At 39.6% G+C, this 72089-nt stretch overlaps 1 protein-coding gene across 1 annotated transcript; it reads left to right on the top strand.

The window, feature by feature from the left end:
• The first annotated feature begins 24125 nt into the window (after positions 1-24125).
• On the top strand, positions 24126-40070 carry LOC114293261 (protein STRICTOSIDINE SYNTHASE-LIKE 5). The gene is made up of 4 exons (XM_028237298.2): positions 24126-24543; positions 32620-32927; positions 39168-39300; positions 39605-40070. The coding sequence occupies exons 1-4, from the start codon at positions 24187-24189 to the stop codon at positions 39872-39874; spliced, it is 1068 nt and encodes a 355-aa protein (XP_028093099.2). The 5' UTR covers positions 24126-24186; the 3' UTR covers positions 39875-40070.
• The last annotated feature ends 32019 nt before the right edge of the window (positions 40071-72089 follow it).

The following is a 72089-nucleotide window of genomic DNA, read 5'->3' as shown; positions in this document are numbered from 1 at the left end:
TTTCTTTACTTTATTTCATGTTTATGAGATGCTAATGGATGCATATAACATGTGAAAATCAAGTAAATGAAGGCCCGGAAATCAGAAAATGAAACAAAAACAAAATTGGAAAATGTGCACTGTTTGGCCGCACGTGCGGTGGCCTAGGTCACACGAGCGGTGGAATTGTAGTAGCCAAAACACTGTTTGGCCGCTCGAGCAGTGGCCCACGCTGCTCGAGCGGTGTGGGTGAAAAACCAGTCTGAATTTCTGCAAAACCGTGGGTCTTTCTTTTTGCCAAATCAACCTCAAAATCATGAAAATCAAGGCCCAAAACATTTGAAAACAACTTAAATTAAACATCATAACTTCCAAATAAAATCCAAATGCATTATATAAAGGATCAAACCTTGACTTGAGATGGAATTTCATAAAACATGCTCATAAACTCAAAATTCATGGAGGTTGCTCACAATTAAATAACTAATTGCAAAGTAAATACATATGCACAAGAATTTCATGCACTCATGCTAAGATCTTGCGTTAACTTGCTAGATGTCAAGGATCAAACAACCTAATTTCATAACAAATCTTACCTTAGATGGTTAATTGGAGAAGGTTTAGCTTGGTTTACCCTTTCTATCTTCTTCTTCCCCTTGGTTCCCTTTCTTTCGAATTCTCTCTCCCTTTCTCAGATATTTTCTTATTTTGTTTTGAGTCAAACAAGGGTCCTTAGCCTTATCTTTAGTTATATATATATTTGTGCCAAAAAGTTGAGCCAAATATGGCTTAGGGAATCAGACGAAAATCAGCTCTCAATTAAATTTCTCAAATGGCTCTAAAAATTCTCGGTAACATATAGGCGCGTTCAATTTCGTTTTCCGAACCCATTATGGTCGTCAATTTCAGTCCCGAAGTTGTAGCCTCAACAGATATTTTTCCAATTCAAACAGATAGTCCCCTATTAATTCATATTAGCGCATAATTAATTACGGATAATTGTGACATGCGTTTTGAGCCGTTACATTGATATTGGGAACTCATTCTATTCTTAAGTAACATCCAACTCTTGTCCATATTTGGTCACCTACAAAGCCAATGTTATGTGAAATTCCTTTATTATTATGTACACTAATATTCAATAGGTAAGTGGTCCTATCTCATTTATGAATGCACAATGATAACATGTACTAAAATGGGATTGGGGTGGGTGCTGTCAGAGCCCCCTGTTGTGACAGCAAAAGGCTCACTGTTTAGGTAGTTGCTTTGTTAAAAAAAAATTAAAAAAAAAAAAAGAGAGGAATGCAATGTAGAGTAAAAGGTGAAAAAGAATCATATACTAAGTTGAGAGGGTAATTTGTGAGCAAATTGGGCCGAGCTAGGACGAGTTTTCTTTGGAAGTTGGGCCGCGCAATGGGCTAAGGAGATATTTTTATATTTCGACTTTGGGCCGAGGTAGGTACCAGGACGGTTGGATGTGTTGCTGGGATTGGGGACCTATTTACCTTCTGACCGGGATGATGGCAGGGCGATGGGCCGAGCTAGGTGTAGCTCGGCAGGATACCAACCTGTAGCATGGTCATCACGGCTCACCTATGTTGAGCACAGAGCCGAGGTAACATCAATGGTAAGGGCCGAGCTGTGTATAGCTCGGTAGGGTGGCATTTGATAGATCGACTTTCGATCACACGGTCCGAATGGCAGGGGACTGAGATAAGGCAGTTCGAAATGTATAACCGAGGTAAAGGATTCAGCCATCTTACTTGGCTTGCAGTGATAAGATTCCTAGGAGGACTCTGCTAAGGAGAGTAGAGTCCTACTAGGATTGTGCAAAACCATCTCACTTGGCTTGCAGTGATGAGACTCCTAGGAGGACTCTGCTAAGGAGAGTAGAGTCCTACTAGGATTGTGCAAACCATCTCACTTGGTTGGTAGTGAGTAGGGTGTGTGATTCCTAGGAGGACTCTCATAGGGAGAGTTGGAATCCTACTAGGATTGTGCCAAGCGGAATCTATAAAAGCTCATGACCAGACCTATGTACAGGTATCACAATCCCAATTCTTACTCTACAATACACAGAGCTTATTGTCTATTGTCTAGTTGCTAACTTAGGCATCGGAGGGGTTTCTGGCACACACCCGCCGGTTAGCTCACGATTGTGTTTTTAGGTGGCAAAGTAACATTGTTTGGAGGAGTGCAAACTTGATCAACAGGATCATATGAGAAGGATTATTTCGTGCTCGTATGACATAGATATATACCTTTAACTAAATTAGGTATATGCAATTTATTGACAAGTAGTACTAACAATAATAATTGATAAACAAGAATTACTATTCAAGTAAAGCATGCAATGTAGAGTAAAGAGTGAAAAAGAATTATTTAGTAAGTGATGACATAGATATATAAATTATAATTGCTATATAAATTATGGTCTTCAAATTGTTACATATTAGTTTAGTTATTTTTGTAAAAACATATTCATTTATTTTAGCAATTTGACTTATTTATTTGTTGAGTTAGACATGAAATTGAGATTTTTGTAGCAAAACACAGCAACCACCCCCCTAATTAGCATATTTGGGCTTATCTTATTTACATATCAAATAGTTCATTGGATCATCTAATTGTTTGTTATATCATGAATGCTCAAAATAGTAAAACGAAACTAAGAATACAATAAGTGAATCCTAAGAATACAATTAAGTGAATCCTTTAATAGCCACAAATTTAATAAAAAAGTGTCAAACTTCTCTAAATAAATTAAAAATGCCTTAACAAATAGTCAAAGATTACCTGATGTAGTAATTGCCCCTAACGAACGAGTGTAGCTTTTTTATCTCTCTGCATTAACCAATAACCTATAATAATTGATAATTGTAAATCAAATTTTAAATTAAAATCGCACTATACATGAAATTGATGGAGAGATATGGGCATGAAATGAATGTCAAATAACATATAAGGATACTCATGGATACGTGCAAAATAAACAATTCGCCTACACACCTAAATAAATTATTGTACTTCTACTTCTAGATAACAATTGAATCAAGTATTCCCAACCTAAGCACCAAAAGAATGTTTCTAATTTCGTCAGTTTAGTGTCATGCGCATAGATTGGAAACTTGGATTGAAGCAAAAATAAATATCAATTAAAGCAATGGCATGGCATGAAAGAAGAAAGAATAAAGAAGAAAGAATAAAGAATAAAAAGAGGAACAAAGCACAATGTGTTTCTGCTGCTAGCTGCCAGCTGGTGTTTGCTGGTTTACTAGTTGAAGCTATGTTGCTGCTGCAGCAGTGTTGCTGTCCCTGGTGGCTGCTGCTTGCTGGCCTCTGGTGCTGCAATGTTATTGCAAGTGTGTGGCTGTATCTGGACTGCTGTTGGTGTAATGTTGCCGATCTTGGTGGTTGCAGCTTACTGCTACTTTTTTTTTCTGGCTCTGTTTTCTAGGCTCTGCTAGGTTGTAGCCACATAACAAATAGGCCACACCCAATATACAAACCAGCAGCAGCCACACTCAACAGCAGCAGCCACACCCTATATGCAGAGTTTCATTTTTTGTAGCTTATAAATAATGTCACACATTGAGTGCTTTAAGAAGGGGCATGAGATAGCCATACAACAAACAACATAAAGGAACAAAGCAGTAGTAGCTACACAAAGCAACTGCTGCAGCAGCAGCCACACCAGCAGAAACCACACCCAACAAAGGGACAAATCAGATTATGCATAATAGAGGAACAACAGCAGCTTAACCCTTGATGCAGAACTTAACTCGATCAAAAAAAAAAAAAAAAGGGGGAGGGGGAAAGCTACATGCATTATACCTCAGCTACATGTGTTATGATCTGTAAGCTTGTGTTGTACTACATTTTTTTTTTCTCTTTTTTCCTTTCTGAAATTTTTTTTTTTTTGTTTTTGATTTTACAAGATGCCTTTTGTTCTTAAAAGGAGATAACATCCCTAAAAATATGGGAAGTGAGGTTCAATCAACATGTCCCAAAACACATCATATAATTGAGACTAACCTTTGTTCATAGTGCTACCTATGTTTTAATTATCACATATATATGGAACCTAATGTTCAATGATGAATAGTGTGAAGCAATGAGAGATAATGGAAATGAACCCAATGGTTTCAAAGCTAAGCAGCACTAAGTGGCACATAACTTTTGGAAAATTATTCATAAACATGGGGTACAAAACTACAGGTATTATAGGGTTTGAGATGTTGGCTAAAACAAAGCCAATATAATCAAAGTGTGAAGAAACAAACAGACAAATGAATTTTGAGTTTTGCAAAATCAAAAAAATGTTATCAAATGGAGGTACAATTTTATGTAATGTCTACCTGGCCAAATTGTTATGCCTATAGGCCATTGTGCTTAATTGTAAAAAATAAAAAAAGATAGTTCCCAAATTGTATGTAAGGCCTTCTTGATGTATAAGAAAGTGGGATGTCAAATAAATGCTATCCGAAGAGGGAAATGGGTACACGTAAACATAATTGTATCCCAAGAAGTCATGCATGTGCTCAAAGTTTGATAGTGAATTCATAGTGATATAATATAGATATCATGCATCCAAATCACCAATTTGAATATAAGTCAACGAGTAAAAAACTATCACTTTCTCTTATTGATTTCAAAAGAGGGGGGAATAATAGATAAAATCTCAGTTCTCAACCTTAATTCGATGAAGCAAATGTTGTTTTTCATTTCCAAACCACCGACTGAGAATGAAACTAACCCGGTTTCATGATCACATCAAAATAAGTCTTGAAGATTGAAAGTTCTATACCCTTTAGAAATCCCAATTGAACAAAACACGACCGAAAAATAAATGAAGATTTTACCCACATATATATAATTGAAGTTTAGTAATTACAAAAAAACAATACGTTTTTATGGCTTCGAATGTTTGCAAAACATATATATAGAATCTAAGGACAAAAATTACCAAAAAATAAAATTACTACAAAATCATACAACTATCTTCAAAAACATGCAAAACCCACTTGAATTTCTAGGCCAATAACAACAATATGAATCTTCATCACACAAAAACATTAGAACTAACACATCTATGACTACATGTATACATATATAACCGTGAAAAGTCAAAAATAAATAAATAAGAAAAAATCGAGAGCATAAAATCACAAAAGCAGCTTGAGAAAAAAGTAGTTCTAATTGTATCAATTTTACACCCTTTAATATTTTCACATTGTGTCAATTTAATCCAATTGATAATACCGGTTAAGAAATTTAACAAAAGGAAAAGAAGATGGTGGATGCACTTATTCCACTTCAATGCTTTTTGGTCAAACACAAGGAAAAGAAGATGGTTTTCCACTAAACAAAACAAACTACAACAAAATTTCCCCCCCCCCCCTCCCCAAAAAAAGAGAAAATAATAATAAGATTTTTAAAAAAAAAAAAAACAATTAACTAAATAAAATAAAAATAGGTAAATGAAATAAGACTAAACAACTTTTGCATTTTCTTGTTGTGTAACTATTATATATATTGTTAAATTGTGTAGATGTAGCATTGGACATATTGAAAGACCACCTACAGCTGGCAGTAGCTTGAGATGGGAATGGTGAGACAGGATTGCATGTACTGGCATGAAAACCTTCAGCCTTTACTAGTGGAAATCAAGTTAGCATGTGGAAAAGATTCATCAACACATGTTAGTTTCTCCAATCATCTCTTCTTATCCATGTTAGTAACCAAAGGCACTTTTTACTCCCAGAAGGGTATCTATATCTCCCACTATATACAGTATTAAAATATCATCACAGTGGAAAAACATCTTCCCTTTCAATGCCCTATATTCTCAAACTGAGAAATATTCAACAAACACATTCATTTTGGCCTCATTTTATGATATGCTGCTCCTGGTCACACAATCAAAACATGTATTAAATGTGTGAATATGCATGCATGTGTACATGCTTGTGAAAAATAATCAAGTGATTAGTTAGTGAACTTTCTGGGAAAATAAATCCTCTAATATGCATTTTAACTGATTGCAAATAAAGCCTACTTTCTAGTTGCTCAATGGGGACATTCTCTTACAAGCCTAGGTACTCTCTATCATATAGCTCGATTGAAAAAGACTGATAAATTGTGAGTTTAGACTCGGTAAAAAATAAGTAACGATTCTTTCAATTTGGAGTGGTCAGGGAAGTATTTATACCCAAAAAAACAGAACAAAATGATCTAAAGCAACTGAGAAAACTTGAAACATGAAAACTAGTTTATTAGTTTATAAACAATCTTAATCCCATCTAAAGCAACAATCTCAATCCCATATAAACATGAAAACTAACAAATCTATGAGTACATACATACACATACATAACCATGAATATACCCAAAATAAAAAAAAAAAAAAAAATTAGTTTGTTTCACCTCTATAACTTTAAAAATTAGTTTTAAAGAAAATACATTCAGAATATCATTTGGCCCAGAGAAGAGAAAAGGGCAGCAACCCAAAGAGAAGGTTGCGATCTGCTACTGCCCATCGCTGCTATGCTGTTGGCATTCGGCGGCGTGAGAAAGCAAGAGGGAGAGGGACTGCATTCAGAATATCAGAGACAGAGAAGAGAACAGGGCAGCGACCCAAAAAGAGGGTAGCGATCTGCTGCCGCCCAGTGTTGCTGCCGCCGAGCATTGCTATGCCTTTCGCATTCAGCGGCGCGAGAGAGTAAGAGGGAGAGGGAGAGGGAGAGAGAGAAGAAGAAGAGAAGAAGAACATACCTGATCTGTGTTGTACCGTCTGTGTTGTGCCGTTTCAGATGGATAAGAAAATGAGAAGAAGTTAGGTCAATTGTTTGTTTATTCACTTGTCAACAATTTTTGACAATAAAAAATTAGGGTAAAGACAAATAATTTATTGGCAACCAAATTAATTTGGTTGCCATAAATATTATTCACATTTTTAGTGACCAAGTAATGTTTGTCGCCAAACAACTACAATTGGCGACTAAAATTTCCGTCGCTATAAATTAATTTGGTTGCTGAAAAGTTTTTCGCACTCCCGCGCAAGAAATTCACTTGGCGCCAAAATCAATAGCGACCAAAATTATAAATTCGCCGCCAAAAGTTTATTTTTTAGTGACCACAAATATTCTGTTGCCAGTTATGTATCTTTGGCAACTAAATTTTTGTTTAGTTGCTAAAAAGTGTCGCCAAAAATGCTTTTTGTTGTAGTGATTTTTCATAGAAATAGACGCTATGATCTTTCATAATTTTCTCCTAATTCCATCTCTATCAATACTACACCATAACTATTGCCGTTGCCTTTACCACCACCACCTTACTACCATAAATAAAAATTCCAAAAGAAAATTTAAGAATAATAAAATTCAAATTTCATATTACACATATCACATTACTTGTTATAGTTCAAAATTTAAATTTTAATTTAAAAAAATTAATTTGAAAAAGTCAATATTTAATTTTTAGGATAAATTACATTGACACCCCTTGAGATTTATGTTTATTGCAGTTCCCCCCCTCACTTTTTGAAAATTACATCTCCCATCCTGAGGTTTAAAGTTTCACTGCAGATTGTCCCATGAGGTTTAAAGTTTCATAACAATTCCCCTCTTACCGTAATGATCATTATACATAAAATTAAATTAACAAGAGGTCAGTGTAATTTTTTAAATGTGAGGGAGTGAACTGTAATAAATATAAATCTCATGGGGTGTTAGTGTAATTTACCCTAATTTTTAATTTACCATGTTTGAAATTGGATTTTCAATGTCAGTTCAAGCTAGGCCCACAAAGCAACAGTAGTAAAATTGAGGAGTGTTTTGGGAAGTTGGTAAAAAGTTGGCTTTTGACTTTTTTAGCCAAAAAAGTTAACTTTTTAAATAATAACTTGGGTAAAAAAAATTAGTTTTTATTGGCTAAATAAGTTAAAAATTAACTTTTTACTAACTTACCAAAGCAAGCCTGATTTGCTATTTGATCTCTAGCTGTCAATGACAACCTTAGATCTTTCACAAGTCCCCATATTGGTTGGTCGCATCGCAGTGCGCTGGTCAAATTAAAATGCCCCCAAGCAACAGCTCGAATCTTAGGCCTATTTTGAGATGTGGATTAAAAGTCATTTATTTATTTTTTAATTTACTTTTTTCTTATAAAAGAATTTTAAAAAAATTAAAAAAATAACTTTTAATCATCTTTTCAAAATACTCCTTATTGTTGAAAGAAAATTTGAAGAAATTCACCGTTTAAAGTCGATCAAAATTTTATTTTATTTTTATTTTTATTTTTATAGCTTATTATTTGTTTTAATTTTGAATTATTTTACATTAATATAATTTTGATCGGCAAAAAGTAATTTTATTGATGGACAATGATATAAATTGAATCGAATTGATTGAAATATTATATTTAAATACTTTTAGATTTTAATTATTTGAATATTAGAAAAGTGAAATATTTTTTGTGATAAAAAGTGGAGAGGGGAAGATTTATAAATCAACTTTCATACTTTTTCTTTATTTATCCTCAATATGAAATTCTTTAAATTTTTATACTACCCTCCAAAACTTATGTAAATCTATCTTTTACACCAAAGTGATAAAACTGAAAAGATGGAATTGTAGCATACAGTTCGTGTTGATTTTTCAACCATCAAAATTGTGGGGATATGTTTTCTGAACACCAACACATGGCCAAGGTGACGCCGATGTGTCAGCCGATGTGCCACGTGTCCTGGTCATGACACCGAGGTGATCTCGATTAGGCGAAGGTTATCTCCGAAGGTATCGGAGTCCGGGATAAACGGATAAGGGACAAGAGTTCTAGAATGAGAAAGGACCTCAGCCTGGATAAGGATAAAGCTCTTAAAGAGTTTATCTTTATCTGTTGAAGAGTCCAAGATAAGTACTGAGTTGAAGTCCATTGAAGCTAGGCTTCTATTGGGACTAGGAGTGTGTTGACTATAAAAAAAAAGACACCCCCATGGGTCTAAGGTACGCAATTTATATTCAGAACAGTGAGTTTAGCACTTTATCTATCTTTGAGAGATAACTGACTTGATCATCGGAGTGCCCCCGGGTGGACGAACCACCGCCGGAATCTCTTATTTCTGTTACAGGTCAATCAGGTGCCATCTATTCTGCCAGTGCTCTCCAGCTGAATACTGAGTTGGCAGTGTGGTCGAAAATTCACTCACACAATTTGACGCCGTCTGTGAAAAAGAAAGGAGAATAGATGGCCAACGACGGACAGAAAGAGAAGATTGGGGATAACACTTCTACTGGGAGTGGGAGACCTATCGACCTTGACGTCGAAGAAGACAATTGTAAAGAAAAAACTCGTGACCAGAATCACGGAGGGAAGGACGTTGGCCAGGAAGGCGACGTACCAAAGAGAACAGACCAAAACGGGTACTATAACGAGGATAACCTCCAGGTATGAAAAGACAGATGCCTATGGAGGGACAAAGAGATGAAGGGGACAGCGAACAAATTGGCAGACCTGCAATTGGTTGTCAATTTCATAATGCAAAACAACGTCATGCAGCCACCGTTCTCGCTGTAGGAAACGCCGATTCCAGCGGCCAATGCCCAGAAGGGAGGGCAGAAAACAATCCTTGTAGCCCCCCAGGACGCCAGGAGCAAAAATACTCTCACCGGCCGTCAAGGGAGGTCGGACGAGGAGAGTCGAGAATGGAAGAATCTCGAAGGACACATCGCACCAAGGAGGCAGACCCTAGAGAACATTGGCATGTTCAAAGACAGGAGTTGTGCTTCGATACAACTAATAGAGAAAGGTCGAAAAGGGCTCACAATGAAGCTGAGAGCAGTGCACCTAAAAGATTGAAATCAGGTGATAGCCGAGGTCCTGGGCAGACCAAGGAGGACTTGAGAGATTACCTCAAGAGGAAGCAACAAAATGCCAAGATAACTTCCCCTATTAAGCTGAGAACACCATTCTCGGTGGAGTTAGACAAATTTGAGGCACCAAAAAGATTCAGTATGCCGAGGTTCCAGATATACGATGGGAAGTCGGACCCCAACTTTTATGTCGGATTAAACCTGAACTCAATGGCACTGTACATTGGGAACGAGCCGTTGCTCTGCAAGGTGTTCCCCTTATCCTTCAGGGAGATTGCATCGGATTGGTTTCACAAATTGTCGAAGGGAAGTGTGAAGACTTGGGAAGGCCTGGCCGAGATGTTCGTGGCCAGGTTCATGACAAACAAACTACAGCCATTAAGCGTGGACGCCCTGATGGCTCTGAGAATCAGTGAGGATGAAAGCCTTAGGGCCTATGCAAAAAGGTATTATGAGGTGTTCAACCGAATACCCGAATGCAACCAAGAGGTGGCGGTCGTGTCTTTCAAGAACAGCCAAAAAGATAATTGTGCACTATGAAAGTCATTGACAAAGACATTGCCAAAAAGCATGGAGGAGCTCATGGCTAGAATTGAGAAATACGCCAGAGCCGAGAAAGACATGCCAGGGATTAAGGCGACAAAGCAAGAGAAAACAAACAGCTTGCCGAAGCGAGGCCAAGGTAACAACAGATCCAACAAACAAGAGATAGGACTGAGAACCGCACAGGCAGTCACGACTGTATTCTGAATCCTAATTCACAAAGTCCTGGATAAAATCCGAACCTAACCCTATTTTAGAACACCGGCGAGGGTTCCAGGAGAGTTTATGGGAAGAAGACTTGGGAAGCATTATGCTTACCATAATGAAGATGGGCATCTAACTTAAGGTTGCAGAGCCCTGAAGTCACACCTAGAAGACCTGGTAAGTCAAGGCCATTTGAGGGACCTTATAGATGAGGCCAGGACAAGGGAAGAATAAGCAAGACTTCCTCAAGCACCAGCAGCTCCACCTCCCCCAGCACAGCAGCTGCAGATAGGCGAACTTCGGGTAATTAATGTAGTTCACTCGAAGGTCAACGAAAATGAAATACGGAGGGTGACCCAGAAGGTGAAGCACTTGCAGCATGTGTACCAGGTCCGGGAGAAAAGACCTCGGGCCGAGGAGTGTCATGGACCAGCAATGTCCTTTACTGAAGCCGACCTGGAGATGGTACAATATCCGCACAACAATGCCTTGGTAGTATCCCTCCAGGTTGGAGAGTGCCAAGTGAAGCGTATCCTAATTGACCAAGGCAGCTCTTGTGACATCATGTATGTCAGATGTTACAAGGAGCTTGGCCTTCACCCAGATGATATGGAGCAATCCAATGGACCAATGGTCGGGTTCAATGGAACGCCGACGTGGCCACTGGGAGCAGTAAGCTTGGATGTGCAGGCTGGAACCAAGAAGATAAAGACAGAATTCACCATAATCGACACACCCTCCTTTTACAACGTTATCTTGGGAAGGCCATGGTTGCATGCAATGGGGATTGTTCCCTCAACATTGCATCAACTATTGCGGTTTCCAACAGAACATGGGACAGAGGAGGTCAGAGGAGATCAACTGCAGGTAAAAAACTGCTCCATAGCAGCAATGAAATCCACCTGCAGCATACGAGAACCAGAAAGGGCGAAGATCGAAGACGAAGACGTAGAAGTCCTAAATGACGTCGGCAAAGAGCCAGTCGAGAAGAGTGAAGAAGCCCTAAAGAAAACCCTCGTCCAGCAGGAGGATGAAGAACGCTACTTCCTTCTCGGCTCGGGCTTAGCCGAAGAAGAGAAAAAGAACTGGAGGCGTTCTTGAGAGCAAACATTGAAGTGTTTGCCTGGACGCCTTATGAAATGCCAGGCATTGACCCCGAGGTCACTTGCCATAAACTGAACGTAGACAGGTCGACCAAACCAATAATCTAACGGGCAAGAAGACCGACGCCGCTGCATGTTGAGGCAGTGAAAGAGGAAGTAGACAGACTTTTGGAGGCCAGAGCCATTCGAGAGGTAAATTACCTGACATAGTTATCAAATACAGTGGTGATGAAGAAAAAAAATGGTAAATGGAGGGTTTGCGTGGACTTTACCAGTCTAAACAAGGCCTGTCCCAAAGACAGTTTTCCTTTACGAAAGATTGACCAATTGGTGGATGCCATTTTAGGGCATGGAAGGATGAGCTTCTTGGATGCCTATAGGGGATACCATCAAATAGTTATGTACCCCTCAGATGAGGAGAAGACTGCGTTTATCACCCCAAAATGGCTGTATTGCTACAGAGTGATACCTTTTGGGTTGAAAAACGCAGGAGCAACTTACCAGAGATTGGTAACCAAAATGTTTAGACACCTGATTGGTGGAACAGTGATGGTATACATTGATGACATGGTTGTGAAAACCAAGGAACCTGAGAATCACCTAGAAGACTTAAGGGCAGTTTTTGACATCCTTAGAACATATCAGCTCCGACTTAATGCATCGAAGTGTGCATTTGGAGTTGGATCTAGTAAATTCTTGGGATACTTGGTAACCAGAAGGGGCATTGAGGCCAGCCTAGACCAGATCAAAGCCATCCTAGAACTGAAAAGCCCAACATCGGCAAAGCAAGTACAGATGTTGACTGGAAGGGTTGCAGCCCTGAACAGGTTCATAAGCAGAAGTTCTGACAAATGCAAACCCTTCTTCAGCTTAGTGAAAAAGGCCACAGACTTCTTATGGACAGAAGAATGCGAAATCGCCCTAGCCGATTTGAAGAAGTATCTGACCACGGCTCCAGTTCTCTCAAATCCAGAACCTGAAGAGGAGTTGTTTCTGTACTTAGCAGTTTCAAAGCATGCGGTAAGTGTAGTGGTAATCCGAGAAGAAAAAGGGGAGCAAAGGGCTGTTTATTATGTAAACAAAACCCTGGCTAATGCAGAAACCAGGTATTTACCTTTGGAGAAGTTAACACTGGCCTTAGTAATGGCTTCAAAGAAGCTGAACCATTACTTTCAAGCCCACAAAATTGTGGTGCTAACTGAACATCCCTTGAAGTCCCTGTTACAACAGAGAGATCTGACATGCAGAATAGCCAGATAGGTAATGGCCTTAGGCCAGTATGACCTGGAATTAGTAATGGCCTCAAAGAAGCTGAACCATTACTTTCAAGCCCATAAAATTGTGGTGCTAACTGAACATCCCTTGAAGTCCCTGTTACAGCAGAGAGATCTGACATGCAGAATAGCCAGATAGGTAGTGGCCTTAGGCCAGTATGACTTGGAATACAGACCCAGAACAGCAATCAAAGGCCAAGTCTTGACCGACTTTGTGGCCGAATTCACTCCAGGAGCCATCGTACATCGAGCTCCATTGAGCCGAGGTGAATGATGTCCAAGCAAGCAAAGCGGAGCCCAGCCGAAGGCAACAGAACAAAGGAAGGAAGAAAAACTCAGGCCCTATAACATTTACATCGGTGACTCCTTTCGACTGTTTGTTGATGGGAGTTCAAACCAACAAGGAGCAAGGGCAGGAGTAGTATTGGAATCTCCAGATGGACAGATACTAGAACAATCCATTCGTTTGGGGTTCAAGGCCTCAAACAATGAAGCAGAGTATGAAGCACTGATTGCAAGACTGAAACTGGCAGCAGCAATAAAAGTAGATGAGGTGATAGTCTTCTGTGACTCTCAGCTTATAGTCAACTAGACAACAGGCGAGTTCGTAACCCGAGATGAACGTATGTCGGCATATGCAAATAAAATAGGCAGGTTGGTGGCCTTGTTCTAGAATTGCCGACTATAGCAGGTTAATCAAGATGATAACAGTCACGCCGATGCCCTGGCCAACCTGGCTAGTGCAATACAACCTGGAAAGGCAAGGACGATAATGGTCGACTACTTATCGGACCCGAGCATCGAACCACTGACCACAGAGCGTGAAGCAATGTGTGTGGACATGGGACCAAGCTGGATGGACGCAATAATAGCATTCCTGAAAGAAGGAAAACTGCCAGATGATCACAAAGAGGCACACAAGATCAAATTGAAGTCGGCAAGATTCAGTCTGACAGCAGAGGGACATCTCTACAGAAGATCCTTCACTGGACCCCTTTTGAGGTGTGTACATCATTTACAAGTTGAAGATTTTTTATACGAAATACATGAAGGAATATGTGGAAGCCACGCAGGGGGCAGATCACTTGCCTATAGGGCTATTACCCAAGGGTATTGGTGGCCCTACATGCAGAAAGATGCAGAAGCCTATGTCAAGAAGTGTGAAAAGTGCCAAAGGTTTGCACCACTGATACACCAACCAGTAGCAGACCTGAACCCAGTATCCAGACCTTGGCCGTTCGCCCAATGGGGCATGGATCTTGTTGGAAAACTGCACCAAGCAGCTGGGCAAAGGAAGTACCTGCTGGTAGCAACAGATTACTTCACCAAGTAGATAGAAGCTGAACCCCTTGCCAAGATCCAAGACGTGGATGTGAAGAACTTTATATGGAAAAATATCATCACCAGGTTTGGGATCCCAAGAGCACTAGTTACAGACAATGGAACACAGTTTGACAGTAAGCTAATCAAGAGCTTTTGTGCAAAGTTCAAAATCAAGAATTACTTTTCCACCCCAAGCTTTCCTCAAAGTAATGGACAAGCAGAAGCATCCAACAAAGTCATCTTGGATGGGATTATGAAGAGGCAGCAAACAGCAAAAAGAAAATGGGTGGATGAATTGCCAAGTGTACTCTGGACATATCGAACTACGCCGAAAAGATCGACTGGGGAATCCCCATTTGCCATGGTTTATGGCACAGAAGCAGTCATTCATCTGGAAGTCAGCATCCCAGGGATCAGAACCCAGGGAGTAGAGAACGGGACTAATGATATATTATTAGCCCGAGATCTGGATCTGCTAGAAGAAAGAAGGGAGAGAGCTGCAATTCAGCTGGCGACATACCAATAGCAGCTTGCTAGGGCTTATAATAAGAAGGTCAACCTAAGGGAGTTTCAAATCGGTGACCTCGTCTTGAGAAAAGTCGTCGGCAACAAGAAGGGTCCCAGAGAGGGCAAGCTTGGCCCAAATTGGGAGGGACCTTATAGAATCATCTCGGTATTGGGCAATGGGGCATATCGGCTTGAAGATAATGAGGGCAAAGAGTTGCCAAGGACCTAGAATACTTGCAATCTTAAATTTTTTTATCATTAAATTTTCTTGTTCTTTATTATTAGCCGAAGTAATAAATAAAGTTTTAGCTTGATTTTTCACACTTGTGATTGATAAGATAGTTGAGGATGTTTCTAGAATACATGCATAATGAGAACCCAAGTGGAACTTAAGTTCACATTAGGGGGCAGAAAGTTGGAAAATAGTTCCTGACAATGTAGAATATACAAGATAAAATCAGTCTAACACTTGTTGAAATTTGTAAAAAATTTACAAGTTGAAGTTAGACCGAGATCATGTTTAACACTCGTTGAAATTTGTGAAAAATTTACAAGTTGAAGTTAAACCGAGATTATATTTAACACTTGTTGAAATTTGAGAAAAATTTACAAGTTGAAGTTAAACCGAGCTCATGTTTAACACTTGTTAAAATTTGTGGAAAATTTACAAGTTGAAGTTAAACCGAGATCATGTTTAACACTTGTTGAAATTTGAGAAAAAGAAGTTAAACCGAGATCATGTTTAACACTTGTTGAAATTTGAGAAAAATTTACAAGTTGAAGTTAAACCGAGATCATGTTTAACACTTGTTGAAATTTTTGAAAAATTTACAAGTTGAAGTTAAACCGAGATTATGTTTAACACTTGTTGAAATTTGAGAAAAATTTACAAGTCGAAGTTAAACCGAGATCATGTTTAACACTTGTTGAAATTTGAGAAAAATTTACAAGTTGAAGTTAAACCGAGATCATGTTTAACACTTGTTGAAATTTGTGAAAAAATTTACAAGTCGAAGTTAAACCGATATCATGCTTAACACTTGTTGAAATTTGAAAAAAATTTACAGGTTGAAGTTAAACCGAGATCATGTTTAACACTTGTTGAAATTTGTGAAAAATTTACAAGTTAAAGTTAAACTGAGATCATGTTTAACACTTATTGAAATTTGAGAAAAATTTACAAGTTGAAGTTAAACCACGATCATGTTTAACACTTGTTGAAATTTAAAAAAAATTTACAAGTTGAAGTTAAGCCGAGATCATGTTTAACACTTGTTGAAATTTGTGGAAAATTTACAATTTGAAGTTAAACCGAGATCATGTTTAACACTTGTTGAAATTTGAGAAAAATTTACAAGTTGAAGTTAAACTGAACACTTGTTGAAATTTGTGAAAAAATTTACAAGTTAAAGGTTGTATTAAAATAAGTACTTATGTACTTGCCAATGTAAACCGTTGGTGGGTATAAACCGAGGTGTTTCACCCCGAGAAGATTACACAGTTAAGGTGTACATTGAAAACATCCAAATTATTCTAAGTATAGAATCATACAGGACAGTATAAAGAAGACAAACACACAAGCATTCAAAAGAGGAAGTTGTATTTACAGTCAAAAGATAGAATGTCGGCCACATAGAAAGCTTACATTGTTTCGAAGAAAAACATCAAAACTAAGACTCTTCAGCATCTTGAGGAGGTTGGGTCTGGAGTTCAGAAGACTGCTGAGAAGACATCTCAGCGGCCTTCTCAGTCGCGAGCTCGGCATCTATTTCTTGAAGGGTTTGGTCGAGGCTCTTGTTGGCTACGGGCGCGTCCGATGATGCCTTCTCAGGAGTAGTATCTTTGGGAACCTCCTCACCCTCCTCATCCTGAGTCAAGTCCAGGACTTGCTCATTTGGAGTAGGGGACTTGGCCCTAGCGGCTTCCTTTGACTTCCTTACCAAAGCTTCCTCCTCAGACTCAGAATTGTCGTCGGATTGGCTTGGAGTTAGGGGGAATGGCAACGCGAGGACGTCGGTATTCCTGAGGGAGGAGTCCTCGGTGACTTCAAGCTTTTTTAGTACAGTCATCCAACCAAGGGTGAAACCCTTGTTGCATGCTTACTTCACCTGTTTCTTGTAGTTCGCCGTGACATCGACCACCCCCTCATTGTATGCCTTCTCATCGGCGGCCTTGATTTCGGCCTCTTTGGTGGTCAAGGCATCTTGGAGTTCTTTCTGGGCCTTGGTCGTCTTTTCTTCGGCCTCTTTTTTCTGAGCCTCAAGAACCTTATTTATGGCATCAGCAGCATCTACCTTTTCCTCGGCCACGTCTTTGGCTTTAACAGCAGCCTCGGCCTGGTCTGCCAAGGTTTTCATTTTTGCCTCAACCCTTTTGCTGGCCTTCTGTAGACTAGAAACCTCTCTAGTCTTGTCGGCCAACTCCTTCCTTGTCTCAAAGGATTGCATTGAGAAGGAGTGGGCGTGCTGGATCGCCTGAAGAAAAATGGACAAAGCAGAAGTTATTAGAAAATTTTCTAAGCGTAAAAAAGAAAGAGAGGAAAATATCAAGTATATAGAACTTACTTGAACGGAATGCTACAGCATCAGAGCAAAATTTTCGTATTCGCTCATCTGAGCATTACTGTACGGGGAGCAAATATTCAGGCAAGCCCGTATTCCTTTCTTCCAAGCTCCGTTTCTGTCCGATCACCTGCGACCACAACGTCGGTGAGCTACCCGGTGGTGTGTAGCCGGAAAACCCCTCCGACGATTAAGTTAGACACACACGGGGATAGAGAGGGAGAGAGAGGAGGGTGTTGGTGTTTCTCTTACCAAATGTTCATTTGGCACAACATGGGGGGCGCAGATTTGCTTATATACCTTCTGCGCCCCAAATCTACTTACATTCGTCTCTCGACACGTGGTGCTGCTATCCCATCCGTCAGCACAAATTTTGCTGAACATCACCTAACCCGACTGCCAGCCCACTGTATTGGGAGCTCGGCAGCCGGGCTGTAGCATCTCGGCTGTCAACGGCCATGCTGCGATTCATGCCTAGGTGCCCCCAATAACCGAGCTCCTTTCCAGCCATGCTCGACTGTATTCCGGCGAAACCAAGCTTGAGATTAGTCATACCGGTCAACCACAGTCCTTCCTGCCGAGCTTCAGGCATGAGCCTTCACGCCGAGCTATGGATGCGTGCTTTCCAACCACGCAACGCATAAACCGTGGAACCCTTACTTGATCGGCCTCCGTGCCGACAATGTGAAGTAGCTCGGTTCCACATGCCCTTGCCATTGCCGAGCAAAAATCACTTCTGGGTGGACCCGGGATACCCCGGCCCAAATGTGTTCGGCCCACAATTTGCCTAGTATTACCATGGCCCAATCCAGACCATATTTTTCCCTCTCAATTGCCCCTTAATTCCGTCCGCACCAGCGTGACTGGGATTACCTGTTCCGACCGGGATAAACTCTTCCTTGGTTCATAATTTGCAAGAGGCAAACCAGGCTAATTTCCGCGCTCGGTTTCTTGTCTTGCTCGGTCGACGCTTCGTCTGACCTTTCTGTCTCTTCAACTCTGACGCTGCCATTAATGGGGTCACGTGTCAATCTTCCATTGGTCCTCGAGCAGCCAACCCAGCCGTCCCCTGAAATTTGAATTTGGGCGGTTTTTCTTCCTCAATAAACATGCCCCCTCCCTCTTTGATTCATTCTCACTGACATTCCTCCATTTCAAGCGTCTCTAAGCTCTTGCCCTTTCTCTCCCGCCATCCCTGAACTCGCGTTCAAAGAAGGAGCCTCTGCCTTTCATTGGTAAGTCCCCCAGCCCTTGTTATTACTATTTTCATTTCATATATATTTTTTTCTTTATAGCACCAAATCCGTAGGTTTTAGGGCCTCCCCCATCCAAAACCTTCTATGCCCCTTAGTTTCTTCGCTGTTTTTCAATTTCCCTGATGAACAATGAAGATCTGGGGCGGACCGGGCTCCAGATCTTCATTCGATCCCAAAAATCATTTAGATCGAGCAAATCTTTAGTTTGTCCCAACCTTAGTAGAAACCGGGGTAGCAAAAAGGACTTGGCCACTCGACCGGGCTAATCTCTGGTTCGCTTGAGCTACTGAGCTCCTTCCCACAGATGGCGCCAATTGTACAGGGAGCAAATATTCAGGCAAGCCCGTATTCCTTTCTTCCAAGCTCCGTTTCTGTCCGATCACCTGCGACCACAATGGCAGTGAGCTACCCGGCGGTGTGTGGCCAGAAAACCCCTCCGACGATCAAGTTAGACACACACGGGAATAGAGAGGGAGAGAGAGGAAGGTGTTGGTGTTTCTCTTACCAAATGTTCATTTGCCACAGCATGGGGGGCGCAGATTTGCTTATGTACCTTCTGCGCCCCCAAATCTACTCACATTCGTCTCTCGACACGTGGTGCTGCTATCCCATCCGTCAGCATAAATCTTGCTGAACATCACCTAACCCGACTACCAGCCCACTGTATTGGGAGCTCGGCAGCCGGGCTGTAGCATCTCGGCTGTCAACGGCCATGCTGCGATTCATGCCTAGGTGTCCCCAATAACTGAGCTCCTTTCCAGCCATGCTCGACTGCATTCCGGCGAAGCCAAGCTTGAGATTAGTCATATCGGTCAACCAAAGTCCTTCCTGCCAAGCTTCAAGCATGAGCCTTCACGCCGAGCTATGGATGCGTGCTTTCCAACCGCGCAACGCATAAACCGTGGAACCCTTACTTGACCGGCCTCCGTGCCGACAAGGTGAAGTAGCTCGGTTCCACATGCCCTTGCCATTGCCGAGCAAAAATCACTTCTGGGTGGACCCGGGATACCACGGCCCAAATGTGTTCGGCCCACAATTTGTCTGGTATTACTATGGCCCAATCCAGACCATATTTTTCCCTCTTAATTACAATTAAGATCTTCGGGCCACAATAAGGCAGTGGAAAGGGCAACGCCGACCTCAATGTTGTTGGCGCTATCACCAGCCTTAACCGGATTGTCGTCAATCGTAATTGGCGGGGCCCAAGGGGAGTCATGTTTTAATGGCCCAGAGGTGGTCGCAGAAGATGACCTTGGCGTCTTTGATCTAATGGATTCGGAGGGTTGGGCCTCGGCGGCCCTCTTCTCGGCAGCAGAATGGGACTTATCACTCTCAACTAATTTTGAAATTGGCAATGTGTCCTCAGTATCAATCTGAGTCACCGTTGCCTTTGGCTGAGCCTTTATTCTTTTTGGCTTTGACTTTGGTAAAGGCTGGGACTGCGCTGGTTGGGCGTCTACGGTGGATGGAATGTCAGCCAAGAGGTCTTTAGCAACTGTTTTGTAGCGGCCCATCTCGGCAGCAAAAACAGTTCGACGTTGTCGTCGGCATTGAGATGGTGGGATCAATTGTGGATCTGAGGTGGATGGCTGCTCAGCTGGATCTGAGGTTGACCCTTGATCTAGCCGAGATGAGGATGCTGTTAGAGGAGTTGTGGCAGAAGGGGGAGAATGGCTTTTCCTCCTCTTTGGGACGTCGGGGAGTACCGACTTATAGGTCGGGATAAAGTTGAGTACCAAAGGGGCTCTGCGCTTGTGGACTGGCAAATCCAATAGCTTCTTCAAACCCTTGCTGTCGAAAAAGGACTTGCGAAAGCCTTTTTCTGGTTGGGGAAGAGCTGCAAGAAAAACAGACATTAGAACAAACAAAGTATTGAAGATTTTAAAAACAAGTAAGTATAAACACTAGGCCCTTACCATTACACTCTACAAAAACTGTTCGAGGAAGAGGGTGCAGGTGGAGGTCCTCATCTGGAGCGAACTCCCAGTTCCCCGAGATAATGAAGTAATCATCCCCGGCTCCCTTGTTGGAGTCTGGGAAGTCAGCGACGATTTTATACTCTGTGGACCTCGACTTGAGGTAGTAAATATAACCTTTCTCTAATTTAAGGCCACACATGGTGTAGCAGTATTGGATGTTGGCTAAGGTAACCCTAGCATTCTCTTGTTTGGCTAAAGCTATTATTCCATTGATGACTCGGTAGGAATTGATGGCGAGCTGCATCGGGTTCAACTTATAGTAATGGAGTATCTCACGAAAAAGGATGTTGAGTGGGAACCTAAGTTCGCACTCAATAAAAGCTACAACAGGGAAGGGCATAGAATCAGTTGTGGGCATGATAGAGTCATCCTCCCCAGCCAACCTCAGATGAACGTCGGTCGGGATGTCAAACTCCCGCCTAAAGTGTTCTAACTTAGTCGGGGTGTCTACCCTATGCTTCCACATAACCATAACGTCGGCTTAACTTGAAGGAGTTGGATTTCAGAAAGAAGGTATTTTGTAGAGTTTATAGAGACCTCGGCAAAAACCTAAAAGTGAGCTGGGGTAAGAATTTGTGGGGATCGTTTCAGTTCTTCTTAAAATTTGTGGGTTCTATAAACAAATCCCAAACCTAGATCTATGGAAACGAAGATTGGAGGCAAGAATCTGGAAAAAACACGACAAACAGAAACAAGAGCAATGATTCAGAATCAAGAATAGGGGCGAATCATCAAGAATACTGTGACAAAGTGTGTGCAAGGGTGCAAGGCCAAGAACAGTGGCAAAATGAACAAGTATGTGGGTATTATGTGTATATTAAAAAAACGGTTCAGAATACATGATTGGATTCAAAAAGACAAATGTGAACAACATTGCAATTACAGTATACAGATATAACAGCTTGAGAAAGAATAAAAATCGAAACGAAGGAACAGTGACTTACAAGGGAAAATTAGAGTCGCCGAGATCAGACGATGGCAGTAACTTGAAGAATGTAGCAAAAATCCTCGCTGGAGGGAAGTGAACGGAAGTAATTGCAGAAAGCTTCGCGGGAGCGACAATGGTAGACTTAGGAGAAAAAGTTAGAGAGATAAAAAGCTTCAGAAACGGTGGTGTAAAGTGAAGAGACGGAAAGAAGAAATGAAGTTTTGTCTAAACTCGAAACGGCGGCAAAAAGGCAATTAATGTACCTAAAACGACGTATATGTCAGACGGCGCACGCGAAAGCAATTCGACTTAATGGCGCGTGTCGGGTATGACCCAAAGAGAGAAAGACGCGTGGCAAAAACGGTTGGGTAGTCATGCGTGACAACTCATAAACATGTTGAAGCTCTTAGAATTCTTAATTTAAACGGAGTAGAACCTCGGCTTGGAGGATGATCTCAGCTGAGGAACTTGAACAGACTTGGTCAAAAAATTTTGTTTGAAAGTAGATTGTAAGTTCTTGGTCATATTGAGCCGGCATATTATGACCTCGGTAAATGGATAATATCGCGAGATAGCCGACATGCTATACGATATAACGATATAGGTTCCATCACTTCAAGATGCCGAGGTAATAGAACCTAGGGGGCAGTTGTGGAGATATGTTTTCTAAGCACCAACACGTGGTCAAGGTGACGCCGACATGTCAGTCGAGGTGCCACGTGTCCTGGTCATGACGCCGAGGTGATCTCGGCTAGGCCGAGGTTACTTCCGAAGATATCGGAGTTCGGGATAAACGGATAAGGGACAAGAGCCCTAGAATGAGAAAGGAGCTCAACCTGGATAAGGATAAACTCTTAGAAAGTTTATCTTTATCTATTGAAGAGTCCAAGATAAGTACTGAGCTGAAGTCTATTAAAGCTAGGCTTCTATTGGAACTAGGAGTGTGTTGACTATAAAAAGAAAGGCACCCACATGGGTCTAAGGGAAGCAATTTATATTCAGAATAGTGAGTTTAGCACTTTATCTATCTTTGAGAGATAACTAACTTGATCATCGGAGTGCCCCGGGTGGACGAACTACCGTCGGAAATTTCTCATTTCTATTGCAGGTCAATCAGGCGCCATCTATTCTGCCAGTGCTCTCTAGCTGAAAACTAAGTTGGCAGTGTGGTCGGAAATTTACTCATACAAAAATTAAATGACTCAGTTTGATATATCTAAATATTAATTGAACCGAATCATTTATATTCAAGAATTTTACTTTTTAATTGTGTAATCTCATTTTGTAATGTAAGATTGTGGGTTCAAATTTTAAGAAAAAAAAAGTTTAATACTTTTTGTGTTGTCCTTATCCTATAGCAACTAACAAGCTAACCACTATTAATATATAGTGAAGAAGAAGAAGAAGAAGAAAAATAAGAATGGTTCAATCTAATGTTAGACAGCGGTAAGTTTGACAATTTTTTTTTTAATTTTTTAATTTTATAAATCAACATCTAGATTTGACAATCACATACAAATTAAAATTTGAAACCACTAAAATGAACTGTGATGGATTTTTAATTTGCATAAATAACTAGTCGCACCCGATATCGACAATACTAACACGACATTATCTAATATGAGATAGGCGTGCCTCCAGTCTATTTCTAATATGAGATAGGCGTGCCTCCAGTCTATTTTTAGATTGAAGGGTGCAATTTATTAATAAAATGAAATATTTATTATAAAATTAAGTGATTGTTTGGGGTGTCTTAAATAAATGTATTTTTTATCTTTTTAGACTAAAAAGTTAAGGAAAAAAATATGGATGTTTGTGTTAACTTTTTGACTTTTTATGAAAAAAATATGTATTAAAAAATTATATAAATAAGTGTGTAGGAGAAGATAGTCTAATACACCGTATGGATTGACAGTCAGTTGGCTCGGTGAATACATGGGAAAAAATTGTCTCATTTTTGGGTTTTGATCAGACGGTGTTGTTCACCACGGGTTCCATTTTTCCAATCAGAACCGTTCAATGTGTAGAACTCGTCGAGTACTATATGCTTATAAAAAATCATGTTGATTGGATATCGATAACTATCTGATCGTGTTAGTTTTTTTTGTCAACTGTTAACTATAACACTATCCAATTGTTATATAAAACGAATTTGATCATATAGTTAGCGATGTCTGATAGACATGAGTTTTATAAACATATACTATTAGACGAGTTCTACATATTGCACGGTTCGAATTATCAAAACGGGACCTATGATGGCCCCCACGAGTCCAACTTTACCATCTAACTTAGTGAATGTACACGTGTAATTTTTTTTTTGCCCTTCCCTGCGCCTGGCTTGACGTCGGACATTGATGGGCCAAACTTTTTGATTTATATTTTAATATTTATTTATTAGTTTTTTTTATATTTTTTTTAATAAATAGTGATAACTTTTTAATTTTTTTTGATAACTTTTTAATTTTTTGACTTCTTTTACACTTGTCAAACCAACCCTAAATATTTCAAAAAGTAAAATTACATGTAACAATTTGTATTTAAAATACTACATAAATACTATAAATACTATATAAATAGGAGTAGTTAAGGGTGGTGAAGAGTTTCATAACCATCCTTGTTCCACAACCTACCTCCGTCATTTTGGCACAGCAGCAATGTCCGAATCAAGGCCTCATGTCCTTCTACTATCGGCCATTGTTCTGATACCTGTAATAGCTGTAGTGCTTTTCTACCAACTCGACTCGTTCGACCCAGCTCCTATGCACAACTCGCATGTGCTTCAGGGTGCAGAGATGGTCGAAGTCGGGCAGTTGTTTGGACCCGAAGACCTTGCTTACGATCCAAACTCAGGACTTATTTACACTGGTTGTTCGGATGGGTGGATCAAGCGAGTCACGGTGAATGAATCTGTGGCTGACTCGGTGGTCGAAAACTGGGTGAAGACAAGTGGTCGACCTCTGGGGCTCGTTCTTGGACACCACAATGATGTTATCATTGCTGACGCAAATAAGGTTGGCATAGATCATTGGAATCAATATCTAAATTATGAGTTTTTTAGTTGTTGTTCTTCATAATCGTTTTGGCAATTTCATGCCATTTGAATCATAAAAATTGTGACCTTCGGATTGTGTGTCAAAAAAGAGTATGGAGGATGGAGGATGGAATCCGGTGATAAGAAGAAGACGAGTTGCAAACCAATACAGTAGATCGGTGGATTATGGAGTGTATACTCTCTTTGTGGATGACATCCCAAGCTCAATGACTCCGAAGGGTTTGTACACGTTGTTTAATAACTTTGGTGTTGTAAAGGACGCTTTTATCCCGTCCAAAAGACGGAAATCGACGGGGTCGAGGTTTGGTTTTGTGAGGTATGATTGTAAGGTGGCTGCTGAAATGGCGGTGATGAAGGTTGATGGCCTATGGTGCGACAACAAGGCCCTGAAAGTAAAGAAAGCAGAGTTCAAAAAAGGGGAGTTCAAGCAGCATACAATGACCAACAGAGGAGATGGTCCGATGACGCAGCGTCCACAGAGGAGTTTTGGGCATAGAAGGATGGATGTTTCAGGTCGAAGATCATTTGCAGAAGTCGTTCAGAGTGGTGGCAGAAATGAGAAGATGAAGGTGGTTGTACAGGCATTCGAAGTCAGAAATGGATGGCTTTATGACAGTGTAATTGTAAAGTTGAAATCATTTTTTTCCTTCGATGAATTTAAAAAGGAGGTGGATAAAAGAGGTATGGAGGAAGTAAGAGTCAGAGAAGGAGGAGGAAGGATAGCACTGCTAACTTTTAAGTCCCAGCAACATAAAAAGGAGGCTACAACCAAGTTACAAGAGTGGATGCTAGAATGGTGTGATTCTACTACAGATTGGGACAAAGGCAAGTATATAGAATAGGATAGGTGTGTGTGGCTAACATGTACAGGTGTACCACCAAATTTGTGGAGTGTCAGTACATTTACAGACATTGGCAAGCTGTGGGGTGAAGTTGTTCAATTTGATGATGCCATTACTACGCAAAGTTCTTTTAAGTGGGGTAAGGTGCGTGTGATTACTTCCACAATGGAGTTCATCAATACGGTGATCCATGTTGAATGTAATGGAAACATATTCCCAGTTAGAGTGTGTGAGGAGATCCCAACAGCAGGTGAGCCGTGCCATTGCTGTAGTTCTTACTTGGAAAATGAGGTCACTGGTCCTATGGCTCAGGATGAAGTGGATCAATTGTCGAAAAATGGTGAGGCAGACAAGGAAGAACATGAAGATGAACACAGAAGGAAGGAGGAACAGGTTATGGTGGACTGCGATGCAGGGGAAAGAGTTGAAGGTAATGAGTGCCTATCTATCTCAGCCGTAAAGGAAACAGAGGACGGCATGGGAAATCAAAAAGTCAGAGGAGGTAGTCTGGAGGATAGGTCGGTGAGCACGGCAACTTCAAGAAATGAAATTCAAATTATGGAAGGCCATGTTTGTACCCCTGGGTTTATCAGAAGCCTCAGTGGGCCAGAGGGCTTAAGGCCTAAACTAAATATAGAGGTGGTGCTGGATGGGCTGCAGGATGGGGTCCAGAAGAATAGGCCCACCATGGATTATTCAAATCTCAGTGATTGTGTAGCCCAAACTCAGCTTAGATCCAGTGCTTAACAAGAAGATAAGCTAAGAGCATCAGTCAAAGCTAACCCACCAAGGAAAGGTAAGCCCACCCAAGCTATGGTAGATAGATGTAATCTGGATGGTGCTAATCTGCGTAATAGGTCAAAACCGAACAAAAAACAGATCAAGCACAAAGAGGCGATGCGCAGCAAATGTTTCAAGAAAGGAGCTATCTTCAGAGCAGCTGCAGCTGCTATATCAATGTCAGTAGAGCAAAGTCTCAACACCAGGAGGAGAAACAAATTATTAAGTGAAGCCCAAGCTACCATGGAAGTTGGGAAAATTCTGGGATTGGATTTTGAAGGTAAGGAGTCTGAGGTGATGGGCAAGTTGGCTGAACTCGAAGCGAAGGACAAGGAGAGAGTGAAAGGGAAAGCTGTAGTGCCGTAAGTCTGGAAGGACTAAAAGGTGGAGTTTTACAGGAGATGTGTAATTTCTATATGATTTTATTATCATGGAACATTAGGGGTTTGCGAAGACCCGAGAAGAGATCAAAAGTAAAGAGTCTAGTTCGGGTGAGGAAGGCAGACGTCCTTCTGATTCAGGAAACTAAGAGAAGCTCAGTAGATGATAATTTTGTGAAGTCCTTATGGCCGTGGGAGGAGCTGGAGTACATGGAGGTGGGTGCAGATGGAAGTGCAGGTGGGTTGCTATGCTTGTGGAATCCACAGATTTTTGAGCTCAAGGAGTGCTGTAGTGCTAGGAGCTTCGTGATTTTAGCAGGTATGGCCCATCATACTTTTAATTGTACTATTATTAATGTGTATGCACCTAATGATGTAATCAAAAGAAGGAAACTTTGGGAGGCCCTAGCAACACTGAATCAGTCCTACCTAAGCCCTTGGTGCATAGGAGGTGACTTCAATGAAATCAGATTTAGGAGTGAAAGGAAAGGGTGCTCTAGAAGGGAAAGAGGGATGAAGGATTTTAATGATTTTATTGATAAATTGGAGCTGGTAGATATGCAAATGCTAGGTAGGCAGTTTACTTGGTGTAATGCGATGGATGGGAATAGATGGAGTAGAATAGATAGATTCTTAATCGATCCCAGGTGGCTGGAAGAGTTCAAGTTTAAACAATGGGGACTGCCTAGGTGTATCTCTGATCACTGTCCCATACTTCTTATGGAGGATGAGAGGGATTGGGGCCCAAAACCGTTTCGATTTATAAATGCATGGTGTTTGCATCCCAAATTCAAAGTAGAAGTGAAGAACTGTTGGGAAGGATACTAGGTAAGTGGTTGGGCTAGTTTCAAATTTTTGAAAAAGCTGGGTCATCTGAAAGTCCATCTGAAGAGGTGGAATAGTGAAGTCTTTGGCAACATTGAGGAGAATCTGAAAAAAGCTGAGGAGGAACTGCACGAGTGGGATCTGATAGCTGAAGAAAGGAATTTACTGGATGCTGAGTTAAAAAGAAGGGTAGAAATTAGGAAATTAGTTTGGGATCTTAGTAAGAAGAAGGATTGGCTGTGGCTTCAAAAATCTAGAAGGGTATGGGCTGAAAACGGGGATAGAAATACCAGATTTTTCCATTTAATGGCAACCAAAAGGCAGAGGAAAAACTTGCTAGACTCAGTCAATGTGAATGGGGTGATTCAGGATGAGCCTGGGATGATTAAACGGGCAGTGGTAAGGCATTTCAAGCTCCTTTTCAATGAGGAATGGAAGAATAGACCAAAGCTGTCAGGTTTTTTTGTCTCAATCAATTCAACTGACTCAGCTGAGCTATTAGAGGCAGAATTTTTGGAAGATGAAATCTGGGAAGCAATAAAAGGTTGTGATGGGAATAAAGCGCCGGGGCCAGATGGCTTTAATCTACAATGTATTCAAAAGTGTTGGACCATCATGAAAGGTGAGTTTGTGCAATTGATGAAGGAGTTTCATGCTAACGGGAAGCTAGCTAAAGGAATAAATAGCTCATTCATTACTTTGATTCCTAAGAAGGAAAACCCTGTGGGGTTGGGAGATTATAGGCCCATAAGTTTGATTAGCTCCATATACAAAATTGTCGCTAAAATCTTGTCAAAAAGGCTTAGGAGAGTGATGCCCAAGATTATTAGTGAAGTGCAAACTGCTTTTTTGAGAGGTAGACATATTATAGATGGGGTTCTGATTGCCAATGAAGTGGTGGATTGGTGGAAAAGGTCGAAGAAGAAAGGGCTCATCTTAAAGTTGGATTTTGAAAAAGCATATGACTCCGTAAATTGGGAGTTCTTGTACTCGATGATGAAAAATTTCGGGTTTGGAGAGAAATGGGTGGGGTGGATGAAGACCTGCATATCCACAACTCGAATTTCAGTGCTAGTTAATGGGTCACCTACTTCTGAGTTTTCCCCCATGAAAGGCCTTAGGCAAGGAGATCCGCTTTCTCCGTTCCTTTTTAATATTGTAGCGGAGGGTTTGAACATTCTCTTGGAAAGAGCTAAGGAAGTGGGATTGATAAGAGGAGTATCTGCAGGTCCAACTGAGTTGAAAATTATGCATTTGCAGTTTGCCGATGACACCATCATTTTTTGTGAAGCTGAGTGGGAGGAAGTTATAGCCGTGAAAAGAATTCTAAGGTGCTTTGAGGTGATGTCTGGGCTCAAAATAAATTTCCACAAAAGCAAGGTGTGTGGGGTAGGCGTTCAGGATGATATTGTTCAGGTCTTCGCAAAGAAACTAAATTGCCTAAGTCAAAAGTTGCCAATGAGTTATCTGGGGTTGCCATTAGGAACAAATCCAAGGAGAAAGGCTGCTTGGAAACCTGTAATAGACAAGTTTAAGAGCAAGTTAGCTTTTTGGAAGAGGAGGTATCTATCGTTCGCTGGGAGATTAACGTTGATCAAGTCCGTTTTGACAAGCTTGCCAGTTTATTTCTTATCCATCTTCAAGTTGCCGGTGGGCATTGCAAAAGTACTCCACAAAATTCAAGCTAACTTTCTTTGGGGAGGGTCGAAAACTAGGAGGAAACTGCACCTAATTAGCTGGAAAGAGATATGCGTAAGTAAAAACAAGGGTGGGCTAGGGGTAACAAACCTAAGCCAGGTTAATGAGTGTTTGCTAGTTAAATGGTGGTGGAGGTATGGAAATGAGGAGGCAGCCTTGTGGAAAAAAGTGATTTGTAGTAAGTATGGCGGTGTAGGTGGCAGGTGGTGCCCCTTATTCATTAGTTCAGTGGGACTGTCGTATACGTGGAGAGGCATAACATCAGTGGCTGAAGTTAACACAGCTCTGCGAGAATTTTTTTGGCAAGATTTCAGGCTAGTTGTTGGAAACGGCAGAAGGTTACATTTTTGGTCTGATAAGTGGTGCCACAATCAAAATCTGAGTGTGTCTTTTCCCAGATTATTCTCATTATCAGTTGAAAAAGATGGAAAGCTGGTCGATTTTGTACATAGAAGAGTGTCAGATTCAGATTGGAATCTGGTCTTCAGACGTCCCCTCCTAGCATGGGAAGAGGAGGAAGTGCAGAAACTAAATGATTTCCTGCAAAATGCGCCTAAGATCAATGAAGAGATGGTAGATTCTTGTTCTTGGGTAGCTCACCCGTCTGAAGAGTTCACTGTGGCATCAGTGTGGAAGTGGATGGAAGCAAGTCAAGGGGTAGATATTACAGTAACTAGGTGTATTTGGATCAATTTAGCCCCTCCCAAAGCTCAATTCTTGAGTTGGTTAGCGTGGAGAGGAAGGGTAAAGTGTTATGAATTTTTGCAAAAAGTTGGAGTGTTGAGCCCAAATGTTTCTTCTCTCTGTGTGTTTTGTAAATCTGAGGTGGAGACTGTTAATCATGTGTTTATTCACTGCCATTTCACTTGGAAATTGTGGGCCAACTTGGTGAACTGGTGTAATTACAAATGGGTTAGCCCTGGATCAGTGGAGGGTTTATTGCTGTCATGGCCAGATATAAAAATGAAGAAGAAGATGCTAACAGTCTGGAAAACACTGCCGGTAGCAGTAATGTGGTCAGTGTGGAGAAGCAGAAACGACTGTGTATTTAACAAGGTGCAACCGGATTGGACTGCTTTGGCAGAGCTAATAAAGGTGAGAGTAGCGTTGTGGGCTTCCTCATCTTTAAAGGGGATTAATTATTCGGTGCATGACATTATATACAATCTGAGTCAAGTCTGTTATTGTGTGTAGTTAAGTGATGGCATAGTAAAGCTCTGTGGGTTGTTTTGTTTGCTCTACTGAAAAAAGGTTTTGCATAAGTGCTGGTTTAAACTGCATTCTGTTGTTCTGTGAATGAGTCCTGGTATGCTATGTGCTTATTCTGATCTGCTGGGAGATGGCTATGTGTTCAGTAGGTTTCTGATCTGTTTGATTTAAGTTGGTGTATTATGAGTTAAATTGGGCTGCTGTAAGTTGTTTGTTCCTGAAGCAGTGTTGTGATGAATTTGATGTGCTGGGATGCATCTGTCTTGGGATGGCCTTGGTTCTGCTCAGTTTAGCATAGTCTGCTGGTGGCAAGAGGTGTAGTCTGAATTTATCTGCTGGGCCTTGGTCTGAACTCTGTCTTCATTCAGTGAGGTATTCAGCTTGTTGCAGGCCATGGTATGCTCTCAGAATTAGCAGGGGTGGATGATTCAGAGGAGATTCATTCAATATGTACAGAGGACTGCTTTCTTGGTCTGTACAGAGGAGGGTGGTTCAGAATTGCAGTGTGCTCTAGGTCTGTGCAGAGGAGTGTGTTCTTGGTCTGTGCAGTGGAGTGTGTTCCTGGGGGCTAATTCACCTTGAATCTGGTTTGGGTTGGACTGAGAAGGATGCAGATGGAAAGGCTGAAGCTCTGTGTTGTTTGTATTTTGGTATTCTGCTTTGGTGCATAGGTAGTGGGTTTATGCTGCTTGGCTATGGGGTATGCTGATCTGGGTGGACACTATTTTGCTATGGGGTACTCTGCTATTGTTGTTTGGTCACTGGTTTGGCTCATACCAGCTGTGTATATCAGTTGGGTCTTAGTTCCTTTTTAGTTTAGTCTATCTTCTAGCTTGCTTCTTTTTCTTGCTCTCTCTTGTTGGTTCCTCACCAGCTGGCGCTTGGTGCTTTTTTAGCACCAAGCTCCTCTTTATTGATGTAATACTGCACTATGTATGTTTCATCAATAAAGATTTTATTTTTGCCGATCAAAAAAAAAAAAAAAAATTGTGACCTTCGACCATTATTGTTTTCATAACGAGTAACTAAACAAATAATAAAGAAATTAGTATTATTATAATATATATTTTTTAAAAAAAATAGGTTAAAAGTTAATTTTTTAATTTTTTTTGATAAATGGTATAAAAAAAAGTAAAGAAATAATGTGATCTAAAAAAATTAAAAAATTAAAAAGTCAAAAGTTGATTTTTAATCGGCTTACCAAAATAGTGATAATAGTATTTTTAATGGAACAGAAAGTCTTGGATTTAAATTTTGTGTGTCACCTCTTTCTATAGCGTTTAAAATGCAACTACTTAATAATTTAGGTTCTTTCATCTATACTGCATATTAAATAAAATGAAAATTTTAATTTCAAGCCTTGTGGGAGTTTTAATTTTTCAATTTAAATTTCTTGATCTAAAAAAAAAAAATCTTAGTATTTATTAACTTTTCTCAACTCCTAAGTCTTACCATCATAATAACACTTTAATCATTAAGAACAAATATAAAAAAAATTCTTTGAAATTCAACACATATGAATTTCTTGAAAAGTCCCAACACATATGATTATTATCCCTCATAATAACATTTTAATGCATTAAGAGCAAGCATAAATTTGTTTTTTTGAAAAGTTTAACACATATGATTATTATCAAAATATTAAACTTTAATATAATATAATAATAAAAAAAGACATTTAATTCTTTGAAAAGTCCAACACATATGATTATTGTCAAAATATTAAACTTTAATATAATATAAAAAATGAAAAAAAAAGACATTAAAAAAATATTTAAAAATCACAATTTACATATGTAGATAATTATAAATACAATCCATACGGGTGATAGACTAGTTAAAGTAAATCTCAAAATTGGGATTAAGAGATAATTACAAAAAATCAGAGTCTCTCTAGCTTATGTGTACATAATATTGAGATGATGCACACGATGATGTACAAATTGTTATCTGTTTCACATAGGACTCAAGTTGACTTTATAATATTCTGTTGCTTCTCATACACAATAGTGATGTTTGATTTGGTTTTAAGAATTTTTTTTTAACAAAATTAAAAATTAATTTAGTGAAAGAAATAAAAAATTAAAAAATACTTATTATTTTTATATAATTTTATCTTTTAAGAGGTCATAAATAATTTTTTAAAATTTAAAATTATATTTTTTATATTTATTTTTAGCAAACTAGTTTTCAGTTTTTTTTAAAAAAAATTAAATTTTTTTTCTCAAACACAAACCAAGCAAGACCAACGTAAGTACATATATCGTGTATTTTGTTTAACAGAGAATTTTATGGGTGTAGGGCTTGTTAAAAGTAACTTCAGATGGTGCGATTGACCTGCTAACAGATGAGGCTGAGGGTGTGAAATTCAAGCTAACAGATGGTGTTGATATCACAGATGCCGGTATGCTCTATTTCACAGATGCATCAGAAAAATACAGTTTAAATGAAATGACACAGGAAATTTCGCAAGGTCAACCTTATGGTAGACTTATGAGCTATGATCCATCAACAAAACAAACCAAAGTGTTGGTTCGTGACATCTACTTTGCTAATGGAGTAGCAGTCTCGCCCGATCAAAGTTTTGTGATTTTCTGTGAAACCCGAATGTATGCTCTTGCTTTTCCCCTCACAAATTGTTTTTTTTTTTGATCAGCAAAAAAAGAATATTATTGATAAATAGATAGAAAAGAAGGACTTGACTGAATTGCATCATAGCTCAAAAATACATCCCAACTAGGTTGGCACCTATAATTGAGCCCAATCATATGCAAGCCAAGACCGATACAAAGGTTGATGAGACCTCAACCAAAACTGGAAATGAAAGAATAAAACAACAAAGGACTACATCCTGCTGGAAACTACAATTTATGGCCCTTCAATCCATCCAAACAGTGCATGAAATCATGGATTGTGTGATTAGGCAAATGACTAGAAAACTTCACCCATGTGGCCACTTTGATCTTAATACTATCCGCAATATTTCCCCAAGCAGGAACTTTAGAGTTGAAAACCATGTTGTTTCTTGCAATCCATAAACTCCAAACCACAGCCAATGGAATTACTTCCCAGATGAGTTTACCCAGGTTTTCGTACTTTTGACCATACCACCATAAAAGCAAGTCTTGTAAGGAACTAGGGAGACCCATTGGGAGCCCCACCAACAAATAATTTCAGCCCAAACCTTCCAAGCGAAATTACCATGCAAGAGCAAATGCAAAGCAGATTCGTTATCAATACCGCAGAATGCACAGTGATTGATTGCGGGGATAATGAGCCTGCGAGCAAGGAGATCCGAAGATGCGATTCGATTCCACCAAACAAGCCAACCAAAAGCTTTAATTTTGGGAGGGGCTGCTGATTTCCACATCTTCATAATCGAAAAAGGGATTAAACGAAGAGAATTTTTAAAAATTTCATAAAGAGATTTAACTGTAAAGGAGCCTAATGGGAAAGGAGTCCATAACAGATGATCCACACAATTGTTATTAATGCTGAGAGGTTGTGGCAATCTACTGATCAGCTCAAGATGCAACTCATCTTCCCAAGCTCTCAAGGTTCTCCTGTATGAGATATTCCAATGAGTTTGATTATCCGCAGCCTGATACAAATACTGGTGGACGAATGAATCTTTGCTTGTAGCTAGAGAGAAAAGTCTAGGATAAAGGTTGGACAAAGAAGTACATGAGACCCATGCATCAAACCAAAATTTAATTCTTTTACCATCCCCTAGCTTGAACTGAATATTTTCCAAAAATAATGCAATTGCTTTAGATCCATACCTTTCCATAGATGAGATACTTTTCCACACTGCAGATGAAAATCTAAAGCTTGAGCCATTTGGTAACCAACAATCTTCATTCACATTGTTTTTGGCACAAAGAACTTTCCTCCACAAGGAACTTTTTTCGGTGGCGAATCTCCACCACCATTTGCATAGGAGAGTATCATTGCCTTCCTTAGTCTTTCTGAAGCCCAAACCTCCAAAGTGTTTGCTAACAGAGCATGCCTCCCAGTTGAGTAGATGCAATTTCCTTTTGACATCACTATCCCCCCATAAAAAGGATCTCTGATATTTATCAATTAAGTTTGCCACTTGGGTAGGAATTTTGAAAAGGGACATATAATAGATTGGAAGTGAAGAAAGTACAGATTTAATCAAAGTGATTCGCCCTCCAAGAGAAAGATACCTCCTCTTCCATGAGGCTAGTCTTTTCTTCACTTTGTTTATGATAGGCTCCCAAGTAGACACTCTTTTTGGGTTGGCCCCTAGAGACATTCCAAGATAATTGATTGGTAGCGAACTCACCCTGCAGTTGAAGAATTCAGCTACTTGAGAGGTGAAGTCCCTGTTAACCCCAACTCCACAAATTACAGACTTTTGGTAATTAATTTTCAGTCCGGAAATTAACTTGAAGCAACTGAGAATTCTTTTCAGATTATTATCTCATCCCAATCTGGATTGCAGAACAAAAGAGTATCATCTGCGAATTGCAGATGTGAAAGGTTCAACCCCGAGCCACTGATATCCACTCCCTTGATAAGATTGAGATTTTTGGCTCTTTGGATGAGAATATTTAGCCCTTCAACCACAAGATTAAAGAGAAAGGGGGAGAGAGGGTCACCTTGCCTTAAGCCTCTCTGAGGAGGAAATTCTTAAGAAGGGGATCCATTCACCAATACAGAAATATGAGGGGAAGAAACACATTCCTTAATCCATGAGATCCACTTTTCACCAAAATCGAAATTTTGAAGAATATGAAAAAGAACGTTCCAATTGACACTATCAAAAGCCTTCTGAAAATCCAATTTGAGAAGAAGCCCTCCTGAAGAATTGCGCTTCCACAAATCAACAACTTCATTGGCAATGAGAATACCATCCAATATTTGCCTCCTTTTTACAAAAGCTGATTGAGTTTCATCTATCAATTTTGGCAAAACAGATTTCAATCTACTTGATAAGACCTTGGCTAGAACCTTATAAATACAGCCTAACAAACTGATGGGTCTGTAATCAGATAAAGAAGATGGGTTTGGAATTTTTGGAATCAGTGTTAAGAAGGTAGAATTCAGGCCTTTCTTAATCCTGCTGTTAAGATGGAATTCATTGAAAAAGAGACAAAGATCTGCTTTTATGAAGGCCCAGCATTTTTTGATGAATTTCATATTGAAGCCATCAGGACCAGGAGCCTTATTTCCTTCACATTGATTTATTGCATCCAGAATCTCAATTTCAGAAAAAGGTTGTTCCAACAGAGATGCATCAAATCAGAAAGTGAGCGCTGAAAAGGTTCTGAAAATGTGGGTCTTGAAGGCCATTTTTCGGAGAAAATTTTTTGAAAATGAGACCTAACTGCTCTTTTTATCTGCTCCGGATCTTCTAAATATGTTCCATTGATGAATAGATTGCCAATTGAATTTTTTCTCTGCCTTGTGCTTGCAATCATATGGAAATATTTGGTGTTTTTATCTCCATTCTTGAACCACACTTGCCTTGATTTTTGCAACCAAATGCTCTCAATCAGCCTTGAAGTTTTCTAGAATTCAAATTTCAGCTTCCTCTTGTTGGTTGACTCCTCCTCAGATAAAGAACGGGTCTCTTGAAGGAGATCCAGCGTGTGTAATTGATTACCAATGGAAATTAATTTTTCATTCTGATCACCAAACTCCTCTATATTCCATTGTTTGAGAGCTGATTTCACTTCCTTGAACTTCATGAAAATTCTGTGCCCAACCCAGCCAGCACACTCTGATTCTATGCACATTTGACAACATTTAGGAATTTTGGATGGGAGGTCCAGGCATTGAGGAACCTGAACGGCTTTGGTCCCCAATCTCTATTATCCACCATGAGGAGAATTGGACAATGATCGGATAATAATCATTGAAGACCCCATTGTTTAAAATCGAGTCTGTCCAGCCATTGTGAGTGAAGGAGAAACCTATCTAATCTGCTCGATCTGTCAGCCTCTTGATTATTTGACCAAGTGAAAGATCTTCCTTGCAGGGGTAGGTCTCTAAGCTCCAGATTGGCCACCATGTCACTGAGTTGTTTCATACTAGCAAAGATTGTTAGACAGCCTTTTCTTTCCCTAATTCTAATAATTTCATTAAAGTCTCCCCCAATACACCATGGTAAATCATAACTAGCTCTAAGGCTTAATAATTCATCCCAGAGAATTTTCCTTGCACTGGCTTCATTAGGAGCATAAATATTAATCAAAATACAATCAAAGTTCGGAGAGATCGTACCTTTTAGAAGTATGAAGTTCGGTCTCTGAATGCATTCACAAACTGAGAATACTGATTTATCCCAGACGCTAATAATACTGCCCGAAGATCCCTCAGCCTTCACTGCTGAAAAACCCGGATCATTGTGGGGCCAAATAGAGTGGATGAGTTGATTGGTGATTATTGCTACCTTTGTTTCTTGAAGGAGCAGAATGTCGACTTTTTGCTGAGAGATAAGATTTCTAACTCCTCTTCTTTTCTCCCTTTTCCCTAAGCCCCTTATATTCCAAGAGATAATCTTCATGGGAAACAATATTAAAAATCCATGGATAGGCCGAATGAGTAAAGAGTTAAATCCTCTCACCTTCTGCTTCATTATTCTGAAGCTCATTCTGGTCATGGAGCTCTTTGAGCTAACTAACGACCTCATCATCTTCTTCATTACTTTTCAGTCCAAGGAGCTTCCCAATTCCCCACACTGCCTGGGCTTCGTTAAGGATAATGCGATTTCGATTAGCAATGGCCTCCGAAGAAATTGATAGCGAAATTGCTGCTGCAGCTGATCGGAATGATGCAGCTTTTCCGCCTTTTTTCCTGCCCCCTCTTCTGATGAACTTGTTAGCTGATACATTACCAAGCACATGCTGCAGAAATTTCCTTTTACTCTTTCTTTTGGATAGGCCCACTAGCGGTTTAGAGGTTCCAACGACTGAATCAATCCATTGGTTATCAGATGCTCTGGGTGCTGGTTCGAGAGAATCAGATTCGGAAAGAAATGAGTCTGGGACGATTGACAGAGAGGAATTCACAATAGGATCTGGATGAGATGGAATAGGATGAGGATGGGGGGATGGAGAATGATGGCTACGGAGGTGAGGACAGAGGAGGGGAGATTGGGAATTAAGGATGACTAGAGGAGCATGTATGTGGGTTTGGGAGATAGCAAGGGATTGAACATGGATAGGGTCCTCCTGATGGATCATTTTTGTATGTGATGGGCCGGCCTTATTTGAAGAGTTCAATTGGTTATAATGAGGCTGTGGGTTAGAAACAGATGGGGTTGATGAGATTGGAGAGGATGGGCTTAAAGGGAGCAAAGGGTTAATTGGGCTAGAAACTACCTGTTTATATTTGCAAATAGAGGTTTAGCCCAACTCCATAAAATTTGAACGAGAAGACTTATCAGCTTCCTTAACGGCATGGCTGCTAACAGTAGGCGTGCTCTGATATCCCCGTTCCCTATTCAATGAGGGTTGTCTCTCGCCTGTTAGAATTCTGGCTTGGGAGATCAATTCCTTTCCGTTTGAAAATTTGGTGCCATGCTGTTCGACGCGTATTGGGTGCACATTGTCCACATCCACTGGGATAAACACGTCATCATCTTCTTTACCAGAGAATTCTCCAGCAGCCTTTGACGTATGAATGCTCATAATCTGTTCCTCTGCAACACGGATAACATGTTCTTCATGCTTACAAACCAAGGTGATGGCGTGATTAATAACCTCGAACTGATTTGTTACTATCATAACTTTTCCACATTCAAAAGATAGATGCTTCAACGTTGAATCATCAACCATGATCACTTCACCCCAAACTCTTCCTATGTTCTTGAATGTGTTGAAATTCCAGAGATTCAGTGGAACTCCATAGCAGTTGATCCACACTGTTCTTGAGCTAAGATTGGATTGTTTCCAAAGAGACCATTCTTGTGCATCCTCAAATCTTGAATTAAACCAATCCTTGTTTTTATGGATTCTGTTTCTCATATCTTCTTGGGATTCAAAAATTAGAACATATGATTTACCCCCCATAGCATGCACCTGAATTTTCTTGGCATCCTCAGGAGAGAAGGCGCTCAATATGGACTGATCTGCATTTGGAAGGCTTGCTTTCACCACCACACTCCTATAGAGCCATTCATTTCCCGCTTTCGTCGTGTGTACTTTGATAGAAGGTTCAGAAACTTGTACCTTTTTAGCTTGGTCACAAGCTAGAACATTGCTTTTTACAATGTCTGCATAAGAGAGTTTGTTTTGATTTTGCACACTTGGCAGATTCAATGTGTTGGAATAACGAGCTTCATGAAAATTGGATCTTAGTTTTTGTTCTGCCTGAAAGTGCTTGGGATATGGTGGTCTATCAAATCTTGCAGGTTTGACAATAAGATGATAATCACTATACCATGCTCTTTTGAATTTTCGAACTGCCTCCTCTGCCGAAGCTGGTCTCTCGTAACGGATGAAGCCAAATCTTGAGTTGAAACGCTTGGTTCTTCTATTCGGAATTGAAGCGTGAACAACCCTTCCAAATCTTTGAAAAATGCCCTTCAGGGAATCCACCTGCAGCTGCTTTGGAATGTTGGCTATGAAGATGGTGGGGGATGTTCTAGGTTTTCTTTGCTTTCTAGAGACGATCGTCCATTCATGATCAGCATCTCCATTGTTGTGGCCAACATCCATCTCTACGTTCTCCGTTGCAAAGTCAAGTTCCTCGATCCTCCATCTCTACATGCTTATTTTGGGCTCAAGCTTGTTTCTATTATTTGTAGGCTATATTCAATATAAGAGTTTATTTGAATTGGCAATGCTCATTTACATTTTGTAAGTTAAAATTTACAGGAGGAGGTGTAAAAGGTACTACATACAAGGTGAAAGAAAGGGCTATGTTGATACATTTATTGATAATTTACCTGGCATACCTGACAACATACGATATGATGGAAAAGGCCAATATTGGATTGGATTAGGCAAGGTAATGAAAATTGTACATTTTATTTACAAAAATCATCCCCTTTTACACTAATATATGACAATATAACTTTTAAAACAAAACAAATAACATATGATCTACATATTTATTTTATACTTCTTGATTAAAGAGAAGTAATGGGTCATGTAATATATGTAATGACTAGTGTGTCATTTTTCTTGCTGATCCCCTAAAGTAATTTTTTTTTCATGTACAACTTGTATCATTTTGTAATGTTGTTAAATGTTGAATGAATTTGGTTAACATTATTACTAATGGCATCAACTTGTTCATGCAATTTTTGCAGGTAACTACATTTTCTTGGGATTTAACACAGAGATGTCCTCTTGTCAAAAAAGTTTTGACAATCATAGAGAGGTACATAGGACGACCGCATATGAAGAAAAATGGAGGGCTTTTGGCTGTTGATTTGGAAGGAAAACCAATTGCCCACTATTATGACTCTGGATTGTCACTTATTACTACTGGGGTAAAGATTGCAGACCATTTATATTGTGGTTCTATAGCATATCCGTACATGATTCGCCTCAATTTGACTCAATATCATGGTATATAGCTAGCTTGTTTTAAAAAAAGAAAGTCCGAAATAACATGAGAGCCAACTATTTTCTTTTGCTGAAATAAAATATAGATGGAACTATGGAAGCTTCAAAACAAATGCAATGGTTAGGTTTCAACTTACACAAGGTATCATGTGTACTTTGGAGTATGTTTTGTACTTTATAAGATTACTTCAAGCTTTACAAAATGTCTTGTACTTCGTGAAATTTATGATGTTGCAAATTAGGTGAATGCATACATGCTTGCTAATCAGATGGATTACATAATGAACATTCCATCAAGGCACACTAGGCAAGAATATCTCCTCCTTTACCTTATAACCTCAGTTTTGAATACAAAACATAACAAATTTATGTTCTTTTATTCCTGTGAAATGAAAGAAATTGTGCACATAGATAGTCAACTAGTACCTTCAGTTTTTTTGACAGTATTGCCTATAATGTTTAGTTTAATAACTAGAAAACAAAAACTAAAAGCACATTTCACATTGCTTCTTAATAATCATTTTCAATTTATTTAAACTATTTTTGCCTCATAAAAGAAAAATTACACTAAATATTCTGATATAGATTTTTTTAAAAAAAATTATAAACAACTCCATAAGTTGCACCAAATACCCCATTAATGTTCCACCTAATCAACAGGTCCTTGTTGAAATTCTCTTCAAAGGAACTTGCCGAAGATTGGAAGGTAAAATGCCTCCATTTCTTGATTCTTGATATATACCACATTTATACTAAATCCAAAGATCAACAAAATTGAACCGTAGCATGCAATTGATTTTTATTTCTCAATCAACAAAATTGAAGTGCTTGATTCGATACTTAATTTTGCCTCAACTCTGCCCAAACCAGAACCGCTTATCAAATTTGTTGTCTTGTGGATGATGATGTTTTCTTGTAGCCTCGTTGCCTTTTGTCCAATTTTATTTATTTTTATAAGTTTATTATCCATTAACTTGTCCAATATTATACAAATGTAAGGTTTTGACAAGTGTTGTTGTGAGAGCTCTAAAGACTCCAACTAAATTTGTTGATTTTTTTTTTTTAAAATTAAATTTAAAATGTGGCATTAAAGGATTGGCTGTTCAATTAATATGTCATTTCAAAATTCAAAAGGAATCCCACTAAATGTGAAAATTTGTTAATATAACACAATACAAAAATTTTGAATTCAACTATTAATCCCTTAAAATAATCCATTATCCATCTAAAACAATTAGCTCATAAAATCTTAAACCCCCATTTTTTTATTATTATTTATAAAAAAAATTTAAAAAAATGATAACACCATGTGGCATCTAACTATTGGATTACTAAACCCTTCTCAAATGAAAAATTAAAACCAATAATAAATTACTGATCTGATAATTACTACCATAAAATTATAGCATAACTCTTTTGGTAATTACATATCACAATACAAATCAGCTATGGAGCTTTTAGTCACATGACCTTAATTTTTTTTTTTTTTTTTGATCAACCAGCTAACAATAAATATTTTACAAGCTAATCTTATTTTATCTTATATACTATACAAATGTAATGGATACTCATCATAGACCTCTAAATTTATATTCTTAATTTCTGTAAAATTTAAAAACAAAAAAATCTTGTGACATTTCTGTTTAAGTCAAGCTCCCAACGACCCCCCTTTTCCATCACTTTATTTTAAAATTAAACTCACTTTTTCTTTTATTTGGTTTTTTCTTATTTTATCTTTATCTTTATCTTTAGTTGGTATATGAATTTTACCTTCCGTAGGTATCTTATGCTGGTATTTAAAATTCAACTGAGAGATAACTAAAAAAAATTAAGATAAAAAGATATAGGAATTCTCTACCACATTTCATGATAACCAAAGGTTTAAAAATAAATAAATAAATAAATAAAGGTATGAACACTATCCCAATCTCAAGATTACTATAAAAACATTAACTTCTGGTGATGATCACACAAGTTGACAAAAGGTAAGCCTCTTCTGTTAATTTTTTTTTTTTTTCATTTTTTAACAAAATTATAATAATTTCACTCACAAAGCAAGTTTCAATGACATGCCAAAAGGATTGTCAAAAGTTCTGTATCAGAAAAAAAAAAAAAAAAAAAAAAGGATTGTCAAAAGTAGACATTATCAAACTTTATGACAAATTTAACACCAGATTTAATAAAATGTTAAGCCATACATTCTGTCTGCTAGGTCATCCAGGTCTGCTACTGAGAGTTGGTCGTAAAAGTCATCCCCATCTCCCATGGGTGGTTCATCGTACCATTCTTGATCATTCTCTCCCATCACTGGTGATTCATGAGAGACGTCATGCTGATAGTTAGGGTACTGACTTTCATCGACAAATGTCTCTTTGCTGAATGGATATCCTGGGATGGCTAAATTACAATGTATCTGATGTCTATCTTCACAGACTAGATGTCCACAATTTCCATTATATGCTAATAATGAATTGCTGGCAAATTTTCTCCATTTATTGAGCTGGTCTTTGAGTGGAAATCTTTTGCATGGCCAGGGTCTCCTATTGAGAAGTCCTGGGTACCCTCGGAATGTAGAGGTTCCTCTGAGGTACATTTTGTGTTTAGCTAGATTGCACCATATTCCCTTCCATTCTGGCAGTTTGCTATCTATCAAAGCTTCCACATACGGATGATGTTCTTCCATTACGCACAGTACTGCATGAGCAAGCTTATGTCCAAAGCTATTTGTCTGATCTGGATCTGTGAAAATTAGTCTGGAGACAAAGCAGTAATCTAACAATTTTGGGGCTATTAGATAACGAGTTTCGCCCCTGATTTCTATCTCCAATGGTTCGAAAGTAGCTAGATTTATTTGGCAAAGGCAAATGTTGAAGTCTAGGTTACGCTGACATCTACCAAAATGTTCTGACCTCTTATTGCATTTTTCTTCGTCTAAACAGGGCTGCTCTTCATCTTCATAGGTATAGGTCCATTGATAAGTTAGACCAGGGCAGTCAACTCTTGCTATGGAGAGATCTTGAAGGAATTGCTGAATAATGACTAACTCGTTATTTCTGCTATCTTCGGCTAAGGTGTAAATATAGGGTTTTAGGTCTTCCATTACTTGGCTTTTCTCACAAAAGGATCGAATGATAGAATGCCTGAAGAAATACATTCTAGCACTCAATTGGTCAAATTCCTCACTGGTGAGTTGTTTGATTTCTAGGCTAGGTAAGGAGGTAGGTGTTCTTTCTGGAGCTAATTTTTTAAGCTGGTTGGTTAGGGTTCGAACAGTTGCTCTCAATTGTTTTTCTTCGTCTCGGAGCTGGTCTAGCTCCTCACTAACCTTTTTGCCTTTATCCATAATTTTCTTGAAATTTTTAGAAAGGCCTTCACAGTGTCTGCACATCTGGAGAGGATTCTGAGAATCTATCTGAGGGATAGAACTACTACTGCCTGTACTACTGCTTCCAAATATCCGGTTAGCTGGAACTCCACTGGTAGCAAGAATGGTTGGCATCTTGCTCAATGTGAACAGGTAATCTTTAGCTATCTGACTAATAAAGTAACTGGTTCCTATTTGTCTTCGGGCATTGGTACTGGCTAACTCAAAATCATAAAATCCTTTAAACTGAGGTGTGGGAAAATATTTAACTAAGGGTTCTACTTCTGTCCAATCATGGTAAATACCAGGTTTGGTTCCTTTAGCTACTACATAGAAAGAAAAACTTTTAGACAAAGGCTTGTTTTGGATTTTTGAAAAATATATACTGAGAGAGTTTAGGGCTGAAAGGCATTTAGCTGGTGGTTCTGACTATTCCAAAGGTTATCTAAAAGACACTGTTGAACTGGGTCTAACTCAATCCCTGTTAAAGGTCTGAACTTGGTTCTGCCTTCATAAATGGGAAGAGAAAATCCCCCAAAATTCATGGTCTTGCTGCTCTCCAGTATCTGCACAAAAATTAAACTGGTTATCTTCTTTTTCTAAATAAATTTTTCTACTTAACCAATCTGTTAACCTATTATCACTTCCTTTAATATGCTCAAATTCTACTTTATATCTTTGTCCTACTATACAGTCTAAAAATTTTGTCCATCTTCTAGTACTTAATTTACGCTCGTTTAGTTTGTTATGAAATCTAACTATGGCTTCAAAATCTGTCCTAATTGTAAAAGGTTTGTGCAAAAATAAGCTAAATTTATTTATTGCGTATACTACTCCTAATATTTCAAAATCTAAGCTGATCATAGTTGTATCTTTTTCTTTAAATTTTCCAGAACTGTATCTACAAATGCGTTCTTCATTTTTACTGTCATATTTACTAGGTTTAGCTAATAATATTGTTCCCCATCCTAATTGACTTGCGTCTATTTCTACAACTATGTATTCTGATTCTAAGGGAAGTTATAGGTCTGGTAGATTTTTACAAATGTCTTTTATTTTTCTTACTAGAGCTATATCTTGCTGATTGAAATATTTCTGTCCTATGGGTGTGGTCTTACTATAAAGGGGTCCTATTATTTTACTAAGGTTAGGAATATACATTCGTGCATAATTTAAAATTCCTAAAAAAGATTGAAGTTGTTTTGTATCTTTTAATTTATTTGGATAGCCTAAAATTTTCTTGACTCTATGAGGTTGTAACCTAATTTTTCCATCTCCTAGCTCCATTCCTAAAAATTCTATGTAAGGTTTATTTAATACCATCTTTTTCTTGCTAATTATTATTCCATTATTTATGAATTCCTCTAATGTTATATACAAATGATCTATGTGACTATTTTTATCTGGACTGAACACTAATATGTCACCTATATATACCAGTATAAAACTATATTTATTAAATATACTATTCATTTTACGCTGAAATATGGAAGGTGCATTTTTTAATCCAAAAGGCATAACTAGCCACACATAATGTCCTTGAGGGAAACAGAAGGCTGTCCATGGTATGCTTTCCTTTTCTATTTTTATCTGTCAAAATCCTGACTTACAATCAAATTTGCTAAATATCTTTGCGGTCTGTATTCTATTTATGAGTTGGTCTTTATCTGGTATATTATATTTATCATCTTTTGTATTAACATTTAATCTTTTATAATTTATAACTATTCTAGCTTTTCCTGTTTTTATCTCTGCATGATTTCTAACCATAAATGCTGCGCTCCTGTGCGGGCTATTGCTGGGTCTAATTACTCCTAGATCTAGTAATTCCTTAATCTGTGTTCTAAATTCTTCTATGTTTGCTGGTGTATGATCTATTTGTGCTGAGGTAATCCTATAATCTTTATTTTTTATATCTAGACTGGATAAAATTTTATTTCTTTCCCAATATTTCATGGGCTGTTCTCTTAAAATTTCTGTTGTTTCAGCTAATCTTATTATCTCATCTAAATCATTTTCTGTTCTACTGTATATTGGTTTTTTCTTTATTTTTCCTATTTTTGCAAAAATTAATTCTAAGTTAGCTGGTTGTTTAAAATCTTCTAAGTTCCAATAATCTCCCTTATAATCAATTTCTTCTAAATCATAATTTTCTATATCTAAATTTTCTAAATAAGTATTTGCTATCTCATTGGGTATATACTTTTGGGCTAGGTCGGGAAAAATATTTCTACTTGGAAATAAAAAGCTAGCGGGAACTGAATCTACTCCTATGGAACCACCACGCTTCACACGCAACTCTGAGGAATGGGCGATGGTGCTAAGGGCATATGCTGTTGGGGTATGTACAGTTCGCTTGAAGAAACTAATGTTGTGTTGACTGAGAAACATGCCACCTTGTAAACTAAGTATGAAATTAAGTCCTAAGATGAAAGGATGATTTTGTCGGGTATTTCCAATCCAAACCTAAGGTAAAGGAAACCAATCTATATGCTGATCTTGAGAACTTAGATGATGAAAACTAATCTGGGCTCCATTGATGCAATGTGTGTATGTCTGTTTAGTGCCATCGGCTATACTAACTAAAGCTGCGGTTGTTAAAGTTGTGCTCCATCCTAGTGGAACTACTTGTTGTTCAATATATGATTTACTAGCTCCCGTATCTATCATGGCATCTATACTAAGGGTTTTTGCTGCAAACTTGATTACACATGAGATTTCAACTAAATTTGGTTTAGGTATAACCGGATAATTGAATGGTAAAGATGTAGTATCTGGTTGGGCTTTAGAGTATTGACTAAAGGGTTGAGAATCAACTAGGTTGACTAATTCTAATGAATTCATATGTTATTCAATCAGTTTGTCTTTTAAAGGGTACTTATTGTGAAATTGTTCTAGCTGTTGTTTAAGCGGTCTATTCTCTAGTTCTAAACATTCTATGTCAAAATTAGTCTTAGTTTCTATCTCGTGTATTTGTATCTTAAGTTCTCTTACTTATAGTTCTAATTCTCTAATTGTTAAATGTAATTCTCTGCTTTCTAGACTATGATATTCTTTAGTATGTCCTAATGCTATCTTATGTGTCATATTTAATTTTTCTAGACAGACTATACAATAGGTTATACTGCATAATAAACATTGAGCTCGTTTATCTTTAGCTGGAAACCAATTACAATAGCTGCATCTAGTGGTATCAAATCCTAATCCTATTTGAAAGTTATGTTGACATTTAGTATCTGCATTACATTCCATCATAAAGAAAGTATCTTGGGAAGGAGTTAGTCCTATTTCTTGGTTGAGTTGTCCTAAAAGATTATCTATATTCGTATCACTTTCTGAATCACTATTTGAACTTATGGCTTCTATTTGATATTCATAATCGCTGACTATGCTATATACTTCTGAATCATCACTAGTTATGCTAACTATATCTTCTTCTAAGTCTTCTATAATATGTAGTCTTTCTATCTGTTTATTAGTATTTGGTCTATGTCTTTTTCGGCAGTTTTTTGCAAAATGATTGGATTCTCCACATATAAAATAATTGCATTTTTTACTGTTGGGTTTTCTAACATATCTTTGTTTTCTTTTATCTTTTTCTTCTCTAGGTAATTTCTTATAATTTGTCCTATTAAAAGTTCTACTTTTTCTAATGAATTTTTGTTTTTTCCATGGTTTTCTATATTTTTTCTTCCAATATTTTTCTTTTCTATATTTTCCATATTTTTTGTATTTTTTTCTATTATATTCATCTTCATATTGCTGAGGAGTATATATTACAATCCTACAAAAGCCGTAACTTTGTTTTTTCAAGTCTTTCTGTATTTTAACTTCTATACATTTTTCTCTAAGCTTATAAAATGTAAAACTATTCTAGGTCCTATTCCTAAAGTTCCTCTTATTCTTAATTCTCCTGTGGCTATTTTTGCTGGTAAACTTGCATAATAAATTGACCATTTGTTTTCTATCTCTCTTCCTAATTCTCCTGGTAATTTTCTAAAATATTTATTTCCTATTTCTTCATCAAAACTTTTTCCAGTTCTTGCTGCTATGGCTAAGTATTCTCTACTAAAAGGTACAATATATTTCCAACTTCCTAATGTTATTTGGTCTAACTCAGTTAATGCTACGATTTGAGCGGAATCATTTCCTCTAGAAGGATCATATCCTATAAGTATTTCTTTAATAAAATTTGTAAAATTCCACGGGTTATTTCCTAATTCTTTGAACTGTTTAATTGTTTCTTCATATTTCCCTTTGAAAGTTAAATAAATATTATAAGCTGAATCTCCTAGAAGTGTCTCCATATATTCCCACATATCCGTTGATTCATAGGGACTAGTCATCCATGCTTTTGCTGTATCTTTTTCCCATCTTTCTATTACTTCCTGCCATATCTGAGGGTCGAATCTAGCTAAATCTAAAAGGGTTCCTTGATTATTGACTGGCTGTAATTGCATACTCATATCTAGTTGTCTACGCTTTCCATGAAACTTATAGCTTTTATTTGGGTCTACGTGACTGCGTCCTGAATTGGCTAATGGTCTTCTTCCTCCCACTGCATAATGCATTAGTTCTATTGGATCTTCTACAGTTGATTGTGGGTTATTGGTTCCTGAGCTTTCTGTATTCATATAAAAAGTATCTTCTAGGTTAGATTGTTCTGTATTCTAAATATTTTGCTAGGATGTATATTATCTTCTATGATATCATCTACATATTCCGTATGAAATTCCTGATCCAAAAACGACACTGCTTTGTCATGGGTATCTCCTCTGGCTAAGTATTCATAATATCTAGCATCTAGTATTTTATTCATGTCTTCTAGGGTAAATTTTTCTAAATCTATCTCATCAATATTATATATCTTATTTTGTGATATAGTTTTTTCTTCTGTCATTACGTAAAGTTGATTTATTTCACTACGATTATCTTGATTTTCTTTCCAATCTATACTACTAAATTCATCATCTTCAGATTTTTCTGGTGCTACATAAGTATACTGAGTAAATCTTACTGCATAATTTCCATCTGCTGTTTGGTATAATAAATTATCTTGAAGGGCTAATCTCTTTTGTCCAAGAAAATCTCCTAGTTTCCAATCTAGTGCTGCATTATCTTCAGAATTAAATTTTTTAGCTGGTAATGCTTTTATTCCTTTTGCGTCTAATAATTTAACTATCTGATCATTTGTAAGTCTATGGTGAGTATTGCTTTCTGAGACTGCTAAACTTAAAAATCCTGTGCAAACTAATAAATTCTTTTCTCCCTTTTTCATTTTATATCCTCTACTCTTTATTCCTATTTTTATCTTTTTATGAAAGGTCGAGGTTGGTAGTAAAAAATCTGGTGTAAAATAAACTATTCCTCCTTTGGAATTCATATCTAGTTCATAGCTACCTAAAATACTCTGTCTGACATCATTAAACCTATCATCATAGAGACATACAAACACTTTAGTTCCTAAATTTTCTCTGGTTAAAGCCTTAACTCCTACCATTACTAATCCTAAATGAGTCATTTTAAGGTGTTCATTTACTGCAGATTTATAGCTTTCTCTTTCTATTAAATTTAGCTCTATTTTCTTATCTTCTTGAGTTACACTAATCATCTATTCACCATAGTGTTTAAATAAATATTGTTTTTTATGAATCTTACCTAGCTTATAAACATATTTAGCTGGAATTAACTCTAACTTTTCTTTTTAAAATTTTTCTATTTGCTATTCTACATCTATAAATTCTTCCACTTTAACATCTTCATCTTCATTACGCTTTTTACTATTACTTCCTTTTATTAGCTGTTTAAACATTTTTATTTTCTATAAATTCTATAGGTGGATTTTCTTGGTAATTTAAGCTTTTCAAAATATCTGGCTATATCTTCTTCAATTACCTGAGATTGGGGTCTATTAGTTTGTCCTTCTACTCCTTTTCTTTTCGAAGTATTATTTTTTCTAAAGAAGTTAGACGATTTTCTAAGCTGTGTAGTTGTTCTGATAGATATTCAAATTTTTCACACACTCTAATTAAAATTAGAATTTCTATATTATTTTGTCTTACTGTTATTTTAGCTGACTGATTTATTCCTTGATAGCTACTGATTCCTTCTGGGTTATTATGAAAATCTTCTGCTTGTTTTAAAATAGTCTGGTAATCTCTATTAGCTTTCTTATCACTACTCATAAACTAAGACCTTACAAGTTGTTCTAAAATTTCTAATTTTTGTTTTAAATTATCTTGAATTTGACTAATTTGTTCTATTTGTTTAGCTACTTGATTTGTAGCTGAAATTAATGTTTCTATTTCTAGCTTAGTAGGAAATTTTTCTAAATTTAAATCTATTCTTTTTTGTAGGATAGAACTACACTGATCTTGGATATAATCTAATTTTTTATCTTGATTTTTAATTATACTACGATTATTACGGAGATGATCTATAGATGAAATAAGAAGATTACTAATTTTATCTATGTCCTTTTTAATATTTTCTGCAAAATTAATCTGATAATCTATGATACTATTTAGCTGAGGATTATGTTCACTATGAAGCTGATGTGTAAAAGTCTCTTCAAAATTACAACGGAAATTATTTTTATTTATGCTAAGGCGACGGTTATGGCTGGTGAGTTCTAAATCTAGATACTCTACTCTTTTCATACACAAAATTAACTCCTACTTTAAAATTATTACAAGCTACTATGATATGAAATTTATAACTAAAATTTCCAAAAATAAAAACTACTCTATTACCATAAGCAAAATGCATAAACTAACTTAAACTGTCATAAAACCGAACACTGTTCTGATACCAATTTTTTAGGGGATGACTTAGTGGTCTACCACTATTTTAAAATTGGGCTGAGAATTATCTAATTAATTCTACAGTTATACTAAAAGGTCTTCCAGCTGTTGTATGGCTAATTTTAAGGCTTCTTGTTTTACAGTTAGCTGTTTATTTATCTGAGAAATTTTTAAACTGTAATTTAATAAAGAGCTGCCAGAAGCTAATGATAAAAGAAACTGATATTTTGATATCTGATCTTCTAATTCTTGTATGAGTTCAGTACTAATTTTGATTTTAATCCTAAGTTTATCTTCTAAGGGCATAAAGTTTTGATTTTTTAAATTTCAAATTTCTTTAATGGACAATATTTCCTTAATATTTCTACTCAGGTTGCTCTCCTTTTATTCTAAAATTTTTTTTCTTTGGTAAAAACTACTATTAGGCAATGTTTGTTTTCATTACATATACTCCCACCTTGAAGCTAAGCCTCGTTCAACATAGTATATTTTTATTTTCTAAATTTTACCTTTCCCTTTCTGCCTACAATTTTCCCTCCAACACCTAACCACGGCTCACACGGGCTTTTCAGCTAAGGTCACTCAGTAATAAAATAGAAAATAGTAGATACTACGAAGGTTCAAAGCATGTAATATTAATGAGCAAACAAGCATTCCATAAACTCAGTTTTTCCAAAAAGAAAATAAATTTTTAGAATAGAAGAGTTACCCTTTTGAAATATCTAAGGAAAAAGAGAAACTGCTCACACTTCATATTAATAAGAAATATACTTACAAAGATTATATTACAGATTCTGGAACTCTGAAAAGCTTAATACACGTAGAGGTTTTTTGAGAGGGGTTGGAAATTTTTACAATGCAGAGTGAAGGGGTGTTTTTCATTCTGCTTCATCCGTTGGCAAACATGCCAATTTATACACAAAGTTGATACATACAAGTCCAAAAAATCATTACGTCAAAAGTTTTGGCAAAGAAAACAAAAAGGTTTAAAGCCTATTTTTCCTAGATCATAGACTCCTACTTAGACTATCTAGATTCATATAATAATATCTATGCCATAAATGCATAGATTTGGACGTAAGTTATTATTATGGATAAAATCTTATCAATAAAAGATTAGGATAATGATATCGGGTACTGCTTTGGGCCCCATCGCATATCATTCACTCCTCATTTTTTGACAAAATTTTGACACTATAATTTATTACATGAGACGTATAAAGATTTTCACAGCTTTTCTTTAATAAAACAGGATAAGAAATATCTACTTTATTAAAGTAGTGAGTGAAGGAAAATCCTTATCACTAACAGACTCAAATAATTACAGACACAAAATATTTGCAAAATCTTTTTTGTCTTTTCTTGGCGTGCATTTTTCTGATATCTGAGGAGAATCCTTATCTTTTATGGATTTTGTCTTCTTTTGCTGGAACGCCAATTATTGATGTCGACCCTTGGAGTGATTCTTCAAAGTTGGGTCTTCGTGGAAAATTTTCAAAATGTAAAGAGTCAAGAAATAATCTACAACATGTTCAAAATATATTATGAGTCTTGTAGTGGGACCCCCTATTTTTTTTTTTTTTACCCATACATTCTGTCTGCTAGGTCGTCCAGGTCTGCTGCTGAGAGTTGGTCGCAAAAGTCATCCCCATCTCCCATGGGTGGTTCATACCATTCTTGATCATTCTCTCTCATCACCGGTGATTCATGAGAGACGCCATGCTGATAGTTAGGGTACTAACTTTTATCGACAAATGTCTCTTTGCTGAATGGATATCCTGGGATGGCTAAATTACAATGTATCTTCTGATGTCTATCTTCACAGACTAGATGTCCATAATTTCCATTATATGCTAATAATGAATTGCTAGCAAATTTTCTCCATTGAGCTGGTCATTGAGTGGAAATCTTCTGCATGGCCAGGGTCTCCTATTGAAAAGTCCTGGGTATCCTGGGAATGTAGAGGTTCCTCCGAGGTACATTTTGTGTTTAGCTGGATTGCACCATATTCCCTTCCATTCTGGCAGTTTGCTATCTATCAAAGCTTCCACATACGGATGATGTTCTTCCATTACGCACAGTACTGCATGAGCAAGCTTATGTCCGAAACTATCTGTCTGATCTGGATCTGTGAAAATTAGTCTGGAGACAAAGCCGTAATCTAACAATTTTGGGGCTGTTAGATAACAAGTTTCACCCCTGATTTCTATCTCCAATGGTTCGAAAATAGCTAAATTTATTTGGCAAAGGCAAATGCTGAAGTCTAGGTTACACTGACATCTACCAAAATGTTCTGACCTTTTATTGCATTTTTCTTCGTCTAAACAGGGCTGCTCTTCATCTTCATAGGTATAGGTCCATTGATAAGCTAGGTTAGGGCAGTCAACTCTTGCTATGGAGAGATCTTGAAGGAATTGCTGAATAATGACTAACTCGTTATTTCTGCTATCTTCGGCTAAGGTGTAAATATAGGGTTTTAGGTCTTCCATTACTTAGCTTTTCTCACAAAAGGATCGAATGATAGAATGCCTGAAGAAATACATTCTAGCACTCAATTGGTCAAATTCCTCACTGGTGAGTTGTTTGATTTCTAGGCTAGGTAAGGAGGTAGGTGTTCTTTCTGGAGCTAATTTTTTAAGCTGGTTGGTTAGGGTTCGAACAGTTGCTCTCAATTGTTTTTCTTCGACTCGGAGCTGGTCTAGCTCTTCACTAACCTTTTTGCCTTTATCCATAATTTTCTTGAAATTTCTGGAAAGGCCTTCACAGTGTCTGCACATCTGGAGAGGATTCTGAGAATCTATCTGAGGGTTAGAACTACTACTGCCTGTACTACTGCTTCCAAATATCCGGTTAGCTGGAACTCCACTGGTAGCAAGAATGGTTGGCATCCTGCTCAATGTGTCCAGGTAATCTTTAGCTATCTGACTAATAAAGTAACTGGTCCCTATTTGTCTTCGGGCATAGGTACTGGCTGACTCAAAATCATAAAATCCTTTAAACTGAGGTGTGGGAAAATATTTAACTAAGGGTTCTACTTCTGTCCAATCATGGTAAATACCAGGTTTGGTTCCTTTAGCTACTACATAGAAAGAAAAACTTTTAGACAAAGGCTTGTTTTGGATTTTTGAAAAATATATACTGAGAGAGTTTAGGGCTGAAAGGCGTTTAGTTGGGTGGTTCTGACTATTTCAAAGGTTATCTAAAAGACACTGTTGAACTAGGTCTAACTCAATCCCTGTTAAAGGTCTGAACTTGGTTCTGCCTTCATGAATGGGAAGAGAAAATCCCCCAAAATTCATGGTCTTGCTGTTCTCCATTATCTGCACAAAAATTAAACTGGTTATCTTCTTTTTCTAAATAAATTTTTCTACTTAACCAATCTGTTAACCTATTATCACTTCCTTTAATATGCTCAAATTCTACTTTATATCATTGTCCTAGTATACAGTCTAAAAATTTTGCCCATCTTCTAGTACTTAATTTACGCTCGTTTAGTTTGTTATGAAATCTAACTATGGCTTCACAATCTGTCCTAATTGTAAAAGGTTTGTGCAAAAATAATCTAAATTTATTTATTGCGTATACTACTCCTAATATTTCAAAATCTAAGCTGGTCATAGTTGTATCTTTTTCATTAAATATTCCAGAACTGTATCTACAAATGCGTTCTTCATTTTTACTGTCATATTTACTAGGTTTAGCTAATAATATTGTTCCCCATCCTAATTGACTTGCGTCTGTTTCTACAACTATGTATTCTTATTCAAAGGGAAGTTGTAGGTCTGGTAGATTTTTACAAATGTCTTTTATTTTTCTTACTAGGGCTATATCTTGCTGATTGAAATATTTCTGTCCTGTGGGTGTGGTCTTACTATAAAGGGGTCCTATTATTTTACTAAGGTTAGGAATATACATTCGTGCATAATTTAAAATTGCTAAAAAAGATTGAAGTTGTTTTGTATCTTCTAATTTATTTGGATAGCCTAAAATTTTCTTGACTATATGAGGTTGTAACCTAATTTTTCCATCTCCTAGCTCCATTCCTAAAAATTCTATGTAAGGTTTATTTAATACCATCTTTTTCTTGCTAATTATTATTCCATTATTTATGAATTCCTCTAATGTTATATACAAATGATCTATGTGACTATTTTTATCTGGACTGAACACTAATATGTCATCTATATATACCAGTATAGAACTATATTTATTAAATATACTATCCATTTTACGCTGAACTATGGAAGGTGCATTTTTTAATCCAAAAGGCATAACTAGCCACTCATAATGTCCTTGAGGGCAACAGAAGGCTGTCCACGGTATGCTTTCCTTTTCCATTTTTATCTGCCAAAATCCTGACTTACAATCAAATTTGCTAAATATCTTTGTTGTCTGTATTCTATTTATGAGTTGGTCTTTATCTGGTATATTATATTTATCATCTTCAGTATTATCATTTAATCTTTTATAATTTATAACCATTCTAGCTTTTCCTTTTTTCATCTCTGCATGATTTCTAACCATAAATGCTGCGCTCCTGTGCGGGCTATTGCTGGGTCTAATTACTCCTAGATCTAGTAATTCCTTAATCTATGTTCTAAATTCTTCTATGTCTGCTGGTGTATGATCTATTTGTGCTGAGGTAATCCTATAATCTTTATTTTTTATATCTAGACTGGCTAAAATTTTATTTCTTTCCCAATATTTCATGGGCTGCTCTCCTAAAATTTCTGTTGTTTCAGCTAATCTTATTATCTCATCTAAATCATTTTCTGTTCTTCTGTATATTGGTTTTTTCTTTATTTTTCCTATTTTTGCAAAAATTAATTCTAAGTTAGCTGGTTGTTTAAAATCTTCTAGGTTCCAATAATCTCCCTTATAATCAATTTCTTCTAAATCATAATTTTCTATATCTAAATTTTCTAAAGAAGTATTTGCTATCTCATTGGGTATATACTTTTGGGCTAGGTCGGGAAAAATATTTCTACTTGGAAATAAAAAACTAGCGGGAACTGAATCTACTCCTATGGTACTACCACGCTTCGCACGCAACTCTGAGGAATGGGCGATGGTGCTAAGGGCATATGCTGTTGGGGTATGTACAGTTCGCTTGAAGAAACTAATGTTGTTGTAACGACCCTCACTTCAACTTAGTCATACTTGCATACATTTATGTATGATCTTGTTTTGTTATGTGCATTTGCAAATCTTGTCTTGTTTTCCTTGAGTGTTGCTTGCATGCTTTGTTCTTGCCGGGTTTGTTGCTGAGGTTATCTTAAGCCTAGACACCTTGGAACCTTTCCACACTTAGAACTATCTTGGAACCACTTCGGTTGACCTCCACCTTCACCCTAGCATATTGGCCGAGATGTCATCATCTAGGCCGAGGTGTGTGTCATCTAGGCCGAGATGTGCATCATCTGGGCCGAGATGTTATTATCTAGGCGTTCTAGATCCTCGATCCTCGCACTTAGTGGTTTTGTTCCTGGAATGGCGTAACCAAGACCAAGGTGTGGCACAGCTTAGTCAAGTGTTGTCCTTCCAAGCCGATGTTGTTGCCCACCTTCTAGCTGAAGTTTTGCCCTTAGCCGAGATCATCACTTGCTGGAGTGCTCTTGCCGTCTAGCTTGTTAAACACACCTTGTCATGGTCTTGTCTTGTCAGTCAGTCACCTTTTTGAGTAGAGCCAATCAGCCGATGCCACGTGTCCCAGCAGAGGGTTAAGTCAGTGACTGTCAAGAAAACATATCATTTTGCATCAAATCTTGCCTTTTAGAGAGAGAGACTCTAGGAAGAAGAAGGTGTAGACGCGCGCCCGTGGGCCTCACTACAGTTCGGACTCGATTTGTGTCACGGTCCTTAATCTGAACCAAAGAGTCCAAATCCGGCAAATCGTTTTGAGAAACAGATTTTTGAAAAGAAGTGCCAAACATGGACTGCTTTGCCAGATACAGAGTCGCCACCTAAATATTTTATTTTGGGGAATTTAGGAAACCCTGACTCGGTGCCAAAGGCCACGTGTCCGTCATCTCCAAAGTTGCCTCGGCTCGGGAACTTGGGTACGATTGGGGAAGGTCAGCTATGAGCACCCCTTCTCGTCCGATCTGAAGATCGGCCTCTACTAACCATGATATCCATTTTTGAAAACGTTATGTGTTCTTATTCCGGTTATTAGCCAAGAATTACTATGTTATGCGCACAGCAAACAAGTATAGACTAGATTGCCTAATTTGGGAATAAGCATTGCATATCCGATTTGTTTTGGAAAAAATGTTTTGGAATTTGCTACTCGCAAGTAGGCTAAAACACGGATTTCAATGAGCTATTCCAACCCAGACAATCCAACCTTCACCCACAGGCACTCAAGCAGTTATATCACATAAGCAGCTAGCCTCATGGTAATCATGCTATCATGGCAACACTCACACGCATGCAAGGATGCTAAGGCATAAATACTTACATCGTACTCCGTGCCAAAACAAAGAACTCGTTAGCAATCAATGTATGATCCAAGTCCATGTTCAAATGCCTAATGCAACGCATACGGAATGTCACTAGAGTAGGCTCGGCTAGTCTATAAATGACATGTGAAAATGCACAAGTAGCATGCATTCAAGTTAGATTTGAAATACTAGTGCAGTTAGCATGATGCGCCGAGCCCGGTGCATGCAATGCTGATGAATGATGCACGCATGCATAGCATAAGATATGCTAAATTAAACATGACCTATTACTAACCATCAAAGCAAGTAAGTAAAAGGGAGAAAAAAGTGGGGGTTGGAAGACATGCACACACGCACCCACACTTAATACAAGTTCGCCCTCACTCGGAGGGACCGAAAGAATAATACAAATCAAATAATGAATTAACTAACCTAGCTAATTAATTATTACAGACCAACTAAATTAATTAAGCAAATTAATTAATTTAAGAAAACAAGAAAAAGGGCCTCGAGAAGAGGGCTCAATGCACGCGTGCTCGGGTCTTGCTCGGAAACCCACTGCCATGCGCAAGCTGCCTCTGTTTTCCCTGCTCTGCTTCTCTAAAGACTGCCAAATTCTCAGAATTGCTTACCTGGACATTGGGAGACACCACCGGCTGGAGGGAATCATCATCGGCTGTGATTTGGTGGTCATTGGCCACAAATAAAGCTATCGGCCACTAATAGATTGCCGGTCGGCACTCTATTCAGTCGATCGGCAAAAAGTTCCTGCAGAATCTGTTTGACAGCAGCAGAGGACAGGGCTTTGCATGGCAATGCAATTCAAGCAATGTATGCACCAATCCTATCCCTTATCATGTGTATAACTCAAAGGGACATGGTCCTTGGTTCTCGAACCATCAATCGCGCATTTCAATGCGTGATGGCCCAAGAGACCAAGTTGTGCATTTTCATGTCAAATGAAATGCAAACCAAATGAGCACATAAAGGCCCAACCTCTATCATTTGACTTCAAGAGGCAAGGCAAGCATGTTCAATGCGATGCAACCTAAGCATGTTAGCTAATATGCAACATGGCATAAAAGAGAGCATACAGACATGCAATGCACATTAGGTACACGAACTAAGCAACAAAGCAAACAAGCATGCCATAATTATGCAAACCACTAGAGCATGCAAGATGTAATCTAATCACGCAACATACTAGCAACTTGACCAATGGAATGCAAAGCGAATGCAAGTGATTTCAAGCATGTAACATGTGCAACCAAAGGATGCAAACATGGGATGATGCAACAACACTTGAATGGCATGCAAGGGATGGACTTACACTAATTGGACAACTCTAAGTTAGGTCCAAAACAGTGGCCAAAAGCTTAAGAAAATGGGACCAAACACACATACACACATGCACATGTTAAGGCCTAACGCTTAAGCATCAAAGGACAACTTTTAAGCACACTTAAAAGGGAATAATCATGGACGTATGGCATGCATTATAAGCCTTGAAAATCATGCTATAAGAGGTGCCAAACCAACTTAAACAAGACGAACATTAGCATGCAAATGGTCCAAGCATTTAAAGCAAGTCAAAGGGGACTTAAACCATGGCTAAGCCAACCAAGTCTCACAAGGCCAAGAAGGCTTAAAACAGGTCCAAGGCAGACCTAGACCATGCAAAGGGACCTCCTAGATGGCATCTAAGTGGCTCAAATTCAAAAGCATGCACAAAGGCCAAAACATGGAGCATACAACATAAGCTTTCAAAGCATTAAAGAGGTGTCCAAGGCAAGCATACAAGCATATCAAAGGGACTAAAATAACATGGAAAATGATCCCAACCCACTAAATCAAAGCAAGTGATGCATGCAACACACTCATACACTTAAGGCCGACAAACCAAAAATGCAAAGGGGTTATATAATGCATGCCATGGTCGACCAAAATGGCTAAGGACAGACCTTAAACATGGCGAAATAAGCATGAAAGCTTCACAAAGCTAAGCCTAAAGCATGCTAGAACAATGGTTTACAACCTAAGGCATGTTAAGGCAACAAAATGGCATTACAAGGCATGTATGCTAAGCAAGCATGGTGTACCAAAACCAACTAAAAAGAGAGGCATATTATGACATAATAAGCACAAAAATCAGCTAAGGCATGGTCAACATGAACCTAAACATGGTGCTCCCTCAAGAGGCCAAAAATGGTCCTTTTCAAGGACAACAAGGAGAGGGGGTGGCCCTCTCCTTCTTGGGACCTCAAGGCACCATCCTCACCTCTGAAATCCCTCAAGATTTCAGTGGTGAGGAGGCCCAAACACCAAGGTCTCGGAGCTCACTCAAAATGGCACAAAATGGAGCCTTACAAGGCTTAAGAGGGGTCAAACGACCTCAAATCACAAAACACTCTAAACAAACTTTTTAGAGGGCCTAAAAACAGAAATTTTTATGTTATATACTAAACACAAAAACGGTTGTAAGGCAAGCAAAAATACAATGCAAGAAAGGGGTAAAAAGGAGCAAGCTTCTTACCCTCGAAGACTCTCTTCAACAATGGAGCTCCAGCAGCTTTTTTAGGTTGAAACCAGCTTCAAAACCTCCAAAACAACCCTTTGGCCCTTAATAACCAAGAAAAGGTGTAATGGTGGGTGTTTGTGTGCAAAAGTAAGACCAAAAACACACTAAACTAACAAGAGAGGAAATATAGAGATGGAATAGATACAAACTCCTAACCCTAATATCAAAGCTCTCTAAAAATGTTGTCTAACCCTAAACCCAAGAGAGGAGACTCTCTCTTATAGAGCTCTCTCTTGTAAAGCTTGTCAAATAAGCTTGTCAAGAGAGAGATCCCTCCATACACGTGTATGGAAGGGAGAAAATGTGGGTGCCAGCTATCACAGCTGGCACAAAATATATACCAAAAGTAGATAAACAGTGATCGGCCATTCAAAATTGCCATTTTGGCAAAATAAATGGCCGACCGGCAACAAAGAGTGCCGACCGGCAATATACATTGCCGATGGCACAAAATCACTAGCCGGTGGCCTCAAGCCATGGCCGGTGATGCGTGGGGATGCCTCACAAGGCATTCCCTGCCCCTCCAAGGCAAAACACAAGTGCTTGGTGCAAAACCAGACACAACACGGTCGAGTCGAGAGATCCTAAGGCAAGGCGCGCAACCGAGACCTCCGGGAACTCAAGACGAACACAAACAAGGGTAATCACCAAGTGTTCCAATGGTGACGTCCAAGTCTTGAGGACGGTTAAAAATGGGGTGTCTACAGTTGCCCCTCTTTGACAGAACTTGAAAGTCATAACAATGACAGGAGTGAATGTCAAAGCCCAGAGACGACCCATTTTTGACAAGGCCGAAGACTCAGACAAACATGCAAGACAATCAAGATATGCGCCCGAAGGCAGGGGCAAAATGCATGACAATGCACAGAGCCAAACATAACTTATGATCATGCAAAGAAAGCTGTAATGAAGCACACATGCGACAGTTTTAAGCTAGCATACACCAATTCAACTACATTACAAATGCAGAGAGGATGTAAGAGAATTATGCAATTCTCGATACGTCTCACTCGGAGGATACAATACCTGTGCGGTTCGTCTGGTTGCAGCAGCCTCAAATGAACCGTACATACAATATCGTGCCTGAAAAGAAAGCAAACTTAACAGGTACAATATCGTTAGCAACATGCATGACAATGCAAAAATGAATGCAAAATGATATGCAATATATACAAAACTATGTATAAACAATGCAAATGAAAGTGCAATGCTATTGAATCATGATCCAATCATGAGCGGTTCGAAACCACACCTATGTCAAATAGATTGATGGAGGTAGCAAGTCCGTCTACCATAGAACAGTCAACAGAACTATGAGTAATGTAGACGGACACAAGAATAAGTATTGGGGGGGAATGACAAAGGTGGGGAAATGACCCGCTGGGGAAAGGACAATGATCCTAATGCCAGATGCAACAATTATACTACAATGTAATATATAATGAAAATGCTGGGGAAATGACAATGGATATGGCACGCGGGCCAAACCAAATCTTGCCTAGGCAAAGCATGTACGCATACAAGCCACGTCTAACATAGAACGGTCTACTGAACTATGCTTCGACACGAGAAGTATGGGCACATACCGGACCAAGCTCAACATGGAAAGGCGCAAGCCATAGACAGGGGGTGATACAATGAATGCATGCAAATTACAATGCGATATCTACTGGGGTGGAAAAGATACGATGGATATGGCCTGCGGGCCAAACCAAATCTTGCCTGGGAAGGGCATGTACACGTACAAGCCGCGTCTAACATAGAACGGTCCACTGAACTATGCTTCAACACAAGAAGTATGGGCGCATACCGGACCAAGCTCAATCATGGAAAGACGCGAGCCATAGGCGGAGGTGATACAGCGAATGCATGCAAGCTACAATGCAATATCTACAAATATGCAATGGAAATGCAATATAATGGATATGACCTGCGGGCCAAACCAAATCTTGCCTAGGAAAAGCATGTACACATACAAGCCATGTCTAACATAGAACGGTCTACTGAACTATGTTTTGACGTGAAAAGTATGGGCACATACTAGACCAAGCTCAATCATGGAAAGGCGCGAGCCATAGGCGGAGGTGATGCAGCGAATGCATGCAAGCTATAATGCAATATACACTATGTTACAATGATGCATGACAATGCAACTATTTATGATGGTGCATGACAATGCAATTTTTTTGTTTTTGTTTTTGAAATGCAAATGCATGATGATGCATGATGCATGGAATGCGCGACAACACGCGGCTTTTAAGATACATGACAATGTAAATGGACTGTGCACATCAATGCACTAAAGGTCTTGCACCTTCCGAGGATTTAAGGTCTCCTAGACCGTAAAATACAATACCTGTGCGGCTCGTCTGGTTGCACCAACCTTAAATGAACCGTACATACAATATCGTGCCTGCAAAGAAAACAAACTTAACAGGTACAATGTGATTAACAACATGCATATTAATGTACTTGAAAATGCGTGACAACGCAAAGCAAGTGGGAAGCATAACAATGCTGTGAAGGCACAGACATGTAAGTGGAGTACGCGGTCTACGCAGGCAACGAAATTGATCATAAGCATGCGGTCTACGCAAGCAATGAATTTGAACATAAGCATGCGGTCTACGCAAGATAATGAAATTGATTACAAACATGCGGTCTACGCAAGTAACGTAATTAATTATAAACATGCGGTCTACGCAAGCAAAACATGCAGTCTACGCAAGTAAAACATGCGGTCTACGCAGGTAATGAATTTGAACAAACATGCGGCCTACGCAAGCAAAACATGCGGTCTACGCAAGTAATGAATTTGAACAAACATGCGGTCTACGCAAGCAAAACATGCGGTCTACGCAAACAAAACATGCGGTCTACGCAAGATAATGAAATTGATTACAAACATGCGGTCTACGCAAGTAACGTAATTAATTATAAACATGCAGTCTACGCAAGCAAAACATGCAGTCTACACAAGTAACGTAATTAATTATAAACATGTGGTCTACGCAAGCAAAACATACGGTCTACGCAAGTAATGAATTGAATGCATGCAAAATGCAATGAGATGCGCAAGATAGTGCAATTGACATGTGATGCACATGGGGCAACTTTTGAGTTTCGTAAAAGCCAAAAGGATACGGAAAGGATACACCTTGCACGAATTCGAGTGTTACGCACAGAAGACACAACCCGAGGTCAAAACTGAGGCCGGTTGAGCGTCGGAAATGCACTGTTTTGCATTGTTTTGAGCACCAAAGGCCCCGGACCCCACACATAACTCAAACAAGGGGGTAGGAGGCTCCAAAATCACTGTAGGAGACCACCGGATGTCCACCGGCCATCAAAATGCATCACCGGCCGTCCATCGGTCATCATACAATTTCCATCGGCACACTATTTTACCGACCGGCAAAGAGTGTGGCCAACCGGCAAAAAGTCCCTGTATCGGGGCAGTTTTGTCATTTGGCCATGGGTCTTTTAAAATAGGGCTTCTAGCCCTATTTTGTTCACTTCCTTTTACTCGAAAACTCCCTCTCTCTCTAGAGTGTTTTCCTCCTTCGATTCTCTCATTTTCGTGCGTTCTAGTCCCCCGTTTCGTTGTCCGATTCGCGAATACCTTCGCGTTTCGAACGTTTTGAACCGAACGAAACTTCGTTTCGATGTCTCTTTCTTGATTTTCACCACTCGGGGCTCGTTTCCCTCGAGTTTTTCTCGATACCCGTGCCTTTTCCGCACTTCGGCTTTTCCGACCTTTTTCAGCCCTCTCGGGGTTAACTTTCTGTTGACTTTTCACATTCTCGCCCGATTTTTCGTCTTCCGGTAATTTTCACATCCTCTTCAAGATGGCGGACGATCTTCCACAGGACGGGACCCCTCCATAGCTCGAGATGGATCCCGAGGCCGACCCCTTGCCACTTCATATCCGGCCATTCGACCCGGAGACCTACAGGCCTGCGGTTCATGTGATGCTCCCTGATGGACTACGCCAGTTTCGGAGCTTCGAGAGGGGCGTGGCACCCGAGCTTCTCCTGCGTGAGCCTACCTCCCATCTGTCCTTCGGCGCTTCCGAGGTAACATTCTTTCTTCTGTTTTATTATTTTCCGCAATGTAGAACATAACTGCCATTAGTTGATTCTGTTTTCTAACTGCTTAGCCCGGATTCACCGATACACTGTACACTGTAGTGGATTGCAAACAAACTTACAACCGATATCTGTTTGAAACTTACACGTGCACACACACTGCACTGACCCTGAATCACCCAAACACACGGCGCACACTGTATTTTACTGCATACACACTGGTACCTGGTATCTGCTTGAGTCTGAAAACATGCACACATGCTGTATTTGCCCTGAGCCACTCAAACACGCTGACACATCACACGTTGTAGTTCACTGTAAGTACACCGGCACCCGATGTCTGTTTGAAGTTGAAAACATGCACGCATGCTGTATACCTGTATGCTTCTTAAAACTGCATTTTGAATATTGCCTTGCAATTGTTGTTTTTTATTACAGGGGGATTCCCGTACCATCCGCGGGTATGGGAATATCGTTGCTCGGGATTGGTACTTAGAGCTGCCCGACGCGGTTCGTCATATCGTCGACGAGGCCAGTTTCGGCATCTTCTGTAGGGGGCTCTCCCGGCTCACGACTTGCAGGCCCTTGCTCGCCGCTTTAGTGGAGAGGTGGTGGGATACCACCAACTCCTTCCACTTCTCCGTTGCGGGGGACATGACGATGACCCCTTATGATTTCTCGATGCTCACCGGCATCGGGGTAGGGGGTGATCCGATCCCCTTCGACACCGATATGGGTGAGTGGGACGCCGCCCAGCTGTACCTGCTCGGCACTCAGCCTCCCCTCGCTCGAGCAGGGTTCGTCAGGTACTCTTGGTTTGAGAGCCATTTCCGGATTCAGCCGGCCTTGGTGGAGGAGGTGCAGATGACCCCAGAGGAGGTGGATCAGTATGCGCGGGGCTTCATCATGTTCCTCTATGGGACGACTCTTTTCGTAGACCGGGCGAACACAGTGCCTCTATGTCTGTTGAGCGCACTGGTGGATGTCAGGCGGATTCGCCATTATGACTAGGGTGGCGCCGGCTTGGCCACTTTGTATGGTTATATGAGCTCTTCTTCCCGCCTCAGCGGACAGCTTCTCGGTGGCTACTGGCGAACTTAGGAGGTACATCTTCTTCCCCTTTTACATTTCTGCTTCACGTTTTCTGTATTCTGTACACTGCACACACCACGGTCTACCTCTCACTAACTATATACTGCACACGTGACACACACATACTCTGCTTTACCTTGACTGTATACTGCACACACTGTATACTCTGTACAATACACTGCACAACACACGGCTCTGCCATTTCTGCTTTATTCTGTATTTTGCTTTATCTGATAGTCATACTTATATCTGTTCTGCAGTTGTGGGTGTATGCCTACTTTCCCAGGCTTGCCCCAATACCTGACGTGGAGACCCCACTTGGCGTCCCTTTTTCTCATCGCTTTGATGTACGATGCGTGCGGAGATCACGGGAGTCTTTTATCTTCTTCCGCCGCTACTTCGACACCATTACCGCCGCAGAGGTACGTTCAACTTTAGAATTTGCTTAGGCTTTGCTTAGCACTGTATGTTTGATAACAAATAGATAACAAACTGCATTTCATTTTCAGATCACCTGGCAGCCTTGGGCTCCGTTGCCAGCCATGGTGAGGGATCACTACGAGGGTGCAGAGGAGACTGCCCGTTGCCGGATTCTATTGGAGGGCCCGGTCTGTCGGGCTTGGTACCTGGGCGAGCGTTTCTTGCGTCAGACCTTGGGTTTACCGGAGCAGATAGTTCCGGGTCCACCTCCTACACATATGAGGCATACAGAGGGGTTCTCTTTTGAGCACATGAGGGACTACACCGTCGGCTGGGGTGCAGAGTGCCACAGAGGCGAGGGCGACTACGCAGAGTACGTCCGGACCTACATTATGCGACCCTTGAGCGGTGGTCGTCGGGCTGAGAGGGAGAGGCCAGCGGCGCTGGCAGCTGGAGCGGGAGCGGGAGCGGGAGCGGGAGTGGGGGCTGGAGCAGAAGCATCGAGAAGAACTCGAGTCTACGGCAGGGGCGGAGTTCAGAGAGGTCGGGGGGTTAGCTGGCCTGCTCTGCCCACTATACTGACATGCCGAGGGCAGGGTGGGGCGACATACCAGATTCCCTTTGCTCCTCCTCCGGCTGACCATAAGTTGGTCGGGTTCTATGATTTACCACCTCCGGTATGTACTACTTCCTCTTGCATCTTGCATTGTCATTTTATTTCAGTTTTTTTTGATATTCCGCAGAATACTGATGCCTTTGATACTTTTGCAGGCGTCCTCCGAGTACACCCGGCAGTCCCTGGAGTTGAATGCCTCCATGATGGAGATGCTACAACGGACCTTCGACCTCCTGGCCCTCTATAGTATTCTGGTATGTTCTTCTGATCACGGCCTCAAACCATACTCATAAGCTGCTTCACATAATCTGGTGCACAACACAACACTCGATAAGCTGCTCACGTCATTCATACACCGTACTCATATACTGCATTCTGCATTGATAAACTACTCACGGCATTTACACACTGTACTCATACACTGTATTCTGCACTGATAAACTGCTCACGACATTTGCGCACTGTACTGCATACATTGCATTCTGTACTGATAAACTGCTCACGGCATACTGATGCGTTTGCCTCTTATACTTTTCAGCCTCCTTTCCCGATTCCCGCTGTGGGAGGTGTTCCAGCTGGGCCCTCCATTCCTGCTCGAGGAGGGCGTAGAGACGCTGTACGTCCCCGTACCAGGGCGGGGCGTGTTCATGTCGGAGTAGCTCTTGGGCGCCGTCCCCTGATGATGACGATGATGATGATGATGAGTCCGAGGCAGAGGCAGAGGCCGAGTCATCTGAGGAGGCTGGAGACGACTCAGACTCAGGCTCAGATGGCGATGCTGATGACGATGCTCCTGGACCTTCGTCCAGGAAGAGGGTGAGGACAGATCCCCGGGCCCGAGACTACTGATGATGATCCAGATTGCTGCTTTTCTTCTTTTTTGCACTTCTTTTTTTTTTTCTTCTCTTTGCTAGTAGTTAGATTACCTTGTACTGTCGCAGGCAGATTTTTGTTTTCAAAGCTATGTACACGAAAAATATAATGAAATGAACAAACTTTTTGCTTAAAAAGTGTTACGTTTACATATCTCATGTATTGCATCACATTATGTTACACCTCAATGTGAATGGAATTGACCTGTTGTCTGAAAAATTAAGCATTTGTACTGTAATGATTAGATAACCAAACGGCCTCATAGAAAAACAGCCCAAGCAACACACTGCTCAAACTGAACGCACAGCCGATACTCTGTTGGGGATTAGTCTGCATACAGCCCCTAACACCACACTCGGTTCATTCTGCACACAGCAAATCCTAAACAAACAGCCCAATCTGACAAGACGGAACACAAAGATGGAACCAGCTGAAGTTGAAGCACGCTCAGATGCCCCGAATTTTTTTCTCACAGATGTAGAGAATGGCACAACACTCTAAGTATAAACGATTTTCAGAATAAAAAAGAATTTTCAACCGGGGTATCGAGCCTACAACTGAACACAGCGGGAAGGACTCAAACAAAAAGGGACCCGACCTAAACACAACGAGACACACTTGGAAAAGACCCAAAACAAAAGTTGAGGTGAACAAAACGAAAGACATGACACGCGGACATGTTCAACGAAAGACCTCAAATCTCGAGGAGCCAGTTCCTTCGGGTACATTCCCCATCCTTTCTGATTCGTGATTCTCACATCACTCGGCCCTCAGGCTCGGTTTTTTTCTCTCAAAACCCTTTTCCTTACTTTTCTCTCAACTTACACCTCTCTATTCTTTATTCTCTCATTTTTCGTCCCTCCCCGAGGTGATTGACGAATGAATAGGAAGTTGCGGGTTCATGCCCAACGCCGTTAGCTCACAGCTATTTCTTCTGGTGGGTAGAGTGCCCTCCTGGCAAGTATGTTGGCGACGGGGGAAGGACAGGAAGCCCAACTCACCTGTGCCCCTAGTTCATCATTTTGACCACCATTTTTGTCTTGGTTTTCTACTAAAACAGTTTTGATCAAGATGAGAGTCGGATTAACATACTTGTTAGATTTTTGATTTGAAAACCATGCAAGTCAGACTATAAGCACTGAAAATTTTCCTTTTTGGGTCCAAGAAAATGGTCCAGTTTTGGAAAATGAAATAATTTTCGAGAAAATAGTCAACCTCAGAAAAAATTCTCAAAAACTATATTGCAAACAGTCAATGCTCAACGAGCATGGAACTTACTCTTTGAGATGCGCAACCTCGGATCGGAGGCAATGGAAAATTGCCCCTGGCTTGAAAGGGGTGGATGGCAACGGAAAGTTGTCCCTGGTTTGAACGGCGACTCACGACGACTCGTGGCAACAGAAAGTTGCCCCTTGTTTGGATGACACCGCAGCAGCCCGCAAACAGTCTTCATTGGTGGTGGTCGAACTCTTGGACACGGAGATGACGAAGACGGTCATAATCAATATATGGACACAGTCACTTTGAAGGTGTTAAGGGCTGGACTTCAGGACGAAGTTGCCTATGTATCTGGTTGTCACAACCGAACTATTGGATTCAGAGAAGGCAAGAATGATCAAAACCATTACATGGACTGAGGCGCTATGAAAGCGTTGGGGGCTGGACTTCAGGATGAAGTTGCCTACGTATCCTAAACATGGGAATCAAGCCTTACGTAGTTCCGGCTAAGGTACACTCGGGTATTTTAACCTTCACTTTTTAGGCTCTAACTTTTGCCAAGGCGCCCGTTGCGGGTCTTCGGCCTTGCGAGCTTTGTTCTTCTTTTTTTTTCAATTTTCGTATCTTTTCATTATTTTTTTTTTCTTTTTTGATTTTATTTCTTCTCTTTTATTTTGTATTTTTTTGCATTTTTTTTGTATTTTTCTCTTGCTCTAACTTTTGCCTGGGTCGCCCTTCCGGGTTTTCGGCCCAGCGAGCCTCTCAAAGGGTAAAAGTGTAACAAGTCCATACCAAATGGTTTTAGGGTTTTGAAGCCATCCGTATCCAGGAGAGTGGCTGTTGTATTGATTTACTGAAGGATCCATCTTCGGCTCTTCGAGCATATCTGACATTTTTGCCCCTATTTGAGGGGGGGCTTCTGATCTAGCTTTACAAGCTTCCTTGATCAGATCTTCTTGATTTGACTTTGGTGCCTCTTGTTCAAGGGTTGCTTCAAAATGGCCACACAGGCCTCACGTTGTGGTTGACCGTTGAACGTTCTGAACTCAGGTTCAAGGTTTGAAAGTGAGGGGTCGAATCTCGAGGTTGAGAGCGATCCTAAGCTGCACAATCTCAAGGGCGATCCCATACAAGTCTTCGCAGGACCGCGCAAAATATTTTTGAATTTTTTTTTTAAGAAAGCGACAAATCGCTCGCGCCGAAGACAGTGTAGAACCAATCTGGATCAAGCCAGGGTCCTTTTCAGTACTCACATTAACAAGCATGATCTCAATTATTAAGGGCTTAGCATGCCTCTCTTTCTCTCAATGGATCAAGTTTTGCAAAACCTGAGGAATTCCTTCCTCTTCGTTTTTATCACAATGTTTCGAAAAAGTTTTGAAAAACTTAGGTCAATGCAATAATTCTCAAGGCACAAAAGAGCAGGTAGAATGCAGGGCCGTTCCATTCAAAACCTCTGGCACAACTAGTTCAAAATTAGCGATAAGCATGGAAACATGGTAGCCGCAGCTGTTTCATTCAGGTTTCTCGGATGTAACTGGCTCCACAGCAGAGACAGACTCAAAAAGAAAGCAAAAAGGGTAAACTACAGAAACGGTGTTCGAGGCAACAACCCCGGAATCACTCGACATCCTATACAACGGGACTGACTTGGTACCACAAGACAGAACAAATAACAAAAAGACTGACTCAAAGCGAAGAGGCAGACTCAAAAACAAAACAGAGAACTGACTCAAAACCTAAGCCAGAAGCTACAAAACTGCATTTACAAATGCTCAAAAAGTGCGTGCCAGACGCCACATCTGAAATACACCGAGTGCCGCCCGCAGGTGGTCCAATCCCTGATCACATACTCGCAGTATCCTCAAAGTCCAACAGCTCGGTGGTAACAGACTTCGTTGAGGTAGGTGGAAGAATGACCTTATTATCGATCAGATCCTGCACTTCATGGCGAAGGCGGAAACAGTTGTCGGTGGCGTGACCGGTCTGTTGGTGGTACGCGCAGTACAAAGCAGCATCATGTGTGAGAGGGAGATTCTTCGGGAGAGGCCGAGGTTCAAGGGGTTTGAGGTGCCCCCTTTCGGCAAGAATCTGAAGTGCCTTAGACAGAGGCATGTAGAGAGCATGAAAGATCCTGCGCCCTTGGGGCAGGTACTTTGAAGTCTGAGCATTCTTACTAGACGCACTAGCAAAAGGGTCGGCAGGCACTGCCTTGGTTTTCTGATCTTTCCCAGGTGCAGGGTTGGGAATAGGAGGAACTGTTCTGGCATGACGGGGCCTATCCCGATTTTCTGACTGACTTGAACTACCCTCAGGTGAAGTGGGGAAAGCATCCTCCACAGTTTTTGCCACAACTGCGGATATCTGTTGCTTGTTCATCCCCCCGGCTTTCAAAGCCTCGACTGCCCACAGCAGTTGTTCAATGGGATCGGCATCTGCCTTCATTTTGTTCTTGCCTCTGGCCTCAGCCTGATCGGGGGTTTGGGTTACTGCATCAGAGCAAAACCCAGTTGTTGTTGACACGTCGTGGCTGTAGCTGGAAGCCACCTCTGGCTGGCTGAGCTCTATCACAATCCGCCCCAGTAGCGGGGGCTCCTGCGGTATGAAATTCCCGGCATACGGTGCCGCTAGCGGCGAAGTCGACATTCCATAGGCCAAATCAGCCACGGATCTCTGGAGGTCACCAATCATTCCCATCAGCTCAAATGTAGTGGGCTCGCAAGCCTGATACAACTGGGGAGTCCAGATCGGGTGTGCGATAGGCGACCTGGGCAGATGCGATACATCAACATTGGTTTCCTCCTGCAGGGTGATCCCTTGATCTAGCGTGGCTGTCATAACCACAATCTCTTCTGAATTATGCGTCATCATAAGTCCTGCCTCAGCAAAGGGGAACACTAGCTATTCTGTATCAATTCTCTGGACACTCTGAACTGAAAGGAAAAACAAACAGCATTTCAGCCCAAACAGATCAATCACAGGTGTAGCCGAACAACTGCACTCTACTACTGATCACTGTTCCCTAGAATCACTGTCCCCAAAACTGAACTTGATACCCGCAGATAACTGATTTCTCAACAACACTAATACTGGTGCCCTCGGGCCCGATACTCAAACTTGCAAACTGATATGTACTTTCCTGTAGAGGTGCACTCTAAAAGCACATAGTAGATAAGTGAGAGCCAAAACACCCCTATGTTGGGGTAGGGTTTCCATGTCCTATTTTATCAGGAGCTAGGGTTTTACTATGCACGCAGCAGTTTCAAACAACTTAGCATCGGGTAAGCAACCTGTCCTAACTTGGAATGGTCACTATGGATCCGAATATGCACTAGGTCGAATGGTCGAAAGGGGTGCCTTGGTAAAACCGGGGTTTGTGTTCCCATACTGTCAGAGCCCACAACCGGTCAGCCTTATGGTCATGCCTTGACAAGACAAGCCTCCGGCAAACCGTTCAGGAATGGCAGATGGCAAACACGGTGTCCTAGGCGCACCAATGCACATGCAATGCAAAGAAACACATAAGTGTAATCAAAATAGGATATCACGAGTTCGAGTCAAGCTCTCTAAAATCCCCAGCAGAGTCGCCAGAAACTATAGACGCCCGCCCGTGGGCCTCACTACAGTTCGGACTCGATTTGTGTCACGGTCCTTAATCTGAACCAAAGAGTCCAAATCTGGCAAATCGTTTTGAGAAACAGATTTTTGAAAAGAAGTGCCAAACATGGACTGCTTTGCCAGATACAGAGTCGCCACTTAAATATTTTATTTTGGGAAATTTAGGAAACCCTGACTCGGTGCCAAAGGCCACGTGTCCATCATCACCAAAGTTGCCTCGGCTCGGGAACTTGGGTACGATTGGGGAAGGTCAGCTATGAGCACCCCCTCTCGCCCGATCTGAAGATCGGCCTCTACTAACCATGATATCTATTTTTGAAAACGTTATGTGTTCTTATTCCGGTTATTAGCCAAGAATTACTATGTTATGCGCACAGCAAACAAGTATAGACTAGATTGCCTAATTTGGGAATAAGCATTGCATATCCGATTTGTTTTGGAAAAAATGTTTTGGAATTTGCTACTCGCAAGTAGGCTAAAACACGGATTTCAATGAGCTATTCCAACCCAGACAATCCAACCTTCACCCACAGGCACTCAAGCAGTTATATCACATAAGCAGCTAGCCTCATGGTAATCATGCAATCATGGCAACACTCACACGCATGCAAGGAAGCTAAGGCATAAATACTTACATCGTACTCCGTGCCAAAACAAAGAACTCGTTAGCAATCAATGTATGATCCAAGTCCATGTTCAAATGCCTAATGCAACGCATACGGAATGTCACTAGAGTAGGCTCGGCTAGTCTATAAATGACATGTGAAAATGCATAAGTAGCATGTATTCAAGTTAGATTTGAAATACTAGTGCAGTTAGCATGATGTACCGAGCCCGGTGCATGCAATACTGATGAATGATGCACGCATGCATAGCATAAGATATGCTAAATTAAACATGACCTATTACTAACCATCAAAGCAGGTAAGTAAAAGGGAGAAAGAAGTGGGGGTTGGAAGACATGCACACACGCACCCACACTTAATACAAGTTCGCCCTCGCTCGGAGGGACCGAAAGAATAATACAAATCAAATAATGAATTAACTAACCTAGCTAATTAATTATTACAGACCAACTAAATTAATTAAGCAAATTAATTAATTTAAGAAAGC

The sequence above is a fragment of the Camellia sinensis genome, chromosome 4 (genome assembly GCF_055761805.1).
Source record: "Camellia sinensis isolate YWXY chromosome 4, ASM5576180v1, whole genome shotgun sequence".
NCBI classification, from domain to species: Eukaryota; Viridiplantae; Streptophyta; class Magnoliopsida; order Ericales; family Theaceae; genus Camellia; species Camellia sinensis.
Note: the sequence above shows the minus strand (reverse complement) of the source record. Positions and strands in the feature narration are given on the sequence as shown.

Coding starts and splice junctions, on each gene's coding strand:
- LOC114293261 (XM_028237298.2), top strand. CDS start 24,187: ATGTCCGAATCAAGGCCTCATGTCCTTCTACTATCGGCCATTGTTCTG. Junction 24,544..32,619: donor TCATTGCTGACGCAAATAAG/GTTGGCATAGAT, acceptor TTATGGGTGTAG/GGCTTGTTAAAAGTAACTTC. Junction 39,301..39,604: donor ATTGGATTGGATTAGGCAAG/GTAATGAAAATT, acceptor CAATTTTTGCAG/GTAACTACATTTTCTTGGGA.